Genomic DNA, 66509 nt, shown 5'->3' with positions numbered 1-66509 from the left:
AAAATAGAAAAAAAAATTTAAAAAAGGAAATTTAGGGGTAAATTTTAGTAGGAGGTGGCTAGCCTACTTCACAAAACGCTCTATTTACTTACATTATACAAACATGTATGTGGGGTGTTAACAAAACAGCTAGAGCAATAATTTTGTTTTGTACTATTCAACTTTTTTCCGCGGAACAGTTGCCAAACTACTCTCTCATCGCGGAGCAATTTTCAAACTCTCTTTCTGCAGAGCAGTTGCCAAACTCTCTTACCGCGGAGCAGTTGCTAGACTATGTTACCGCGGAGCAGTTGCCAAACACTTTTACCGCGGAACAGTTTCCAAACTCTCTTACCGCGGAGCAGTTGCCAAACTCTTTTGCGGCGAAGTTGTCCGTGGTAAAGAACGAGTAGTCTTCTTCTTAAATCTTGTCAGGAACCTTATTATTACTAATATCCTTAAGGATTTAATTCTGCTGTTGTTGTAGATAGGTTTATTTATATTGGCCACCGGAATAACCATATGAGCCAGATTATTTGCGCACTTGCTGGTCCGATCATGGAGCCCACATCGGCGGCGACTTGTCCTCCCGGAACCTGTCCTTCGCTCGTTGATGGTTGGAGGAGTCGACAATACTATCCAAAGGCAACCCTAACAAAAACGGCTCTTGCTAGCGCCATCTTCCAGAGTTTGTCAGGACAGGTCAACAAATCATCTCTGGTACTTGAGATGACTTGACCTTGACCTGCCATGTGCCTTCTCCGCGACATGCACGCCTCTGGAGGGATTTGGAGAAGAATTCTGGTTTATATATGAGTACCTAGGAGGGCAGTTCGATCACGTGGCGTCGCGTTTTGGCTCCCCATTAACCGAGTGACTGACTTCGAAAGAAGACCGATATACCAGTAGCCTAGTTAACAAGGTCAAAGCTGTTAAGTTTAATTAAACATGCCCAAGCTGTGCATGCATGTTCATGTATTTAATAAAACGTCATTTACTTGAGTTCCTTAAGATAACGTGGAATTGAAAAATCTGTTGTAACTTTTGACGCCCATATGTTTAGAATTGATAAATGCTAATGGTTCTGCCGTGGGTATCCGGCGATGAGAATTTGTTTATTGCTGTTCCCGTTTTCCATTGTTATATAAATGCTGCTTTGCACAATTGATATTCTTATTTATGAGATTTTATCAAGTATTCATCACCAATCAAAATGTTAATGAACGCCCCTTTTTAATATAGAGTACAAATCTATGTATAAATTATATGAGGGGTGTAGCTCAACACCAGCACTTGCATTATTGCTAAAATAGTGACATTGCATAAAGATAGTTTTTTTATAAAAATAAAAAATATTAAAATATGAAAGTGTGTGTTACACATAACTTAATATGTCACGCCTCAGAAATCTTATACCCGTATAAATCAGAACAGATATATAACCTTTGTGTTTCTATGGTTACGGAAAATATTAGAAACATTAAACAAATTGACAGTTTAAAACATATAATATTTTGGTAAACTTCACTTACGTGATTCATCATCCAAGTTTTAATCTACACATATTTTACGGGGGAAGTTATTTTAAAATACACGATATAATATACCACAATGCGACAAAGATACGCGCTAAATTTCTGATAATTATCATTAGTGAATCTGTCAAACAATTACGATCAGAAATAATGGTCAATGATATGCATTGAACTGTTATATCGGATCTGTTAGCTGGACATTAATGACAAAGATCAAAGTAAATACGTAGTGATAACATGATCATAAAATAATAATAATAATATTATTGTGACAACAACATTTTAATATAATTAGCCGCATATTCAGTTGTCCTTGTGGAGCCTTACATTTTCATACATTATTTCAACCATAAGCAACCAATAACAAACACCTTCCGAAAGCTAGTTTAATTGTAGCACTGATTCCACCACTGCGACTTCTACAACTATGATTATGACTAAAACTATGATGACGACTACGATTATGGGCATGATGGTAACGACTAGGATGACGATGACTTGGTTAACGACTACTACGACTTTATCGTCTTATACCACATCAGGTACGACAATAACGATGAGAACAACGACTTCAACGACGAAGCTTACTTCGACAATTACTACAATTACGACAACCTACCACGACTATTTATATGCTTAATTAAAACTTCGACGAAGAGGGAGAGCGACTATGATTAAAACTACATCAATGGCTATGACAATCGGTACGACTACGACTGTTACTATAACGATAACGACGAGTACTACTATGTTACTACTAAAACCACGATGACTATGACTAAGCTACCATCTGCATAACAACTACGACAACGATAAGTACGAGCACTCAAACGACTTCTACTACGATTAAAACTACGAGGACAACAACGACAACAATTAAGCCACGGAATCGTATACGATAATGGGTACAACTTCAACTATGACTATCACGACAAATTCGACTATTACTACGCATACGGCTATGTCACAGAATGCTACTTCTACGATAACGACTAAACCGACGACGACGAAAACTACTACTTCGTTTATCTATGATAACTACGACGACGACCTCCATTTTCTTGTTATCACTTTTTCATGTCACCACTTACAACCTAATTATCTTAATTAGGCACACACGGACGTAAACACGGGTAGATCAACCAAACTCAAGGCAGCTAACATTATAACTTTCTCATATTCAAGAACTCTACAACTCTGTCAGTCTTGACAGTTTTGTTTCAAATCGTTAAGTTTCTTTAGGAAGATAACTGTATATTAATCTTTTATGAAAGTAGAGTCCAATTTATGCTTCCGTAATACTGCCCTCACACATACCTCGCGACCTTACTGCGTCCTTACTGCGACCTTGCTACGACACAGGACGCAGCACAGTCGCCATGGACGCAGCAGGGACGCAGCGAGGTCGTAGCGAGGAACCCAAGGACGCACAAGGTCGCAGACAGTCGGCGACTATTTTGAACATGCACAAAACAGTCGCAGAAACTCTGCGTTCTTGCTGAGTCCTGGTTAGGTCGCAAGAACGTAGTAGGGTCGTCGTACAGTCGCAGGACAGTCGCCGGACAAACGCAATAGTCGTCGTAGAGTCGCCGTAAGGACGCAGAGAACATAGCACAGTCGCAGCTGGGTCGCCGATGATCGCCGATGGGTCGCCTTGGGGACGCAATACAGTCGCAGTGGAAACGCCATGGACGTAGAAGGGTCGTATTGAGAACGTACTGAACACAAGACTGCAGAGCCCCGGACCGTCTGCGAGAGAAATTTTCTGCGAGAGAAATTTGGAAATTTGAAAGAAAACCAACGAGTTTCGAAAGAAAAATGCTATTTTACTAGTTTTCAGGTCGCAGTAAGGTCGTGGTTTATGTGTGAGGGCAGCATAACATAAAAAAGCTACGAGATTGCATTGAATATTCACGCATTTTATATATTTTTACAATTATCAATTATAAATGTAGTTATGATTAGTTGTGAATTTATGCATCTTGTATTATGGACAAAAACATTATTTAACTAGAAAATGTACTTTATTCGAGGGTTGTCCAAAAATTCGTGCACTGCAGTTATTGCCGTGTGAGTTATTGATAGAAAAACATAAATTATATATCACTTGAAGGGAAGATATATCTTAAATAAGAAAATAAAAGAAAAAAACATGTAACCGGCATGTCCTGAAAACGAATCGTCATACAGTTACCTTGGTAACGTAATACCGGCGCACGTCAAAAAATTGGGTTAGTTCATTACTTTGATGCATCACGGTATTCTTTAAACACTACATATTAACGTTAAAATTCAGGGAAAAGTGTGTGTACGTATTCTTAAAGTTACTAGAAAATATGGAGTAACTTGCCCTATTGTAACAGTCTAAAACAAACATTTGTGTGTGGTCGTCAATACTGTAATTACGTGAAAATGTCAGTCGCTAAACGTCTGGAAATAGAGACGATCATTAAATTTGGTGCAAATATTGGTAAAACACCAACAGATACCTACAAAGAACTTAAAAGGGCAAACGGGACAAGTTCGGTGTCACGAAGGCTTGTTTTTAAATTGCACAAACGCTCTGTGGAAGAGAAAGAGAGTCGGTAGACGATGACAACCGGTCAGGCAGACGTCCGTCCGTAATGCCGGCGCATGCGACGAGGGTTGTCCAATATATTCCTGCACTGGTGGAATATGCTACATGAACGTTGCATAAAAACAATAAACACTACACAATACTTTGCATCAATCATTCCTCTATTGACAGTAAAACAACATTAAAAGCAAATACCACTTTACAAGCAACGATCAATTAATACAATTACAGTAATGAACTAACCCAATTTTTTGTCGTGCGCCGGTATTACGTTACTAAGGTAACTCGATTGCCATTCTTTTACACGAGACGCCGGTTATTCGACTTATTCTTTTGTTTTCTTATTTGAGACAGATTTCTCTTTCAAGTGATATATAATATATTTGTTTTTATTAATAACTCTCTCGACAATAACTGCAGTGCACGAATTTTTTGGACAACCCTCGTATAGTCCCTATCTTTGTTCAGGTAACATTTACAAGAATGATTGCTTCGTCCTAGAAAATGATCGGGTGTAGAAGGACGAAAATGAAGTCACATATAATGTAAATAAACGCTCCTTTAGAATTAATCATTCGGTGCACTTAAACCATACGCGTTTAACACTTTAACTGTATGTCTTATGTACTATCTTACCATCCTTGCCTTAAGATAAAAATTTAAACTGTTTAAAAATTGTGAAAATATACCTCAAATAACGTGTTGCATCAGGTTTAAGGCAAGATCTGTGTATATCATTTAACAATAAAGATTGCAATTTTTGTGTGATCTTTATCGTTATACTGTCATATGTAGTAACATTACCGTAAAGATATTATATCTTAACAGCTATTTAAGATATTTAACTATATGTACAAAAATTACGCAAAGTCCGAGTATACCTTAACTATAACAACTGGTTGAAAGCTTTCATTCAAAACATTCAATGTGTCTCTATAATTAGCCCATTACTGAAGCGTTACCTTTTAAAACATTTCTGATGATATAAAAACATCTTACATGCTAGTAAACCAATGGGACTGCTGAAGAAAAAAAAACGTTACGAACGGTTTATTTGGGATATCAGTTTTTAACTTAGAGAATCCTTACATCACTATAAGGCTAGCCGGTATTTAATCTGTAAAATCTATGAAAGCAAGAATGCATATGGTTCAGTATATTAAATGTTTTTTGTTTTTTTTTTAATTACTCCATTTATCAATTCAATAGTAATTAAAGCTAAAATAACATGCGTACTCTAACATCCCATCGACATTTCTTCTTATGATGTTTGTAATTTGAGCCGTGTCACGACAAAAACAACATAATGGGTTTGCGACCGGCATGGATCCAGACCAGCCTGCGCATCCGCGCAGTCTGATCAGGATCCATGCTGTTCGCTTATAAACCCCATAACAAGTAGAGAAACTGATAGTGAACGGCATGGGATCCTGATCAGACTGCGCGGAGGCGCAGGCTGGTCTTGATCCATGCTGGTCGCAAACCCATTATGTTGGTTTTGTCGTGACGCGGCTCATTTATGTACTGATATTTCAGGAAATGTTATCAATTATCGACATTTTCATTTATTAATATAAACGTCTTACCTTTATCATGAATCCGACATTTACGCAAACAGAATGTCAAAGTGTAAATCAAACAAGTAATCCGAGATAAGATAGAATAAGTGTTGACTCTTAAAGTAAATATATACATGTACAACTTTCCTGTTTTGTTGTTGTTGTTTTTCTGTCCAGAAAATATCGGTTTTGGTAATGCAATTATTTCTTTTTCACAAGTTGACTACATAATAATCAAGCATAACATAAACTAGCTGTTACAAACGAGGTGAAAATCTGCGCGGATGAAAATTTAGCGTAAATTCAATATCAATGCGCGGTATTTAAAGTAGACAACTTTATCAACGTGCTGGGGTATTTATTCGCAAATACAAAACTTCGGTTTATCACAAATTTCATCAGATTTCATGTTTATTGTATTGAACAACACAAAAGAGGATAAAATGACGCCTTACCCAATGTCAAGCTGTTAAAGGACTTAACATAAAGCAAACAATAGATTGTCTGACATTTGACATAGAAGTGTATCCCTCCAGCGCCGCATTTTATTTTTCTACTTACTAATTTTGATACCTTAGCTTATTTGCAGGTATTAATTAAACATTTACAAAAACTTTTCATCTAGGTAAGGGTACTAAATGACTGACAGTAGACTGGCGATATTATGACGATAGACTGGCGATAATATGACGATAGACTGGCAATAATCTGACAATAGACTAACGATAGAATAGCGATAATCTGGCAATAGACTGGCGATAATATGGCAATAGAGTGACGATAATCAGACGAAAGACTGACCATAATCTAATAGTTGCAGGGTGATATATAAAATGAATAGTGTGTGCAATAAAAACTTTCATGACTTAATAATAATATTAATATTTTTTGATAATCGATAAGTTTAAATAAACGATTTAATACGCGGCATGGTGATATGTGATTAGCCATGTCTTGGAAATTATTAACGAAACATTGAACAAATGTACCTATACCGCGAACAAATACTTTTGTTTTTAAAGGGGCATTAAGTATCATTAGGTATGACGTTCACACATGACAAAACGAAAAATGAAGATCTGTATGATGGCATTGACGATTTTTCGACTTTAAAATACTGCTTTTGAAACAAAACAAAAACAACAATAACAATTACAACAACAATAATATAAAAAACACGTTACTTTTACAAAAAAAAAATTCATTAAACTACCAGTACCACTCAGTCAAACTCATATCCTGTTATAATACTGTTACATCTGTGTTTGATATAACATGTATACCTTATAGATTTCATATCCGGTTACGATTCCGGATTTTGGTCCATTCGTACTCAGTCGAATATTTAAAAGAAGCATTCCTCTGGTTATAATTGAAATTACCAAACAATTTTACCATGGAGGTTGATTTGTGCTTTATTTTCCATGTGACAGAACGATAGAACGACAAAAACAACAACAACAACGACGACAAAACAACAACAACAACAACGACAAAAACAACAATAACAAGAAACGGTTGGTGTAATCCGGAAACGGAATCCTAAAATTGACATATATGTACGGTGTCCTTATCGTGCCATTTAGAATGTCGTCCGTCGCGTCTAAGGGTAGACACACGACAATGCGAAGTGACATCGCGACAATGCGAAGCGACGCTCGACAACGCGAAGCGATATGCGACAATGCGAAGCGACGCTCGACAGTGTCAAACGATATGTCGCACTGTCGCCTAGAAATGTCGCGGTAAAAAAGGGCGACATTTTAAGAAATGTCGCTTCGCGTTTGTCGAGTGTCGCTTCGCATTGTCGAGCGTCGCTTCGCGTTGTCGCGATGTCACTTCGCGTTGTCGCGATGTCACTTCGCGTTGTCGCATTGTCACTTCGCATTGTCGAGTGTCGAGGTTGGTAGAATGCATACCACGACACTCGACAATGCGAAAACGACAACGCGACAATGCGACACGACGCTCGACAATGCGAAGTGACACTCGACATCGCGAAGCGACATTTTTTAAAATGTCGAGTAAATGTCGCGTTATTTTTATGATTTTTACACCGCGACGCTCAACATTGCGAAGCGACACTCGACAATGCGAAGCGACACTCGACAACGCGAAGCGATACTCGACAACGCGAAGCGACACTCGACAATGCGAAGCGACATTTGGAATAATATCGTATCGCATTGTCGTGCGTCTACCGGTGCTTGGTCAGAATTTACTAACTCACCGACAAACGGTGCGATCATGGAAGGGGTCGCACTAAACTGCTGACGAATTAGCTGACGATATAGATATATAGGAAACTGCTGACCAGTTAAATAAAGAAGGATTATCGGAAAAATGCTGACCAGTTTACACAAAGAAGGGAAACATTGAAGTGTGAAGTTATATAAACACGGGGGGTAAATAGGGGGTAATAAAAAGATGGGAAATTTACTTTTATTCTTTTAATTATATTTTTAATTTTTTGCATTTATATGACTATGTTTATAAAACTAAATTAATATATACATTTAAAGTACCATAATATCATACGTTTTAACACGGATTTACATTACTACATGTAATATAAATCCGTTGATTTTAAAAAGGATATTTAAACAGGCTTTTTATACCTCTAAAGATATGGCAAAATTTGAATTAATGTTTTATAAAGAATTATGATGTTATGAGTTTTATCAAAATCTCTTGTTAGTGATATTTCAATAGAAAAATCTTGTAACGGAAAAAAAAATGTATTTTCAAAAGCAATAATTGCAATTTGAATTAATATTAAATAAGTCAGCAGTGTTTTAACTTAATTAAATGTCGACAAAATTTTATTCAATATATTGAATTCGTACATTATAAAATGAATTAAAATTTCACGACAAAATATATTTTTCTATATTTCTAACTGGTCAGCAGTTTCCCTATATATCTAACTGGTCAGCAGATTCTACTACATGTGTATATGTTTAACTGGTCAGCATTTTCTCGCCTGAATGTAAAGAGCGTTAAATTTGCTAACCATATAGAATAAGAAGAGTTTTACGGCTTAAATCAATTTGAATTAACATTAAATTGGTCAGCAGTGTTTTTACTTAATTAAATGTCGACATGATTTTATATAATATATAAAATTTGCATACATTATAAAATGAGTAAACAATTTCACGGCAAAAATATATATTTTTCTATATTTCTAACTGGTCAGCAGTTTCCCTATATATCTAACTGGTCAGCAGATTCTACTATATGTTTAACTGGTCAGCATTTTCTCGCCTGAATGTAAAGAGCGTTAAATTTGCTGACCATATAGAATAAGAAGACTTTTACGGCTTAAATCAATTTGAAATAATATTAAATTGGTCAGCAGTGTTTTTTACTTAATTAATGTCGACATAATTTATAAAATATATTGAATTTGCATACATTATAAAATGAATTACAATTTCACGGCAAAATATATTTTTCTCTATATATCTAACTGGTCAGCAGTTTCCCTATATATCTAACTGGTCAGCAGATTCTACTATATGTTTAACTGGTCAGCATTTTCTCGCCTGAATGTAAAGAGCGTTAAATTTGCTGACCATATAGAATAAGAGAGTTTTTACGGCTTAAATCAATTTGAATTAACATTAAATTGGTCAGCAGTGTTTTTACTTAATTAAATGTCGACATTATTTTATAAAAATATATTAAAATTTGCATAATGAGTAACAATTTCGTAGCATTTAAATATATTTTTCTCTATATATCTAACTTTTCAGCAGATTCTACAATATGGTCAGCATTTTTAATAACATATTTTTGACTGTTTATTGTATTTTGTCATAGATAAATCAAGAATGACACGTCGCGTGTGAAATCGATTTTAATATGACCTTGGGGCATATCGATCTCGATAAATTATCAGTTAATGGATATCTGTGGAAACATGTTGTTTATAATGTAATAAAAGCTTATTAACTATAACAATTAGCACATTTATTAATTTTTGTTCAATATTACTTATACAATTATACGAACAACAAATAAGGAAACAGAAATCACTTTATTTCATATTTGCACTAAATACGACATAATAATTATATTTTGTTAAAATATACATTACGTATATGTACATGTATATATTTTAACCTATGATGCATAGTTTTATACATACTTGAAACAAATTATGATTTTTCGTACATCATATTTTTGACTACATTTTTAAAATTTTAACCAATATATAACACATAGAAGAAAATTCATTAAGGTACTTAAATAAAATATTATATCAAAATAAATTGAGAAATATACAGTATATATCAATTGAATTTTTTATAATTAATATGTATCATTTGTAATATTGACATCTTGAAAAAACATTTTATCAAGTATTTCTCGACCTCGCTGTAATATCACCAACGGCAATTTGACACCTTCATTGTTTTCCCTTCTTTATCTAACTGGTCAGCAGTTTTCGATAATCCTTCTTTGTTTAACTGGTCAGCAGTTTCCTATATATTCTATATCGTCAGCTAATTCGTCAGCAGTTTAGTGCGACCCCTTCCATGATCGCACCGTTTGTCGGTGAGTTAGTAAATTCTGACCAAGCACCGGTAGACGCACGACAATGCGATACGATATTATTCCAAATGTCGCTTCGCATTGTCGAGTGTCGCTTCGCGTTGTCGAGTATCGCTTCGCGTTTGTCGAGTGTCGCTTCGCATTGTCGAGTGTCGCTTCGCAATGTTGAGCGTCGCGGTGTAAAAATCATAAAAATAACGCGACATTTACTCGACATTTTTAAAAATGTCGCTTCGCGATGTCGAGTGTCACTTCGCATTGTCGAGCGTCGTATCGCATTGTTGCGTTGTCGTTTCGCATTGTCGAGTGTCGTGGTATGCACTTCTACCAACCTCGACACTCGACAATGCGAAGTGACAATGCGACAACGCGAAGTGACATCGCGACAACGCGAAGTGACATCGCGACAACGCGAAGCGACGCTCGACAATGCGAAGCGACACTCGACAACGCGAAGCGACATTTCTTAAATGTCGCCCTTTTTTACCGCGACATTTCTAGGCGACAGTGCGACATATCGTTTGACACTGTCGAGCGTCGCTTCGCATTGTCGCATATCGCTTCGCGTTGTCGAGCGTCGCTTCGCATTGTCGCGATGTCACTTCGCATTGTCGTGTGTCTACCCTTAGACGCGACGGACGACATTCTAAATGGCACGATAAGGACACCGTATATATGCCATGCGTCCTTGCATTCATATTTAGTCCAATGAAATCAGTAAATATAAGCAAAAGTCATCGTTTGCCGTGTGTTTCGTGTTTCCCGCCTTTTACCGTATCACACCGCCATATGTCAATGTGATCAGCCACTGCACGTATGGAATTTAAAAAAAAAGCGGTTGATATAAGAAAAATGTATGATTAGAAAGGTGATACAATGGTATCGATAAACGATGTGAAATGAGCCACGTCATGACAAAACCAACATAATGGGTTTGCGACCAGCATGGATCCAGACCAGCCTGCGCATCCGCGCAGTCTGATCAGGATCCATGCTGTTCGCTGTCAGTTTCTCAACTTGTAATAGAGTTAGTAAGCGAACAGCATGGATCCTGATCAGACTGCGCGGATGCGCAGGTTGGTCTGGATCCATGCTGGTCGCAAACCCACTTTGTTGGTTTTGTCATGACGCGGCTCAATTACAATAAGCTGCAACAATTGTCTTGTATAAACACCGTCAACACATTATATAACTCGTAACAAACATATCAGGAAGAAGAAGAAGAAGAAGAAGAAGAAGAAGAAGAAGAAGAAGAAACAAACAAAAAATAACCAACCTCAATGCGAAATATTTCCTTTTCGTTAAGAGGTCAGTCGTGCCATACTTTTATTTGCGGCGAGCGTTTTTACATAAATCCATTTCTGTTAGGGTTAACTTAACTAATACAATATGTTATAAAGAACATTTCCTATTATCTTTTTATTCGATCTACTCGACCAGTCCCTTTTTTAAAGAAAAAAGTCATTATAACAAGTTTCATAACGCAATAATACTCTTAGGGACGTCCTGCTTTATTATCCATTCATACAGAAGATTTCGACTATTTTATATTTTGTCATTAGTTAAAATCTTTTAAGTTTAAATCCTACTTTCATTGTTAAGATTTAAAGTCACGCAAATAGATATCTATCAGGTACCCAGCTGGCAGATTTATATAATCTATTCAAAAGTATCGTTTTAACAATTGTTGAAACAAAAAAATACACTGGTATAATATTTTACGTACATAAAACACTAATACTGAACTAGAATTTGTCCTAAATTTATGGATCAATTAGGCATTTTAGTGTGACTGATTCACCATGTCTTTAGTTATGTCTAATGATAGCTGGAAATGCGTGTACGTACAGCACTAATCATTTGTTGACCCATACCATGATAAAATATTCTTTAAATGGACAATCTGGACAAAAGTATTAACAACATTTAGGGAACTCGTAAAATATGTACTGGGTGAATATCGAACAGTGCCGACCTTCATCAGACGGCACATATAACGTCAGTTGGTCTTGGTGTACAGTGGCCGCCTGGCAACCAGCAAGTCAATGATTTTATTCTTCACCACAGCAGGTGTCAAGTGCTGTGTGGCAGCTTTAGGTCAGACCCTCACATTGATTTTCCCATAGACTTACATTTTAAGAAATGGTCCATAATACTACCTTAGAATTGAGTTTTCATGCTAAAGAGGAAATTTTTCTAGCAAAATGAAATGTCTGACACATAAAAATGTTCCTGATATAAAGGATTAGCCAACCAAATTTTTTGCAAAATGACTTTTTTTTAATTGAAATTTTTTGCTGATCACAGGACTGACATACACTTTTTATAAATGCAAATATCCAAGTCAAAAATTATCGTAGAGACTCATGAAATATTTCATTTTCTTTAGAAAACAATGTACGTAGTGTTACTTTCCAAACTAGTTTTTATACTTAAAAATACCCCATTTTCATCCAATCACCTTATGTTCAATTGATTCATACGTTTTTTTTTTCAGCCAATCGCTGGCCATGTTACATTGCGATGCTCTGACTTGTAACAATTTGCCCCGTACTTCCCTTCAGTGTTGTTACATTTTTCTGGTCCTTCGGGATCATTGATGCCATCACTATTAAGTGTTGAATACTGAGTACCACTCAAACCGGTGCTAGCGGGGCGTGAGGGATGTTCATTATTCATTATCCCGCATGAACAGATTCAATCGAATCGAGTCTGCAATTTTCGTGTAATGTTGTTGTGATTAATGCTTCCGAAGGATCACTTTCCTTCTAGATTTTTAATTAAGTGATTTACATTTTCTATTAGATGAAAATGTGAAAAATATTTATCCCATGAAATTTATGCATTATAAAAGTTAGCAATTCTTGACCTTGACTCTCCTGACCTTCAGAATGTCTTACGAAAGTTGTTATTAATGTTATTACATTTACAACAAGAATTTGTAACAGAGTTACCAACGTCCCCCGCCTCAGGGAAGTTTTATATGAAGCATAAAATCAATGCTAGATCTGCAAATGCACCAATAAATTTATTAAAGAAATAAAATGAAACACTGAATTTAAAAATCTATCATGTTAAGCTTTGACCTCTAAGTGTGACCTTGACATTGGAGGTAGGGACACTGGTGTTACGCAAGACATATCATCTTATCATTGTGACTATTTGTGCCAAGTATTTTCAAAATCCCTTGATCTATGAAGAAGTTATGGACAGGACACAAAATATACAATATAACAGACTCTGTTATTTTGACCTCTAAGTGTCACCTTGACCTTGGATGTAGGGGTGCAGGTGTTGTACTTGACATATCGTCTTATTATTGTGACTATTTGTGCCAAGTTATTTCAAAATCCCTTGAACTATGAATCAGTTCTACATTGGACACAATATATACCCTTTAAAAGACTATGTTAACTTTTGACCTCAAAATGTGACCTTGACCTTGGAGGTAGGGATGCTGGTGTTGCGCATGACACATCGTCTTATTATAGTGACTATTTGTGCCAAGTATTTTCAAAATCCTTTGATATATGAAAAAGTTATGGACCAGACACAAAATATACCCTATAACAGACTATGTTAATCTTTGACCTCCAAGTGTGACCTTGACCTTGGAGGTAGGTGACCGATTGTTGCGCATGACACATCATCTCATTATTGTGAACAATTGTGGCAAGTATTTACAAAATCCCTTCAAAGATAAGAAAGTTATAGACCGGACACGACATATACCCTCAAATAGACAATGTTGACCTTGAATGAGCAAGTGCGACCTTGACCCTGGAGGTAGGGGTCTGGTTGTTGCGCATGACACATCGTCTTATTATAACAAACATTTGTGCCAAGTTATTTCAAATTCCTTTGATAAATGACAAAGTTATGGACCGGACACGAAATATACCCTGTAACAGACTATGTTAATCTTTGACCTCCAAGTGTGACCTTGACCTTGGAGGTAGGTGACCGGTTGTTGCGCATGACACATCTTCTCATTATTGTGAACAATTGTGGCAAGTATTTACAAAATCCCTTCAAAGATAAGAAAGTTATGGACCGGACACGACATATACCCTCAAATAGACAATGTTGACCTTGAATGAGCAAGTGCGACCTTGACCCTGGAGGTAGGGGTCTGGTTGTTGCGCATGACACATCGTCTTATTATAACAAACATTTGTGCCAAGTTATTTCAGATTCCTTTGATAAATGACAAAGTTATGGACCGGACACGAAAGTGTGACGGACGGACAGACGGACGGACGGACGACGACGGAAACGACGGACAGACGGACGGAGCCTATTTCTATATCCCCCTTTTTTCTTCGAAAAGGCGGGGGACAATAAAATAATCAGCAAACACACACAATCGCATCTTCTCGGCACTTTCCGTCAAACATCGGATAAGAATAATCGTTGAGGTGTTCCGATTAAAATTTACATAATATATAACACGCTTTAACGCCATTACTAAATATGCATGCTGTTCTGAATAAAAAGGATATGCATTTTTTTTCTTTAAGTGTTTCATACGTGCCTGGATCAATTATCTATTGATATAAAAAAAAACTAAAGCAAATGAAAATGTTTGCTAAAGGATAATAAAACGAGTATGATATTACTAGGATATTATTGTTGTACACTCCAGATCTAAGGTCAAACTACTAAAGAACATTTAATTTAATTTCAGCTTATTATGATGCACGTGATCACGTACATTTTTCATATATTTAAATCTTTTACATGATATCAAGTTATATTCGAACAGAATAAATAATTCCAAGGGCATTCATTTGAGTCCCTTTCTCGTCCTTCCATGAAGGTTGGGTCATTTAAAGGAAAATATTTTACCACTATATATTTTGTCAGGCAAAAGGAAAAACTATTTTCAAAAATAAAATGGTTTCTATTCTATTTTGTTGTAATCCAATGTATGTTTGTATTTTCACTCTTGTTATTTTGAACACTATTCTGTCTGACAAAAGCAAAAACTATTGTTTTGTATTCTATTCTATTCTATTCTGTTATAATCCATTATATTGAATAAATTCCATTCATTTTCGCAACTTTATACTTGTAAGGAATTTATTATCTTATTATCTATTAGAAAATCTAAATCTTTTGAATAGAACTTTATTTGAAATACTCCGCTTGATCAAAAAAACTTACCTTTCATTTATGCGATAATTATCCAGAGATTGCCTTTTTATGAATCAAATTAATTCCTAAAGTATAAATTAATAGTATCAATAACGAATGTTAAACAGTCGTGTGTGCTCGCCGTTGATATACATATTTTTAGTGGGTAAATGAACTTTTTATAACGTTTCAAGTACCGAACTATATACAATTGTTGTTGTTGTAGCCTAATTGACATGTACGATATACTTCACTGCCCTTACAAATTCGCTAATAACTAATGAATTAGTTGAACAGTCCCAGCAAATCTGTTGATTAATATTTCAAATACTTGTGTACGGAGTGGAACGGACAATGGACAGACATTTCCCATCCCATAAGACATTTGCAGATGATCATATCTATTATGCAGTATATGAAGCCGCCCGGTTAGCTCAATAGGTACAGCGTTTGACTGTAAATCGGGCGACCGAGGTTCGATTCTCGGAAAGTGCAGGTCACTTTCGTTGTGATTGATCATGAAATTCTTTCTATGGTCATTTGCATTGTACGTCTGCTCTGGCATTTACAGAAGTTTCAGTTTCTTGCGAAAGTGAAGGCAACTGGTACTGGTAAGCTGCTTGACAGTCTGTCCAGGAAAGATGTGGTAGCTGAACTGAGCTCTGGTAAATTCTATATGGCTTACTGTCGTGATCCGGAGTGAAAACTACCAGCACCACCACCAAATACAGTAATGTTATTGTAATATTGTTTTGAAAATATTCTGTTAAATGATGGACTTGTGATGAAGTTCATTAATGATATTTCATTTTAAACAATAGACTCGAAGCCAGGCAAGATTATATTGCCGCTTAATAGACAAGGTACGTAGAGCAATAGAGTCATACGGACCTAAGACCTACAATTAAGTTCCATTATTTCGCTTCGCAATAAACTTCTGACATAATGAGGCGACATATTCTATTGTCACATGGTAAAATGGAGGCCACTTTGTGGCAAAAGAGATAGAAATATGTGTCTTTTATACAGTAAAAAATAGAATAACAATTATATGTTATTGTTATGTTAAAGTGATTATTCGGAAAACTGGTAAAGAATATATGGATGTCAGCTAGTACACGAGTGAAAAAATAATAAGATGTTAGGCTGGCTGTATGAAACTTGGTGGTTACATCCGGGTGCCTGCTCGTAAGTGAAATACAGCTGTACTTTATCTTAATGATCGACTTGGGCGGGCATCTTATATTGTTTACCGGCAATAAACCTAGAAATCGTTAACTCGTGTCTTGAATCTGGGACTTAAAATTTTATCGCAATTCCCAGATTTTGAATTAATAATATATTTTTTCAATTATTGTTTTGTTAATGCGTTCCAGGTTGTACATGTGTTACGTTTGCATCTTTTCTTTTGATGTACTAAATAATCATAAATGGTACGTCAGGCGTTATTTCTTTGTTGAAAATATTGTTACAAAAAGGTGTAACATGCGCATTATTGCGCGAGGAATATCATTACTCTTTTGATATTTTTATCTATTATCTTTAAAATAGATAAATGAACTATTTAAATTGTTTTTCAAATGTCACACGTCACACCTTTGATGTCTTTACCAATCATTTAAAGATCTGTCAACTGTCATTCAATTAATAATGAGTCATCGTACTAATTCAGGTAAATGTCTTTTTTTTTTAAATAACATTTAACACAGTGATAAATTTGTACATGTGCATATTTTCAAACATATGAAAGGTCGAAAACACTAAACTGTAACTTATCCAATCGCAACTTCTCGGCCTTTTCCGTCAAACTTCGGTGAAGGCCGATTGTACACGTTTGCCTTCGTTTTCTATGGAAAACTATGGTGGCTGATTTGGCACACTACACGACAAAGCGTCAAACGACGCGCTGTTGCACTGTCGTCTTCTTGTCGTGCGGCGCGTTGTAGCGATGTCGCCTTGTTGCTTTGATTATAAGCCAATCCTTCGATTTGAACCGAGCGACAATGTGACATCACGACAACACGCTGCACGATAATGCGACATTTGGCGTGCATCGTTAGCGACAGGACGACAAGACGAAAGTCCGACAACGCGCCATTTGGCGCTTTGTCGTGTCGTCACTAGCGCCAACACGACGCACAAAAGCGTTCCAAATTAGCCACCATAATATCAGGATACCTGAGTCCGAATATCTGTATTCTGTTAGAATTACAAACAAATTGTCAGTATTTCATTAAATTGCTGGGAACAACGAGATTGTACTCTTCAAACCTATATAACTAGTATATTATCAAGATTTGTGTCCCTAATGTGACCCATTCATTAATTTTTCATGTCTGTTAATGACAAGCAATTGATTGCACATTCTTTAAATTTCACTCGGGCAAACACAAACATGAGGATTTATATACACGTACAAATCGAATTTGTCGTTTTCTGTTGTGAATCTGACAATAAGTATCCTGTCACAATAAAAGGGTCTATTCCGACAGTCGGTAATGCATAACTGGTTCAAAGTTCTTGGTAAATTTCCGTATCCTTTCATTTCAGCTTGAGCGTTGTTAAGTTTTTCGAATATTGTAAATCAATAAGGAATTTGTAAATATACGGATAATTGTAAATAGAACAAGTGGGAGATTTGCTGTTAGTCAATCGTTAAATTGATAGTAAACAACGGTAGAATGACTTCAAAGTCGGTTAAAAATAGTATTCCAAGCCTCAAAGCTTTACTTGAATTAATACTTACATATCACAATAAAAATACAGCAGTTTAATACTATGAATATTATTTCATTTATGGGTAAATCAGTTTTGCTTGCACATAAAAAAGTATTTGTTGATATTGTCAAAGGGCGTGTTTAATATTTGATCAGGGGGATAACATGAAAACTAGAAGAAACCGAATTTTACACAATATTTGTATTGGTTTGTAAATACAGTATAACCTCTGTAGAGCAACTTCCTTCGGGAGACAAACTTTTGGTTGTTATATAGAGGTTTTGCTCTACAGAGGTAAAATATAGTGAAAATCATAACTTTGGGAAGAAATGATATTGTTGTTGTAAAGAGGTAATTGCTCTATAGAGAGGCCGCTCTGTAGAGGCTATACTAAAGGTATAATGTGAAACTAATTTTCAACATACATGTATTCAGTTTTATATGTGCAAAGGGAAACAACTGTAGGAAAAAACATGAAAATTACTAACAATATGGCCTTTGTATTCGTGTTTATTTTTGAAGCAATTGGAACAGATATCCAACTTTCCGAAATAGGTTAACCATACCAATTTAGTGACTCAGTCATGTATCTTACAGAGATCATTCACTACTAGTATATGTAAACAGATAGACCTTTTGGTATTTTTCTGCTCGGATTCAACATCGCACCAACACAGAAGTGACTTTTCCAGGTTTACTGGTCGAGGAAGACCTCACGTTAACCTTTTACCATTAATTCTAGGTAAGAGCGGGCACTTGACTAACTTAACTAGAACTATCACTAAATGTGATTAATACCCCCACAAGTCTGCTTCGGAAATGAGGATGTTACTAGTAACAGAATACCTTATAATAGAATTGAAACATAGAGTTATGGTTGTGAGCAATTAAAGATAATTGTGGTTCATGTATGTTGCATTTCCTTTCAATGTGGTTGGCCATTGATGAAGTTTAATTGAATTACTCTGTAATAAGTCCAGAAAGACAAAGAAAAAGAACAAAGGGCAATAACTCTATAAATACTGAAGATAGAGTTATAGTTCTTGTGCACTGCACTTCCTCTTATTGTGCTTGACCATTGTATGAAGTTGTTTTGAATTCCAACCAGTATGTTTTAAGTTATGCTCCGGACAAGGAAAAGTATCAAAGGGCAGTAACTCTGTATTTTGTCAAAATGGAGTTATGGCTCTTGTGCACTGCACTTCCTTTTAATGTCCTTGACAACTGTATGAAGTTGTACTGAATTCCAAACAGTAGTTTTCAAGTTATGCTCTGGACAAGGAAAAGTAACTACGGGCAATAACTCTGTAATTAGTCAAGATGGAGTTATGGTTCTTGTGCACTGCACTTCCCCTTATTGTGCTTGACCATTGTATGAAGTTGTTTTGAATTCCAACCAGTAGTTTTCAAGTCATGCTCTGGACAAGGAAAAGTAACAAAGGGCAGTAATTCTGTAATTAGTCAAGATGGAGTTATGGTTCTTATGCACTGCACTTCCTCTCAATGTGCTTGACCATTGTATGAAGTTATAATGAATTCCAACAATAAGTCTTCAAGTTATGGTCCGGACAAAAGAAAGCAATGGAAAAGTAACAAAGGGCAATAACTCTGTAATTAGTCAAGATGGAGTTATGGTTCTTGTGCACTGCACTTCCCCTTATTGTGCTTGGCCATTGTATGAAGTTGTTTTGAATTCCAACCAGTAGTTTTAAAGTCATGCTCTGGACAAGGAAAAGAAACAAAGGGCAGTAACTCTGTAATAAGTCAAAATGGAGTTATGGTTCTTGTGCACTGCACTTCCTCTCAATGTGCTGGACCATTGTATGAAGTTATAATAAATTGCAACAATTAGTCTTCAAGTTATGGTCCGGACAAAAGAAAGCAATGGAAAAGTAATAAAGGGCAATAACTCTGTAATTACTTTAGATAGAGTTATGGTTCTTATGCACTGCACTTCCTCTCAATGTGCTTGACCATTGTATGTAGTTATATTGAATTCCAACCATTAGTTTTCAAGTTATGGTCCGGACAAAAAAAAGAAGGCAATGGAAAAGCAACAAAGGGCAATAACTCTGTAATTACTTTAGATAGAGTTATGGTTCTTGTGCACTGCACTTCCCCTTATTGTGTTTGACAATTGTATGAAGTTGTTTTGAATTCCAACCAGTAGTTTTCAAGTTATGCCCCGGACAAGGAAAAGTAACAAAGGGCAATAACTCTGTAATTAGTCAAGATAGAGTTATGGTTCTTGTGCACTGCACTTCCTCTCAATGTGCTTGACCATTGTATGTAGTTATATTGAATTCCAACCATTAGTCTTCAAGTTATGCTCCGGACAAGGAAAATGCAACGGACAAAAAAAAAAGCAATGGAAAAGCAACAAAGGGCAATAACTCTGTAATTACTTTAGATAGAGTTATGGTTCTTGTGCACTGCACTTCCCCTTATTGTGTTTGACAATTGTATGAAGTTGTTTTGAATTCCAACCAGTAGTTTTCAAGTTATGCCCCGGACAAGGAAAAGTAACAAAGGGCAATAACTCTGTAATTAGTCAAGATAGAGTTATGGTTCTTGTGCACTGCACTTCCTCTCAATGTGCTTGACCATTGTATGTAGTTATATTGAATTCCAACCATTAGTTTTCAAGTTATGCTCCGGACAAGGAAAATGCAACGGACGTCTGGACCGACCGACCGACCGACCGCCCGACCGACCAACCGACCACCGGGTGACTCCTATATACCCCCCCAAACTTCGTTTTTGGGGGTATAATAAATAATAAGTTTAACAGACGGACAGGTTCAGTAAATATACGCCAGACTGGGGAGAGAGGAATAAAAATTGTCTATAAGGTCAATAACAGAAGCTTAGAGTTGTCAACATTATTCTGATCATCCCTGTATACAGATGTATGACAATAACAAATTGAGATGTGTGACAAATTCTACTTTTATTTCATGTTAAATTCACAACAAATATATCACAATGGTGCAATACATATGAAGTCACGTAAAAACAAAAAAATAATCATCTAAAATATAAAAAGACATTGTATTGCATAGCAAAAGTTTATAGCAATAGTTCATAGCAATAGTTCATATAGTTCATGGACGGATTTCTCTCAATAAAAGCTGCAAGACAGTCTAGATCTATAAATAGAATACAATAAATTAATAATAAATTCTTGTAAAATAAAAAGTAAATAAAAAATCTATGCAAAAGCATTAACAAATTCTGTTTTTTAGAGGTCCTTAGTCAAAGTAAATTTTTTCCTTATGATATACTCCTCTTTGGAGTCATTTGCAGGTTAGTAATTACCCTCTTAAATAAATACAAAGGAAGCTTCTAAACTTTGAACAATTCAATTATGTTTGATACATAATTCAAAACTTGATAAAATAAATATTTTTGTTAAAAAACATGGAGTAAGATTTATTGAATGGCACTGCATGTGAAGTATCAAAATAACTATGCAAAGCAAAAAACGTCTGAAAGCAAATAAAATTTTGAAAAAAAAAAAACAAAACAAAAACCCAAAACAACAAAATCCTGTCTTAAAATCAGGCTTAAAAAAGTTTAACAAACATAGCCAAGTAAACACAGCTAGATTTTTAAAGATCTACAATCCACCTTTATATACTAGTATTCAGTTTGTTTCTTAAGAGGGAGACTAGTCCTGCAAAGGGAACACTTTCCAGTTTAGCCGACCCCAGAAGATAAACAATATTAATATATATGTACTTGCTTTTATTTGTGTCTGTTGCCCCCACAGCCCTGCTGTTTTACATATTCATTTCTAAAAACAACAACTACATTCAGAAATACACATCTGAACAGGATAAAAGCATATTATTCATGAACAGTTGTTTATTTCAGGGGTCCGCCAAACTAAACTCTATCCCCAGCAAATATATAGAGATGAACTTGTAAGTCTTGCAATTCCGTGAATACCTTTATGGGAAAAAAAACAACAGCATTCTAATCATTCCTTGGGAACCTTAGTATACATATGAGCCGCGTCATGACAAAACCAAAGTAATGCTATTGCGACCAGCATGGATCCAGACCAGCCTGCGCATTCGCGCAGTCTGATCAGGATCCATGCTGTTCGCTTAAAAACCCTATTACAAGTAGAGAAACTGATACGAACAGCATGGATCCTGATCAGACTGCGCCGATGCACAGGCTGGTCTGGATCCATGCTGGTCGCAAACGCATTACGTTAGTTTTGTCGTGAAGAGGCTCATATTAATTTGTTTAACCACTATATAGAAGCAGGCCAGCCTGCATACCTTTCTAGTCGTTTATAAATTTGTCACATCATACAGTTTCAATAATTTCTAGAATTCATATCCTGTACTTAGAAAACCTTAAGTTTCCAAAGTTATCAATTAACATTATTATAATGAATGAACATTTCAAATGAGATCCAAGACACTACTTTAAAAATCTACTTTTGAACATCAATTATTTGTAACCTGATGAACTAATCATGCAATAATACAAACTGCAAAACCTTTGTATAAAGCCAGGTTAGCCTGTAAATCTGTTCAAATTGACCAGGTTATATTCTGATGACTTAAAAGGTTGCGATAATTAATAATTCTTTTAACAACTAATACATTGTTAAAAAGTTCAAAGCAGGGAAAAAAGTCTATTACAGTACACAAATTCAGCATTGTAAAAGTTAAAATGAAATGATTTCAAAAAAAATTTCATGTACAATAACCTTTGATTTCATTAACAAAACCTCAGTACTTACATATATATTCAATTCATACAAAGTCAATTTATCCAATAATTCGAGTCAGAGTGCCAAATATTTACCTTACAGAATCAACCCATACTGTCAACACATCAAATCTTAAACCCTAACCCTTCTGTATTTCTTTAGTGGACTTGTCCGCCTTCATGATTGAAACTGACCATTATCAGTTTTGGGGGGCATCAAGATAAAAAAAAAATGTTGGTCAGCCACAGCCTGGTAATAGTGCAGGGACACCCAGGCTGGCCTGGCTCTTGACTGATGATAAATGCTGATCACTTTCAAGTCCAACAAGTTAAGTGTTTATTTCAGGTTAAGTGTTTATTTTAGGTCAAGTGTTTATTTCAAAAGATACACCTTCAACAATATAACATTTAACTAGAATTTGTGAACATAAAAAAACAGTGTTATCTTCAAATATCATATACCTAACAAATCTACCACGTAGTGAAGCACTCCAACATATAAATATACAGCACCTTGTTATATCAAAATAAAACCATACCCTAACAGTGTGAGAAAAACAAGTTTATGTTATAAACACACTAACATACATAACTGTTAAACTTTCAATACAAATTTGATTATAAAAGTGTACTTGCCAATAACTTTTATACCAATTTGTAAACAAAATAGTTTTTACCAATAAAATTTATACCAACTTGTTTACAAAATTATACCAAATTGTATCTTTGCTAAACAGTCTTTGGTTGTTTTTTTTTTTCCCAAAAATGTTAAAACATTTATTTACTGTACACAAATCACACAACATTTAGTTCAATCAATGTTTATATAGTCGCAGATAATCCTCAACGTGATTTACTATAAAATCCAAGACTTCTTTGAAAAAAAAAGTCACATGAAAAATCTTGTCAGTAACTACAGAGGACATGTTATTGCATATTAACTTGTGTATACATGTAGTCCATCCCCTGCTTCTTACCTCAGGAAAATTGTGATATATTGTGTCCAAAAGGTCAACAAAACAGTTCTCTATGCAAAGATAGTTTTTGCAATGAAAAATAATACATGTAATAATAATAATAACAACACAAGAGAGAAATTGCTAGCAGGAATCACATCACCATACATGTTTACAAAAACAAGGGGACAAGAGTAAAACTCAAGTACACGTACTTATACAATCATATAACATTTTTAAAGAAAAAAAAAAACCCAACAAAAACATAAAGGAAATAAAAGATTCAACACAACATAGATATAATACTGGCAATAAATAATCCATGAAATAAAATAAGCTTATAAAACCCAATGCTTCATCCTTAATCCATAATACCTAGCTAAACATCTTTAATGGACTTTTCCTGAAATTTCAAAAATTCCATCTTGAAAGTAAAGCACATTTTTGGGTATTTGTCAAATTTCAATAAACCAAAATGAATTTCTGGCATTTCTCAGGAAAATATCATCAAAGGTCAAGTAATAGAATGAAGATGACTCTTCCCAAGTCATCAATTATTTAATTCCAGGGCATATCATACAACAATCAATTGCTAACAAGTAAATCACAACACGTGTGTCTAATACAGTATACATCACAGACAAGAACATATTCAGATCTTACAATAGTAAGCAAAAATATTTCTAACACTTGACAAAGAAAATTGTTTTACTGCCACAACAATATTATTGATGCAAGTCGTATGAAGATTCTATATTTTTAATGGATACAATGTTAATTAACTCATGCATTTGCAAATACATGTATATTTATGTAGTTATATATATTTATAACTTTACAATTTTTTTTTTTGGTATAAACTTAATAAATTTAATAATTTTAATATCAATAATTATAATTTATGTTGTAAATTTATTTCAATTACTCTAGAATCAGCATCCTGGATTAATCAGAACTGGTGTAACATGAAGCAGGGTTTGTACAGACATCCAGTGCCAAAATTCAAGGACTTTTTAAGCACTTTTTATCATTTTTTAAGCACTATCTAAGAAAGGGTCTCAAATTTAAGCCCATTTAAGACTGTACGAACCCTGTGAAGAAGCATAATCATATACCATGTCAAGCTTGTACCCTTGACATTCAGGAGCCGCAGGTATAATTTAGCTACACATTTTGATATTCGATGACAAATGACATGAGAAACGTGATACATACAATAAAATGGTTGAAACATTTCTTGCATTAAAATAAATTTCTAATACAAAACAGTCAATAATGCATTGAAAAACCCAAATCATAAAAGCTGGATACAAAAAAAAATGCCTTAAAAGACCACTGAGTTTTATTTGTCTGCCACGGTAAAATCCAGCATAAAATGATTCTTTTCGCAAAAAGCCCAGCAATTTTTTCAGGTATTTTTCCTTCTTACCAATTTTTTTTATCAATGAAACAAGTTTTGTGAATTCACTTAATTTATTAGTGGGGATGAAATTTCGTGGTTTTGTCACAAAGAACAAATTTTGTGGGTTCTTAAATTTGTGGACTGTTTATTTTCTTAAAAAAGTATAATGTAAATAATGCAATGCAATATAATCTTACAGCAGATGACAGGAAAATTTCGTTGGATATTAAATATTAATGAAAACCACGGAAATTAGTTCTCCACAAACTAGAACTGCCACTATCATGGCGTGAATACCCCCGCATACCACTTTGTCAGAATCAACAGTGGCCATTTAGAGCTCAAGGACAACCTCCCTGCCAAATCTGAGGTTACTAAGCCAGTGCATTGCTAAATTATGTATTCTACATGCTTCAAATGTGAAAATGTCAAAATCAATACATTGCGGACAGGACATTCTTTAGCAAATGAGAAGAAAAGCTTTTTTTTTGTCAAGGTCCCTGTGACCTTGACTTTTGACCCAGTGACCTCAAAATCAATAGGGGTCACCTTATAGTCATGATCAACATCCATGCCAAATATGAAGACTGTGGGTCAAAGGAATCTAAAGTTATTGGGCAGACAAACGTTTTGAAGTCAAAGTCCCTGTGACCTTGACCTTTGACCTGGTGACCTCAAAATCAATAGGGGTCATCTACTAATCATGACTAACCTCCATTCCAAATATGAAGACTGTGGGTCAAAGGAATCTTAAGTTATTGGGCGGACAAGCTTTTTGAAGTCAAGGCCCCTGTGACCTTGACCTTTGACCTGGTGACCTCAAAATCAATAGGGGTCATCTACTAATCATGACTAACCTCCATGCCAAATATGAAGACTGTGGGTCAAAGGAATCTTAAGTTATTGGGCGGACAAGCTTTTTGAAGTCAAGGCCCCTGTGACCTTGACCTTTGACCTGGTGACCTCAAAATCAATAGGGGTCATCTACTAATCATGACTAACCTCCATGCCAAATATGAGGACTGTGTGTCAAAGGAATCTTAAGTTATTGGGTGGACAAGCTTTTTGAAGTCAAGGCCCCTGTGACCTTGACCTTTGACCTGGTGACCTCAAAATCTATAGGGGTCATCTACTAATCATGACTAACCTCAATGCAAAATATGAAGACTATGGGTCAAAGGAATCTAAAGTTATTGGGCAGACAAGCTTTTTGAAGTCAAGGCCCCAGTGACCTTGACCTTTGACCTCAAAATCAATAGGGGTCATCTACTAATCATGACTAACCTCAATGCAAAATATGAAGACTATGGGTCAAAGGAATCTAAAGTTATTGGGCGGACAAGCTTTCTGAAGTCAAGGCCCCTGTGACCTTGACCTTTGACCTGGTGACCTCAAAATCAATAGGGGTCATCTACTAATCATGACTAACCTCAATGCCAAATATGAAGACTGTGGGTCAAAGGAATCTTAAGTTATTGGGCGGACAAGCTTTTTGAAGTCAAGGCCCCTGTGACCTTGACCTTTGACCTGGTGACCTCAAAATCAATAGGGGTCATCTACTAATCATGACTAACCTCAATGCAAAATATGAAGACTATGGGTCAAAGGAATCTAAAGTTATTGGGCGGACAAGCTTTTTGAAGTCAAGGCCCCTGTGACCTTGACCTTTGACCTGGTGACCTCAAAATCAATAGGGGTCATCTACTAATCATGACTTACCTCCATGCTAAATATGACGACTGTAGGTCAAAGGAATCTTAAGTTATTGGGCGGACAAGCTTTTTGAAGTCAAGGCCCCTGTGACCTTGACCTTTTACCTAGTGACCTCAAAATCAATAGGGGTCATCTACTTATCATGACTAACCTCAATGCCAAATATGAAGACTAAGGGTCAAAGGAATCTCAAGTTATTGGGCGGACAAGAAAAAACCGATGGACGGCCGGACGGCCGGAGAGCCGGACGGCCGGACGGACAAGCTGATTCCAGTATACCCCCCTTACAACTTTGTTGTGCGGGGGTATAAAAATAATGATTTTGCAGTATTAGACTTCACATAAAATTTTTAAGAAACAAAACAAGGTTTTCACAATCTAATAATATAACCCAATCTAAAACAAGACATAAACATATTATTATATAAGTTTTAACATTACATTATAATTGTACATACTTTGAACAAAAACATAAATATTTCTTGAGACAGAATTGCAGATTCATTTTCTTATATATATATATTACACTACTTTCTGAGCTAACTTTCAAAACACAAGGGTTAAGAATAATCAGTGTTAGAAAAGTCATAATCAATTTTTACCATTTTCCAATAATTTGAACTACATTTTGACAAAAATATAGCATTTATGAATGATCTTCAAAAATGAAAGAGATATGTCAACAATATTTCTATTATTTATCAGTTTTTATATATATAAGAAAAATATGACAAGTAAACATCAACTATTGACCTAAAGGTAATATATTACCATGATGATCTGTTTTCCTCCTTTAAGATGGTTGGGCAACACTAGTACTATTAAGATCTTTCGGAAAATTTCCAACTTTACAAAGAGGAGAACGAAAGGCACCCTTCTGTGCATTATTTTAAGATCTTCAGGTATATGTCCAACCTTACAAAGAGGGAAAACCCAAGGCTCCCGTCTGTGCTTTATCTAAAGATCTTTAGGTGAATTTCCAACTTTACAAAGAGAAAAAACCCAAGACAGCCTTCTGTTCATTATTTTGTATACAAACCAGTTCTTAGCATCAACCTTTAGTTAAATGAGATGTATAGTTAAATGAGATGTATAGGCTCTCAACAACTACACTGGAAAGACACTGCACTGTCTAATGATGATTTATGAATGAATGGGTTGATTTAGTGATGCAGAGTTATGAGATACATTCTGACACTATTTTTTCCTAGGAGTCTGGGTCCACCTCGCCAGGGTTTAGCCACATTTGTCTGTAAAGAAAAACAATTGAGAGGTTACTAAAACTTTTTCACAAAGGTATAGTAAAGGTTGACATTTATTTTTACTTAGAAACAAGAAATAAAAGTTATATTTTAACTGACTGTCACTATTATTTTGAAAGCGTTTTTTTTTTCATTTTTTCCCCCAAGTAATTCCAACCCACTTTAATTGCCTCTTACAATCACTCTTGAATGAAAGTTTTTTTCTGATGCCTCAACCCTTAAAGGCAACCCCTCAGTCAAAAGGTGTTTACAACAAGATTGCATTTGAGAAAAATGCTATGCCACCGCATTAATACCTAAGCTCTAGGCCTTTTGGGCATTTACAAGAAGGTATTTTAAGTTTTTGAAGCCTTGTACCTTGTACCTACAGACAATAAGATTTTTATATTTTTTACTATATGTATATATTGAAAATCAATGACCCCCGGGGCGGGGGCAATTTTGACCCCAGGGCTATAATTTGAACAATCTTGCTAGAGGTTCACTACACAATGTTTCATGCAAAATATCTAACCTCTAGCATTTGTCAATTGCTAGAAGAAATTTTTTTAAAGTTTTTACTATATACATATATACGAAAACCAATGACCCCCGGGGCAGGGCCGATTTTGACCCCAGGGCTATAATTTGAACAATCTGGGTAGAGGTCTACAACACAATGCCTTATGCTCTAGGCCTTTTGGGTCTTTACAAGTAGGTATTTAAAGTTTTTACTATATGTACATGTAGTGAAAATCAATGACCCCCGGGGCGGGGCCAATTTTGACCCTAGGGCTATAATTTGAACAATCTTGGTAGAGGTCTACCAGGCAATGCCTTATGCAAAATACCTAAGCTCTAGGCTATTTGGGTCTTTACAATAAGGTATTTTAAGTTTTTACTATATGTACATATAGTGAAAATCATTATGACCCCGGGGCAGGGCCGATTTTGACCCCAGGGCTATAATTTGAACAATCTTGGTAGAGGTCTACCAGACAATGCCTTATGCAAAATATCTAAGCTCTAGGCCTTTTGGGTCTTTACAAGAAGATTTTTTAAATTTATTCTTATAATTCCTTTTGGTTGCCATGGCAACCAGATTTCTGCATGGAATGAAATTCTTTGAACAACTTTGGAAGCCCTTCACCCAAGGATCAATCCTGCCAAGTTTGGTTGAAATTGGACTATTGGTTTTTCACAAGAAGATTTTTTACGTTCACTATATAATCTATATAACAATGACCTGGGGCGGGGCCTATTTTGACCCCAGGGCTATAATTTGAACAATGTTGGTAGAGGTCTACCAGACAATGCCTTATGCAAAATATCTAAGCTCTAGGCTATTTGGGTCTTTACAATAAGGTATTTTAAGTTTTTACTATATGTACATATAGTGAAAATCAATGACCCCGGGGCGGGGCCGATTTTGACCCCAGGGCTATAATTTGAACAATCTTGGTAGAGGTCTACCAGACAATGCCTTATGCAAAATATCTAAGCTCTAGGCCTTTTGGGTCTTTACAAGAAGATTTTTTAAATTTGTTCTTATAATTCCTTTTGGTTGCCATGGCAACCAGATTTCTGCATGGAATGAAATTCTTTGATCAACTTTGGAAGCCCTTCACCCAAGGATCAATCCTGCCAAGTTTGGTTGAAATTGGACTATTGGTTTTTCACAAGAAGATTTTTTACGTTCACTATATAATCTATATAACAATGACCCGGGGCGGGGCCTATTTTGACCCCAGGGCTATAATTTGAACAATGTTGGTAGAGGTCTACCAGACAATGCCTTATGCAAAATATCTAAGCTCTAGGCTATTTGGGTCTTTACAATAAGGTATTTTAAGTTTTTACTATATGTACATATAGTGAAAATCAATGACCCCGGGGCGGGGCCGATTTTGACCCCAGGGCTATAATTTGAACAATCTTGGTAGAGGTCTACCAGACAATGCCTTATGCAAAATATCTAAGCTCTAGGCCTTTTGGGTCTTTACAAGAAGATTTTTTAAATTTGTTCTTATAATTCCTTTTGGTTGCCATGGCAACCAGATTTCTGCATGGAATGAAATTCTTTGAACAACTTTGGAAGCCCTTCACCCAAGGATCAATCCTGCCAAGTTTGGTTGAAATTGGACTATTGGTTTTTCACAAGAAGATTTTTTAAGTTCACTATATAATCTATATAACACACACACACACAAACAAACACACACACAGGTGAATCGCTATATGCCACCGCATCGCAGATGCTGCGGTGGCATAAAAACATCATATAATAAAAACTTCTCTGACAATACAATATAACAGGTACCTGGCAGTGAAAGGTTTTCAGACTGAAAGATTAATAAAACAAGAGGGCCATGATGGCCCTAGATCGCTCACCTGACCCATCAAACTCATCCAAACAATTACCTAGACAAGCATTCTGACCAAGTCTCATGACAGGCGAGTCAAAAATGTGACCACTACAGTGTTAACAAGGATTATCCATATTTGAGCAGTGTGACCTAGTTTTTTACCCAGGTGACCCATATTCAAACTTGACCTAGAAATCATCAAAACAAACTTTCAGACCAATTTCCAGGATACTTGGATCAAAACAGTAGCGAGTAGAGTGTTAACAAGATTTTTCTATTTTTAGCTCCGGTGACCTAGTTTCACATGCAATTTCGAACTCATCCGAGCAATTACGGTGTACCTAGACAAGCATCCTGACCAAGTTTGATGATAATTGAGTAGAAAATGTGACCACTAGAATGTTAACAATGTTTTTCCATATTTGGGCGGTGTGACCTAGTTTTTCATCCAAGATGACCCATGTTCGAACTTGACTTAGAAATCATCAAAACAAACTTTCAGACCAATTTACAGGATATTTGGATCAAAACAGTAGCCACTAGAGTGTTCACAAGATTTTCCATTTTTAGCTCCTGTGACCTAGTGTTTCATCCGAGATGACCAATTTTCGAACTCATCCTAGTTATCACCTAGAAAAACATCCTGACCAAGTTTGATGATGATTGAGGCAAAATTGTGACCTCTAGAGTGTTAACAAGGTTTTTCTATTTTTAGCTCAGGTGACCTAGTTTTTCATCAAGGATTACCTATGTTCAACTCATCCAAGCTATCACCTTGATAAGCATCCTGACCAAGTTTTGATGATGATTGAGGGCAAAAATGTGACCGCTAGAGTGTTAACAAGGTTTTTCTACTTTTAGCTCCAGTGACCTACTTTTTCATCCGATATGACCCATGTTCGAACTCATCCAAGCTATCACTTAGACAAGCTTCCTGACAAAGTTTGATGATGATTGATGCAAAAATGTGACCGCTAGAGTGTTAACAAGGTTTTTCTATTTTTAGCTCCGGTGACCTACTTTTTCATCCGAGATGACCCATGTTCGAAACTCATCCAAGCTATCACCTTAGACACCTAGACAAACATCCTGACCAAGTTTTGATGATGATTGAGGCAAAATTGTGACCTCTAGAGTGTTAACAAGGTTTTTTTTCTACTTTTATCTTCGGTGACCTACTTTTTCATCCGAGATGACCCATGTTCGAACTCATCCAAGCTATCACCTAGACAAACATCCTGACCAAGTTTGATGATAATTGAGGCAAAATTGTGACCGCTGGAGTGTTAACAAGGTTTTTCTATTTTTAGCTCTTGTGACCTAGTTTTTCATCCGAGATGACCCATGTTCGAACTCATCCAAGCTATCAACTAGATAAGCATCCTGATTAAGTTTGATGATGATTAAGGCAAAAATGTGACCGCTGGAGTGTTAACAAGGTTTTTCTATTTTTAGCTCCAGTGACCTAGTTTTTCATCCGAGATGACCCATGTTCGAACTCATCCAAGCTATCAACTAGATAAGCATCCTGATTAAGTTTGATGATGATTAAGGCAAAAATGTGACCGCTGGAGTGTTAACAAGGTTTTTCTATTTTTAGCGCCAGTCACCTACCTTTTCATCCGAGATGACCCATGTTCGAACTCATCCGAGCTATCACCTAGACAAGCATCCTGACCAAGTTTGATGATGATTGAGGCAAAAATGTGACCGCTAGAGTGTTAACAAGGTTTCTCTATTTTTAGCTCCGGTGACCTACTTTTTCATCCGAGATGACCCATGTTCGAACTCATCCAAGCTATCACCTAGACAAACATCCTGACTAAGTTTGATGATGATTGAGGCAAAAATGTGACCTCTAGAGTGTTAACAAGGTTTTTCTATTTTTAGCTCTTGTGACCTAGTTTTTCATCCGAGATGACCCATGTTCGAACTCATCCGAGCTATCAACTAGATAAGCATCCTGACCAAGTTTGATGATGATTGAGGCAAAAATGCGACCGCTAGAGTGTTAACAACAAAATGTGAACGGACGGACAACGGACAATCATCGATCCTAAAAGCTCACCCTGAACATGCTCAGGTGAGCTAAAAAGCAATACACACATTATCAATGGCGCTTACAACCCATGTTAATTACCAAAAAGTGGTCAAAATATACATGAATAGCCCTAACTGCGTTAGTAACGCAATAGAAATATAGTTGTAAATACTGAAAAATCAGTCATTAATGGCACATAAAATATAAAATATTACTTGAATCTTGTATCCTTTCACTATTCCTAAAACCTAGTACATTTTTCTCAAGTTTGTTTTTATTGAGATATTTTGACTCATCTGGAGGCATGTAGCTTTAAAAACAAATTCTGAATTTAAGGTATTTTTGGCCATTTTTTACAATGTAAGTCTGGTGGAAAAATAGAGTAAATAGGCCTGTAAGGAAATAGATCTTTCGTCCTCAAGTTAATCCTGTCCCATGTATACACTTATGCTTCAAGGCGAGATTAATTTAGCTAAACCCAAGTAAATAGTTAAATATGTAATGTAAAGTAATGTAAATTAATGTAATGTAATGTAATGTAGTACTCAGGCCAGAAAATCATCAAGAATGCTAAGCTGAGCTTCTTAGGCAGATTTGGTAGACATGACTCTAGACTTGTCACTTCAGAGAGAAAGCTATGAGATACAAGGGAATCTGGGAACCAGTCCCTAGCTCTTATTGAAAAGACCCTTTGATTCTTTTACATGCCCAGTGAATAGCACTGATACATGGGAGGATTACCTGGGCTTCTTACCAGTACACCTCTGGTTAGGTGGGAAACACTGAAAGTGTCTCTGAAAAAACCCAAGGGTGTTACTCAGGATTAAACGTGGGACCTCGAGAGTGACATCCAGTGGTCTAACCAACTGAGCTAACTCGCAACCTCTATATATGCAGTCAAAATAAGTATTATGCAATAGATCCTACAAATTCAGTTTTATCATTCTGCTTGACTACTTTGACATTCTTGTCGTTCATTCTAATACATGTATATAAAATCATATGTTTTAAACTCTTTTTTACTATTCTATATTAAGGTTTCAAAAAAAAAAACCAATCGCAGTCAGCCATTTATTGCTACATCTAATATGTTGAAATAAAGAAAAAAAAAGAAATAATTTATAATAATACATAAACTGAGAAAAGATTCTTAAGTTTATTTATTTATCAGGAGGCAGCTTTCAAATAATGTACATTCTGGCACGTGCATTTGAATACTTTTGTCCTACTATTGTACCGGAAATAAATTTTAGATTACATTCAAAACAACATGTGAAACTTGTTTGGGAAAATTACTAATTGTATGTATACTTGACATTATTATGATTAGATTTAATGATGTAATGGTACAATGTATCAAGTATCTCTCCTTAAAACACTTGAGGAAAAAATAACTGGTGCCATTTCATTTCAATGCGTCTTGTATTTGTTTCTTTTGACAGGCAAGAGAACAGTTCACAACCTCTTAAGAATAAGAGCATTTAAGTAGTTATTTTAAATTAATGTATAAACAATACATTCTTTCGATCGAGAGAAAATTTATCATCATAAACTGAAAGAATAGTGAACGAATGGGATAAAATTTTGTTCTTAAGAATAAAGGAATCGGATTGTTTCAAGTTGTTTTCAAATTATTCTAAACTGATATGGGCAAATATTTTGTACCAGCTTCAAGAAATATTTACATATAAATATGCAGTTGTTTGGTAAAGTAACAGTCATTCTCTTCAGTGTATTTGCTTTGACGAGTTCAGCAAACGAATTTGATCGTCTAAAGTTAAGGGTAAAACATTTAGAAACTAGACTTAATACCGAGTTTACGTTTAGAGATGAAGATATTGCTGAAATTACAGGACGACTGGATGACATAGATAAAGTGTTAAATGCTACAATTGGAAAAGATCGGCCTGTTTCTTCAGTTGCATCAAAAGCTGGTGACATTGATTTTAAAACAGTGGATACATTGAAAGAGGATTTCACTAGACTTAGGGCAGCCTTCACCAAGGAAAAAACTGAAATTGTAAGAATTCAACGGGAAATTCCAAAGATTGAAAACAATTTGATATCCCTAAACAAAATGTTATAGATTATTGTGAAATTGCTGTTAATAACACTGATCAATTACTCACTAATTTTGAAAAGGTCCAAAATGTGCACGAAGACATATTAACGCCTGAAATTAAAGCGTCTAAAAGTATGGCTGAACAAGTACAACTAAACACAGAAAATTATATGAAAATATCTAAACAAATTGATAACATTGAAACACTTGTTACTGTTTCATTAATGCACAGTGGTTACTCATTCTGGAGTTCCCTCTGTCGTTTGTTAAGAACAATTAATCAGAAGGAAAATAAAATTTACAATCATCGAAAAGGTTTGGAAATTTATTGTGACCAAACTACAGACGGTGGGGGCTGGGTAGTATTTCAAAGAAGACTAAATGGTACAACAGATTTTTATCGAAACTGGAATGAGCATAAAAACGGCTTTGGTGATCTGAATGGCGAGTTCTGGCTCGGCAATGAACATTTGAGTCTACTGACATCAGATGGCAGACATGAGCTGAGAATAGATATGGAAGATTTTGAGGGAAACAGTGCATATGCCAAGTATAGTAAGTTCAAGGTATATCAAGAAGAAGACAATTACAAACTGGAGGTGAGTGGATACAGTGGAACTGCTGGAGATTCTCTTGATTATCATAATGGAATGATGTTCTCAACATATGATAGAGATCAGGATACAGCCTCAGACAATTGTGCGAAAAGTTGGCATGGTGCATGGTGGTATAAGAGTTGCCACTATTCCAATCTTAATGGACAGTATTATAACCAGCCTGGCAAAATGGATTATACTGGAATTAACTGGCGGTATTGGAAGAATAATAGCTACAGTTTGAAAAAAGTAGAAATGAAATTCCGTTAAGATGACAAACTGAGATATTATCACAGTTATAAAGTTTATAAAATAATATGTTTGTAGTATTTTGTTATGTAAACTTTAAAGAAATATTTCTTGCGATAGCTTATCAAGAAAAAAGACTGCACACATGCATAGTGGAATCACTGTCAGGTTGACTTATTCCATATATACCTTGTCAATTGCAAATGCTACCTGACATTATATAGTGCCTCATACATACATATATACATGTATGTATTGATTCCAATTCTTCAAACTTTGTGAATATCGCGCAGACATTTACACTATATATATGTGGTCATTCAAAAAATTTCTTTCAGAGTAATAATAAGGCAGGCAAAGTGTGACTATAGAATTAATATATATTTATATATTTTTTTTATTATAATTTTTTTTTTTTTTTCTTTTTTTGGAACCATGTTAAGGCCCCTGTATTTCAAGAAAAGTATACATGAAAACATGAAACATGAAAAGACTACAATATAAACAAGATAACTATAGAATTTACATTGATAGATAATTGATAAAAATATATGTCTTTTTTGAAAATATAAGATATTTTATAAAGTTAAGAGGTTCATTTATTTATATAATTACCAGTACACAAGAAAAGGGGCAGAGAAAGTGGGGAAAAAATTTCTCTGTATGGATTTTATTAAGATACCAAACAATCAATTACATTTATCCAGCAATTTTCAAGGTCTTCTTATGTATAATTGTGTGTAATGTAACAGGTCTTTCTATTTTAATCTGTTTTAAAACTTCCTTTTGAAGATATTAATGTCTGGAGTTTGTTTCTTTAATTTTTTATTTTTCTGGTATATACGAAGTATTTTGAGAAGAGGAAAATATATGATGTTTTCTTACCTTTAGCATGAAAGACAGATGTAAAAATTGTCATATGTTACATTTTAAATATTGCTATTTCGTTTAAACCATTGTTTGAATAGATTACTCCAGAATATTTGCAATTGCACATTGCCACTCACAAAAAAGATGCTCTATAATTTTAGAATCCATACAGCAAAAATCACAGAGACTAAATTCTGTTAATTTTACATTGAAGGAGAAACTTGTTGTTGCAATGTTCCTATGTAAAACATTAAATTGTTGAAAGTTTTGTAAAAATATTTCTTTGCAGTATACAAAAAGTTTTTGTAAATATTTTGCCATTGAAATTCTGTTTGTGGAAATTGTTCTTCCATTTTATTTGCAATTTGTTTTTTGATTTTCGCACTGTCTCATTTGCTTTTGAATCTGTGTTAACTTTTGACTGATATTGGACATGTTTGTTTTCTTAATGATATCAAAAGTGCTTTATTTCTGTCCACAAAATTTAGTTTTACATTAGTACATATTGCCAAGTTCGGAAAATCAAAAAAAAGGTCTTTTTTACCTTCAAATCTATAGCTAGCGTTTTTAAAAATCTATAGCTAACCTCTCTTTTAAATCCATAGCTAAGCTCTCTTCTAAATCTATAGCTAAATTAATCTCTCTTAAATCTCATAATAGCTAAACGCATTTTAATCTATGGCCAAAATCTTTTAAATTTATAGCTAAACTCTCTTTTAAATCTATAGCTGAACTCTTATTTAAATCTATAGCTGAACTCTTATTTAAATCTATAGCTAAACTCTTGAATCTATAGCTTAACTCTTTTCAATCTATAGATATACACTATTAAATCTATAGCTGAACTCTTTTAAACATATAGCTAAACTCGTTTAAACCTATAGCTTAACTCTTTTAAATCTTTAGCTACATGTATACACTATTAAATCTATAGCTTAACTCTTAAATATATAGTTAAGCTCTTTTAAATCTCTTTAAATCCATACCTAAATTTCTATTTAACCTATAGCTTAACTCTTTTTTTTTCATTCAATTGCTATACTCTATTAAATCTATAGCTAAAATCTTTGAAATATACAGCTTAACTCTTTAAAATATTTAGCTAAACTCTCTTTAACTTTTCACATTTCATTTATTAGATCCCCTGGCTGCCATATAAGGGCTTATTTCCAATATATTTTATACCTAAGATAAGATAAATATCTCATAATTTTATCATCTTCATGAAAACCTGATAAAATTCTTGTAAATTTTGGTGCTTTACTAGTACTGTCCTTCATATGTATAAAAGAATTTGACAATTTAACTTAATCAGCTTTTTATATAGATTTTTTGCATATTGTATGTATAATAACATGACAAATTAACAATGAACACTTCATTTCTTACTTCCTGTCTATATTAATAATCCTCAAACTCCTTGAACAAATAAACATGTGGCTACATAAAAATTGCAAATCATCAAATGGTTAATAAAATGATTAATAAATATTCATACATTATCTCTTTGTTCTATTTTTTTTTCATTCTATCAGATTGAATTTTGTTTACTCATCTAACTGTAGAGGACTTGTGTGCAGCATTGCCGAAACCCGGTAATTAAATGAAATACAGTAGAACTTCGGTAAGTCAAAGTTGGAGGACTTGCGTAAAAACTTCGACACATCGGGACTTCGACTCATGAATCGGTCTTCAAAAATACTTCATAACAAAAATTCAACCCGTGACTAGCCCTAATTATAAGATCTTTAACATAACCTATCTCGTGTTTTTCTTTCGTTCATTAATCTGATATTTACATTATACAATGATAAATATGACATTTTAACTTTTCACGGCTAATGATTTGGACTCCCTGTTTTGACGTAAACAATGAAGTTACAAAAGGCGTAACAATACGAAAGGGCAATAACTAAACCAGCTTAAAGTAAATATTTGGCGTGTGATTATTACGCGACACCAGGTCACGGAAGTACTCAAATGATATTTCTTACTGTTTACATGTTCTTTCAAATACTGCTACGGCAATTAAAATAGTAATAATTAAAGCATTTTTTCACACATTTAAACGCATACAAAAAGCTGTTTGAACACTCGGATGTGTAATTTACACCTGTCAGTAAAGTTGATCGGAAATCGTCTTTCGCGGCCAGAAAAGGTGTGAAAATGTCTCGAGATCGAAGGTGTCAAAATAACCGAATATCTTCGACTTATTTGTGGTAAATTGTACTAGATTAATTCCATACGGACCACGAAAAAAACTTCGACACATCGAAAAAACTTGAAAACATAAAATCTCGACTCATAGATATAGGTTTTTATAAGGAATATATAAGGGAAAAATCGGGACTTTCATTTTACTTCGACACATCGAGAAAATCGACTTATTGAAGTTCGACTCATAGAAGTTCTACTGTAGTAATTATCACTTATGGCATTTCATCATTGAAACATAATTAAAAATCTGTAATTACGGTACTAGCTCATTGCAGTGTATCATTGAAACAAAACAAACTGCCATTTTCACTCATGGCAGTTTATCAGAGAATCAAAATGAAACAGTGTATTCACTCATGACAGTTATCAGTGAATCAAAGAAATGATTATTCACTCATGGAAATTAATCAATGAAACAGATCAAACTACTTATTCACTCACAAATGAATATATATTTTCCCCCTCTTTCATTTTATTTTTTCTTCATTTACTTATTTTTTAAAATTCTTACCTGCGAAAAGCATAAAACCCTTAAAAGTATCTTATTGAAATTTGCTTTTTACAACATTAAATATGTAAAACTGAACTTTATTGATGTTGAAAGATAAAATTCCTCTTTTCAGCAAAACAATGTGAAATTACCCTATCAAAGGGTCCCTGGGCTCAGTTCTTTATATACAAGTATAAGGTCATTATGACCCTACACTATATTTATTCATTTAAGTTTAAACAAAAATGAAACAAAAATGAAATACTATATTTACTCATGGCAATTTGTCATTGAAACAAAAACAAACATGTCAGTTAATCAATGAAACAAAAAATGAAACTTTGTATTTACTCTAGGCAGTTCATCATTGAAATAAAATGAAATACTTTTTTACAGGTTGATATATAAGTCAAATTTCTTACAAACTGGGTAGTTTTTTTTTGCTATTTATAGAAATAATTAAATGAAATATGATATCTTATTATTGACCTTTTTATATAATTTTGTGAAAATTTTAATTTGATTTTAAGATAAAAGCTTTGATTTTTTCTTTTCTACAAAACTGAAGGTATACATTTTATATAAGCATTCATTTAAAAATAGAATTAATCCCTGTAATTACTAGAATATACCCCTGGCTAATTACCTGTAAATAATTATAATATCTAAGCTCTGGTCATGAAAGGGTAAAATTACAAAATGCCCAATTAAAAAGTAGAATGACCAGAAAGAACAACAATATAAGAGGTCATTTCAGCCTGATAGAAAATTCCTTGGGAAAATCAAGGCATGTTACACACAAATTTAGTTTTTTTTTTTTTTTTAATGGATTATATAACAATAATTTATACTTTATTCAGAAATAAAACATTATACGTCCCTCATTTTACATATCTAAATACATTATCACACAGAGAGTTGAAATATCTAAATACATTATCACACAGAGAGTTGAAATATCTAAATACATTATCACACAGAGAGTTGAAATATCTAAATACATTATCACACAGAGAGTTGAAATATCTAAATTTCATTTATCAAACTTCATCACATAGCAAACAATGAATTACAATTGTAAACAACAATGTGTTCTTTTCTGCAAAAAATTGGAAAAAATATTTAATATTATATATGTCAAACTAAAAATGATCACAAATCATAATCAATATTTACAGAAAACATTGTTTTCTAGGGAGGACATGGATTTTTCACTAGCATAATAAGATTTTTATTAAGTGTATGTGAGTCCTGTGATCAACAGTATATTTCACTGAAAAGAGGGGCTATCTTGTTTGAAGACACGTTTTGGCCTGTAAGTAAAGCGTTAATCCTGTCCCATGGATACATGTATGCTACAAGGCGAGATAAATCTAGCTAAACCAAAGTAAATAGTTAAATATGTAATGTAATGTAGTGTAATGTAGTGCTCAGGCCAGAACATTATAAAGGTTGCTAAGCTGAGCTTCGTAGGCCGATTTAGTAGAAATGACTCTAGACTAGTCACTTCAGAGAGAAAGCTATGAGATACAAGGGAATCCGCGGGAACCAGTCCCTAGCTCTTATTGAAAAGACCCTTTGATTCTTTTACATGCCCAGTGTATAGCACTGATACATGCGAGGATTACCTGGGCTTCTTACCAGTACACATCCGGTTAGGTGGGAAACACTGACAGTGTCTCTGAAAAATCCCAAGGGTGTTACTCAGGATCGAACCTGGGACCTCGGGAGTGACATCCAGTGGTCTAACCAACTGAGCTAACTCTCCACCTCTACATATGCAGTCAAAATAAGTATTATGCAATAGATCCTACAAATTCAGTTTTATCATTCTGCTTGACTACTTTGACGTTCTTGTCATTCATTCTAATACATGTATATAAAATCATTTGTTTTAAACTCTTTTTCACTATTCTATATTAAGGTTTAAAAAAAAACAATCTCAGTCAGCCATTTATTGCTACATCTAATATGTTGAAATAAAGAAAAAAAAGAAATAATTTATAATAAATATAAACTGAGGAAAGACCCTTTATTTATTTATCAGGAGGCAGCTTTCAAATAATTTACATTCTGGCATGTGCATTTGAATACTTTTGTCCTATTATTGTACCGGAAATAAATTTTATATTACATTCAAAACATCATGTGAAACTTGTTTGGGAAAATTACTAATTGTATATATACATGTACTTGACATTATATGATTAAATTTAATGATGTAAAGGTACCATGTATCAAGTATTTCTCCTTAAAACACTTAAAGAAAAAATATAATTAGTGCCATTTCGTTTCAATGCATCTTGTAGTTGTTTTCTTTTGACAGGCAAGAGAACAGTTCACAACCTCTTAAGAATAAGAGCATTAAAGTAGTTATTCTAAATTAATGTATAAACAATACATTCTTTCGATCAAGAGAAAATTTATCATCATAAACTGATAGAATAGTGAACAAATGGGATAAAATTTTGTTCTTTAAGAAAAAAGGAAATAGGATTGTTTCAAGTCGTTGTTTTTTTTTTTCAAATTATTCTAAACTGATATGGGCAAATATTTTGTACCAGCTTCAAGAAAGTTTTACAACAAATATTTACATATAAATATGCAGTTGTTTTGTAAAGTAACAGTCATTCTCCTCAGTGTATTTGCTTCGACGAGTTCAGCAAATGAATTTGATCGTCTGAGGTTAAGGGTAAAACATTTAGAAACTAGACTTAATACCGAGTTTACGTTTAGAGACGAAGATATTGCTGAAATTACAGGACGACTAGATGACATAGATAAAGTGTTAAATGCTACTATTGGAAAAGAACGGCCCATTCCTTCAGATGCATTAAAAGCTGGCGACATTGATTTTGAAACAGTGGATACAATGAAAGAGGATTTCACTAGACTTAGGGCAGCCTTCACCGAGGAAAAAACTGAGATTGTAAGATTACGACGGGAAATTCCAAAGATTGAAAACAATTTGATATCCCTCAATAAAGATGTTAAAGATTACTGCGAAGTTGCTGTTAATAACACTGATCATTTATTAACCCGCTTTGAAAAGGTCCAAAATGTGCACAAAGACAAAATAACACCTGAAATTAAAGCTCTGGAAAGTATGGCTGAACAGGTACAACTAAACACTAAACAAATTGAAAACATTGAAACACTTGTTACTGTTATATTAAAGCACAGTGGTTACTCATTCTGGAATTCTCCCTGTAGTTTGTTAAGAAAAATTAATCAGAATGAAAATAAAATTTACAATCATCCAAAAGGTTTTGAAATTTATTGTGACCAAACTACAGACGGTGGGGGCTGGGTAGTATTTCAAAGAAGACTAAATGGTACAACAGATTTTTATCGAAACTGGGCTGATTATAAAAACGGCTTTGGTGATCTGAATGGCGAGTTCTGGCTTGGCAATGAACATTTGAGTCTACTGACATCAGATGGCAGACATGAGCTGAGAATAGATATGGAAGATTTTGAGGGAAACAGTGCATATGCCAAGTATAGTAAGTTCAAGGTATATCAAGAAGAAGACAATTACAAACTGGAGGTGAGTGGATACAGTGGAACTGCTGGAGATTCTCTTGATTATCATAATGGAATGATGTTCTCAACATATGATAGAGAACAGGATACATACTCGGACAATTGTGCGGAAATTTGGCATGGTGCATGGTGGTATAAGAGTTGCCACTTTTCTAATCTAAATGGACAGTATTACAACCAGCCTGGCAAAATGGATTATACTGGAATTAACTGGCGGTATTGGAAGAATAATAGCTACAGTTTGAAAAAAGTAGAAATGAAATTCCGTTAAGATGACAAACTGAGATATTATCACAGTTATAAAGTTTATAAAATAATATGTTTGTAGTATTTTGTTATGTAAACTTTAAAGAAATATTTCTTGCGATAGCTTATCAAGAAAAAAGACTGCACACATGCATAGTGGAATCACTTTCAGGTTGACTTATTAGTCGCCGGTAGAAACCGGCGACTATATTTGTAACAGTTTAATATTATACCTATGGTAGGAGAAGGCATTAATTTCTGTAAATAAAAGCATAACAATTACTGAACAATTAAAAACTACAATTGTTTTCAGTAATCTCAAAAATTCAAACATACAAAAATGTTGCTCAATGAAAATGAAATATTCAAATATTGACATCGTAAAAAGCAACATTACAATTTTTATAAAATGAATAAATGACGTATCCCTATGGACCAGTCATTTAATTTAGGGATGCTTTTACTTTTTTTTAAGTTTCAAGCGTTGCTATTTTATGATAAATAAATCATGCATGATATTTGAAATGACACTTTTAAATTATCTGGTTGTTTGTACCTTATGAGACCTATTCTATTTTTTTATCTTATTTATTATAAACAGTTTCTCCCAGAATCACGTGACTACACGTTGTATGTTATTGTTATAAAATCTATTAATAGTAACAGTTTCTCCCAGAATCACGTGACTAAACGTTGTATGTTATTGTTATAAAATCTATTAATAGTAACAAATGACTGCATGATAAGACATCGTACAGGTAATTTGTGAATGGTTGGCAGCTGATAAAGTGCAAATCAAAGTAATTTTGTATGAAAAATTTCGGTATGACAGTAGGGGCCGGAATCGTATTGGATACAAAGAGAAAACTAATAAACCATCTTTGTGTTGATAGTTTATTGCACTGAAAGGTAATTAAACGTTAACTTTATCGTATGTAACGACAGGAATATTGATTTCAGCTAAATAATATATTTTTTCGATAGTGCATAAGAATAATTTTTTTATGCAGACACCACTTTTACAGTAGAATTGTATTGTTTTATGCAATAATTAAGCATATATATTTTCATAGTCACTTTGCAAATATTTTATGATCGGTAATAATTTTTCGGTAATTATCGGATGCTGAAGAAAACCATACGTATAACGGTATATGTATAAAATAGAATTACAAGTAGAATTATAATCATATCACTTGCTTTACAAGACTCAATGACAAGGTGTTAGATTTTAAGTTAGTTTCAAATTGAAGACTGTAGGTTCGATAAAGTGATTTTTTATGGTTTTTTTTATAATACTTTTTGTATTTTGCAAAACTTGACCGTTTATCAAAATTATGAAATAAAAAAGTGCTAGAAATGAAACACACGATTTATCAACTTATGTTTCATAAAGTTAAAAGATATAATAAAAATCAATTTATGAAAACTACAAACAGGATTTGTCCGAGATTCGAACCTGCGCCTACTACATGTAGGTTACAACTTCGTCATACTTACCACTAGGCCATCAAGCAGTATTAATTGATATAATTATACATGTAATTATACTTACAATAAAATCGTTAACAATAATAATAATAAGTTATGTAAGCAAACGAAACAGCTCCCGAAAATTATTGAGTCTCGGGTAAATATTGCCCAATAATACTTGCTTATTTAATAATGATAACAGTTTCTTGACAAAATTGCTAAGCAAGTTTGCTTGATGTTTTATTATAACATAACATACATTTATTGCATAAAACTCTCAGCAAGAAAGATATAATTGTGGCAAGTAAATGAAAACGTGTTTATGAATAAACATTACTCAACTTATTGTTCCTCTTTTTTTATACTCGAACCATTAAACTGATATTTTCTTTTATTTATGATAATACAATCATATTTCTATCCGGCGACTTGATGCTTTAGCATCAAAATCTCTACTTGTTCCATATATATGTTGTCAATTGCAAATGCTACCTGACATTATATAGTGCCTCATACATACATATATACATGTATGTATTGATTCCAATTCTTCAAACTTTGTGAATATCGCGCAGACATTTACACTATATATATGTGGTCATCAAAAATTTCTTTCAGAGTAATAATAAGGCAGGCAAAGTGTGACTATAGAATTAATATATATTTATATATTTTTTTATTAAATAATTTTTTTTTTTTTTTCTTTTTTTGGAACCATGTTTAAGGCCCCTGTATTTCAAGAAAAGTATACATGAAAACATGAAACATGAAAAGACTACAATATAAACAAGATAACTATAGAATTTACATTGATAGATAATTGATAATAAATATATGTCTTTTTGAAAATATAAGATATTTTATAAAGTTAAGAGGTTCATTTATTTATATAATTACCAGTACACAAGAAAAGGGGCAGAGAAAGTGGGGAAAAATTTCTCTGTATGGATTTTATTAAGATACCAAACAATCAATTACATTTATCCAGCAATTTTCAAGGTCTTCTTATGTATAATTGTGTAATGTAACAGGTCTTTCTATTTTAATCTGTTTTAAAACTTCCTTTTGAAGATATTAATGTCTGGAGTTTGTTTCTTTATTTTACTGGTATATATGTAATATTTTGAGAAGAGGAAAATATATGATGTTTTCTTACCTTTAGCATGAAAGACAGATGTAAAATTGTCATATGTTACATTTTAAATATTGCTATTTCGTTAAACCATTGTTTGAATAGATTACTCCAGAATATTTGCAATTGCACCATTTGCCACTCACAAAAAAGATGCTCTATAATTTTAGAATCCATACAGCAAAAATCACAGAGACTAAATTCTGTTAATTTACATTGAAGGAGAAACTTGTTTGTTGCAATGTTCCTATGTAAAACATTAAATTGTTGAAAGTTTTGTAAAATATTTTCTTTGCAGTATACAAAAAGTTTTTGTAAATATTTTGCCATTGAAATTCTGTTTGTGGAAATTGTTCTTCCCATTTTATTTGCAATTTTGTTTTTTGATTTTCGCACTGTCTCATTTGCTTTTGAATCTGTGTTAACTTTTGACTGATATTGGACATGTTTGTTTTTCTATGATATCAAAAGTGCTTTATTTCTGTCCACAAATTTAGTTTTACATTAGTACATATTGCCAAGTTCGGAAAATCAAAAAAAGGTCTTTTTGTACCTTCAAATCTATAGCTAGCGTCTTTTAAATCTATAGCTAACCTCTCTTTTAAATCCATAGCTAAGCTCTCTTCTAAATCTATAGCTAAATTAATCTCTCTTAAATCTCATAATAGCTAAACGCATTTTAATCTATGGCCAAAATCTTTTAAATTTATAGCTAAACTCTCTTTTAAATCTATAGCTGAACTCTTATTTAAATCTATAGCTGAACTCTTATTTAAATCTATAGCTAAACTCTTGAATCTATAGCTTAACTCTTTTAAATCTATAGCTATACACTATTAAATCTTTAGCTGAACTCTTTTAAACATATAGCTAAACTCGTTTAAACCTATAGCTTAACTCTTTTAAATCTTTAGCTACATGTATACACTATTAAATCTATAGCTTAACTCTTAAATATATAGTTAAGCTCTTTTAAATCTCTTTAAATCCATACCTAAATTTCTATTTAACCTATAGCTTAACTCTTTTTTTTTCATTCAATTGCTATACTCTATTAAATCTATAGCTAAAATCTTTGAAATATACAGCTTAACTCTTTAAAATATTTAGCTAAACTCTCTTTAACTTTTCACATTTCATTTATTAGATCCCCTGGCTGCCATATAAGGGCTTATTTCCAATATATTTTATACCTAAGATAAGATAAATATCTCATAATTTTATCATCTTCATGAAAACCTGATAAAATTCTTGTAAATTTTGGTGCTTTACTAGTACTGTCCTTCATATGTATAAAAGAATTTGACAATTTAACTTAATCAGCTTTTTATATTGATTTTTTGCATATTGTATGTATAATAACATGACAAATTAACAATGAACACTTCATTTCTTACTTCCTGTCTATATTAATAATCCTCAAACTCCTTGAACAAATAAACATGTGGCTACATAAAAATTGCAAATCATCAAATGGTTAATAAAATGATTAATAAATATTCATACATTATCTCTTTGTTCTATTTTTTTTTCATTCTATCAGATTGAAATTTTGTTTACTCATCTAACTGTAGAGGACTTGTGTGCAGCATTGCCGAAACCCGGTAATTAAATGAAATACAGTAGAACTTCGGTAAGTCAAAGTTGGAGGGACTTGCGTAAAAACTTCGACACATCGGGACTTCGACTCATGAATCGGTCTTCAAAAATACTTCATAACAAAAATTCAACCCGTGACTAGCCCTAATTATAAGATCTTTAACATAACCTATCTCGTGTTTTTCTTTCGTTCATTAATCTGATATTTTACATTATACAATGATAAATATGACATTTTAACTTTTCACGGCTAATGATTTGGACTCCCTGTTGACGTAAACAATGAAGTTACAAAAGGCGTAACAATACGAAAGGGCAATAACTAAACCAGCTTAAAGTAAATATTTGGCGTGTGATTATTACGCGACACCAGGTCACGGAAGTACTCAAATGATATTTCTTACTGTTTACATGTTCTTTCAAATACTGCTACGGCAATTAAAATAGTAATAATTAAAGCATTTTTTCACACATTTAAACGCATACAAAAGCTGTTTGAACACTCGGATGTGTAATTTACACCTGTCAGTAAAGTTGATCGGAAATCGTCTTCGCGGCCAGAAAAGGTGTGAAAATGTCTCGAGATCGAAGGTGTCAAAATAACCGAATATCTTCGACTTATTTGTGGTAAATTGTACTAGATTAATTCCATACGGACCACGAAAAAACTTAAACACATCGAAAAACTTGAAACATAAAATCTCGACTCATAGATATAGGTTTTTATAAGGAATATATAAGGGAAAAAATCGGGACTTTCATTTTACTTCGACACATCGAGAAAATCGACTTATCGAAGTTCGACTCATAGAAGTTCTACTGTAGTAATTATCACTTATGGCATTTCATCATTGAAACATAATTAAAAATCTGTAATTACGGTACTAGCTCATTGCAGTGTATCATTGAAACAAAACAAACTGCCATTTTCACTCATGGCAGTTTATCAGAGAATCAAAATGAAACAGTGTATTCACTCTTGACAGTTATCAGTTAATCAAAGAAATAATTATTCACTCATGGAAATTAATCAATGAAACAGATCAAACTACTTATTCACTCACTTATGAATATATATTTTCCCCCTATTTCATTTTCTTTTTTCTTCATTTACTTTTTTTTAATTCTTACCTAAAAAAAACCATGAAACCCTTAAAAGTATCTTATTGAAATTTGCTTTTTACAACATTAAATATGTAAAACTGAACTTTATTGATGTTGAAAGATTAAATTCCTCTTTTCAGCAAAACAATGTGAAATTTCCCTATCAAAGGGTCCCTGGGCTCAGTTCTTTATATACAAGTATAAGGTCATTATGACCCTACACTATATTTATTCATTAAAGTTTAAACAAAAATGAAACTAAAATGAAATACTATATTTACTAATGGCAATTTGTCATTGAAACAAAACAAACATGTCAATTAATCAATGAAACAAAAATGAAACTTTGTATTTACTCAAGGCAGTTTATCATTGAAATAAAATGAAATACTTATTTTACAGGTTGATATATTAAGTCAAATTTCTTACAAGACTGGGTATCTATTTCAATCAGCAGTTTTTTGCTATTTCTAGAAATAATTAAATGAAATATGATATCTTATTATTGACCTTTTGATATAATTTTGTGAAAATTTTAATTTGATTTTATGAAAAAAAACTTCTTTTTTTTCTACAAAACTGAATTTATGCAGTAAAAACTAAGCATTCATTTACTATAGAAAATCCCTGGAATTACTAGAATATACCCCTGGCTAATTACCTGTAAATAATTATAATATCTAAGCTCTGGTCATGAAAGGGTAAAATTACAAAATGCCCAATTAAAAAGTAAAATGACCAGAAAGAACAACAATATAAGAGGTCATTTCAGCCCTGACAGAAAATTCCTTGGGAAAATCCAGGCATGTAACACACAAATTTAGTTGTTTTTTTTTTTTAATGAATTATATAACAATAATTTATACTTTATTCAGAAATAAAACATTATACGTCCCTCATTTTGCATATCTAAATACATTATCACACAGAGAGTTGAAATATCTAAATTCCATTTATCAAACTTCATCACATAGCAAACAATGAAACCAATTATAAACAACAATGTGCTCTTTTCTGCAAAAATTTGAAAAAATATTTAATATTATATATGTCAAACTAAAAATGATCACAAATCATAATCAATATTTACAGAAAACATTGTTTTCTAGGGAGGACATGGATTTTTCACTAGCATAATAAATAGATTTTTATTAAGTGTATGTGAGTCCTGTGATCAACAGTATATTTCACTGAAAAGAGGGGCTATCTTGTTTGAAGACACGTTTTGGCCTGGAAGTAAAGCGTTAATCCTGTCCCATGGATACATGTATGCTACAAGGCGAGATAAATCTAGCTAAACCAAAGTAAATAGTTAAATATGTAATGTAATGTAGTGTAATGTAGTGCTCAGGCCAGAACATTATAAAGGTTGCTAAGCTGAGCTTCGTAGGCCGATTTAGTAGAAATGACTCTAGACTAGTCACTTCAGAGAGAAAGCTATGAGATACAAGGGAATCCGCGGGAACCAGTCCCTAGCTCTTATTGAAAAGACCCTTTGATTCTTTTACATGCCCAGTGTATAGCACTGATATATGCGAAGATTACCTGGGCTTCTTACCAGTACACATCCGGTTAGGTGGGAAACACTGACAGTGTCTCTGAAAAATCCCAAGGGTGTTACTCAGGATCGAACCTGGGACCTCGGGAGTGACATCCAGTGGTCTAACCAACTGAGCTAACTCTCAACCTCTATATATGCAGTCAAAAAAAGTATTATGCAATAGATCCTACAAATTCAGTTTTATCATTCTGCTTGACTACTTTGACATTCTTGTCGTTCATTCTAATACATGTATATAAAATCATATGTTTTAAACTCTTTTTTACTATTCTATATTAAGGTTTCAAAAAAACCCAGCCATTTATTGCTACAATTCTAATATGTTGAAATAAAGAAAAAAATGAAATAATTTATAATAAATATAAACTGAGGAAAGACCCTTTATTTATTTATCAGGAGGCAGCTTTCAAATAATGTACATTCTGGCATGTGCATTTGAATACTTTTGTCCTATTATTGTACCGGAAATAAATTTTAGTTTACATTCAAAACATCATGTGAAACTTGTTTGGGAAAATTACTTATTGTATATATACTTGACATAATATGATTAGATTTAATGATGTAAAGGTACCATGTATCAAGCATTTCTCCTTAAAACACTTAAAGAAAAAATAATTAGTGCCATTTCGTTTCAATGCATCTTGTAGTTGTTTCTTTTGACAGGCAAGAGAACAGTTCACAACCTCTTAAGAATAAGAGCATTAAAGTAGTTATTCTAAATTAATGTATAAACAATGCATTCTTTCGATCGAGAGAAAATTTATCATCATAAACTGATAGAATAGTGAATGAATGGGATAAAATTTTGTTCTTAAGAAAAAAGGAATAGGATTGTTTCAAGTCGTTGTTTTTTTTTTTCAAATTATTCTAAAGTTATATGGGCAAATATTTTGTACCAGCTTCAAGAAAGTTTTACAACAAATATTTACATATAAATATGCAGTTGTTCGGTAAAGTAACAGTTATTCTCCTCAGTGTATTTGCTTCGACGAGTTCAGCAAATGAATTTGATCGTCTAAAGTTAAGGGTAAAACATTTAGAAACTAGACTAAATACCGAGTTTACGTTTAGAGACGAGGATATTGCTGAAATTACAGGACGACTAGATGACATAGATAAAGTGTTAAATGCTACTATTGGAAAAGAACAGCCCATTCCTTCAGTTGCATCAAAAGCTGGCGACATTGATTTTGAAACAGTGGATACATTGAAAGAGGATTTCACTAGACTTAGGTCAGCCTTCACAGAAGAAAAAACTGAGATTGTAAGATTACGACGGGAAATTCCAAAGATTGAAAACAATTTGATATCCCTCAATAAAGATGTTAAAGATTATTGCGAAGTTGCTGTTAATAACACTGATCATTTATTAACCCGCTTTGAAAAGGTCCAAAATGTGCACAAAGACAAAATAACACCTGAAATTAAAGCTCTGGAAAGTATGGCTGAACAGGTACAACTAAACACTAAACAAATTGAAAACATTGAAACACTTGTTACTGTTTTATTAAAGCACAGTGGTTACTCATTCTGGAATTCTCCCTGTAGTTTGTTAAGAAAAATTAATCAGAATGAAAATAAAATTTACAATCATCCAAAAGGTTTTGAAATTTATTGTGACCAAACTACAGACGGTGGGGGCTGGGTAGTATTTCAAAGTTCGGGGATCCTCTATCGTATTGGTATAAGTAATTTGAATGTTTATGTTTTTACCTGTCACATAGTATTGATCTTATAAATACATGTTTTATAGAAATGTAATAAGATTGGTAATACAAGATTATCTGAGTTTTTGTGTGATCGACATGATTGTATATACAAGCAACATGTAGACTATCTAGTATACAGTACAGTGTTGTATTTTTTGTATAACCTGATTGATAATTGAAACCGATGTTACTATTGTTACTATACATGATGATTGATAAGTATGTATATGTGAAAGTATTTAAATGTATATGTTTTTACTTATCAAATAGTATAAATTGGGAGTTTAAATCGTATAAGATTGTTATGTATAATCGTCAAAGTTAAACATGTAAATTTTATTCATTATGTAGAAGTGAGTTGTGTAAGTAGCGTGAATGAATGTGAAAGCATTGATACCTATCAACTATTCATAAATATTGATTATGCTCATCTTTTTTGAAAAATCCTTTACTTTTTTTGTACCTATTAATTTCGACTTTTTTATTTTTGTCCACTTAATGACAAGTGAAATTAGTATCAATATTTTATGGTATGGTTTAAAAACGCATTTTGGAAGATATTCATTTCTACAATTTCAATGGAAACGGTAATTTCGTCATTAAATGTTAGAGGATTAGGAAATAAACAAAAAAGACAACAACTTTTTGAATGGTTAGACTCTCAACCATGTTCTATATATATGTTGCAAGAAACACATTCTAATAATTATTATTCCGAAATCTGGAAAAAAGAATGGAAAGGTGAATCATATTTTAGTGGAAATAAAACAAATAAGGAAGGAGTAGCAATTCTTATAAAAAAAGATAGTAACATCAAAATAGTAAATACAAATGAGTTAATCATTGGTAGATTAATATCAATTGACATAACTATAAACGAAAGAGAATTTACTTTATTAAATATATATGGTCCTAATGATGATAATATCAGTTTATTTGCAACATTAGAAACATTTCTTTTACAGAATAATGACAAAAGCATAATCGCCGGTGGCGATTTTAAATACAGTAATAGATACAAAAATAGATAAAAAAAATGGACGATATGATACTCATAAAAAATGTAGAGAAAATATAAAATCATTAATAGTCTCATGTAAATTAGTCGATATTTGGCGAATACACCATCCCGATAAAAGGCAATATACGTGGCGTTCAAATGGTAAACCATGCATATTCTGTCGACTAGACTACTTTCTTATATCAGAGAACCTCACTAATATAATTACAAAATCAATAATTACTCCGGGATATAAAACCGACCATTCATTAGTAAAACTTTTCATTGATAATAAAGTGATGGAAAAGGGACCAGGCTATTTTAAACTGAATAATTCAATATTGACAGATAAAGAATATCAGACGGTAGTGAAAAATACAATTAAAATGTTGGTAGAAATTAATAAAAACAGTAACCCTAACACATTATGGGAAATAATAAAAGGCGGAATACAAAATGAAACAATAAAGTATGCAAGCAATAAAAAGAAAAAAGAAAAAAAACGAAGAACATAATCTAATAAACGACATTCAAAAACTCGAAAACAAACTGTCAGTTCAAACAGATGATAGAGTCAATGAAGAGCTAAAATCAAAAAAGTTGGACTTAGAAACATTGTATGATAAAAAAATAAATGGTCAAATATTAAGGGCAAAAGCTATTCATATTGAACACAATGAAAAAAACAGTAAATACTTCGCAAATCTCGAGAAAAAACATGCTGAAAAGAAAATTTTACATAAACTTATTAAAGAAACAAAAGAAATAACTGACAGAGAAGAAATTCTTTGTGAAGAAAGACTATTCTATGAAGATTTGTACAAAATAAAATATTCTGAAGCTCCAGAAATAGATTTTTTAAATATATATATAAAAACTTTAACTGAAGTTGAAAAAGACAGTTGTGAAGGAATTTTAAATGCACATGAAATAAATATAGCTTTAAAAGAAATGCAAAACGATAAAAGCCCAGGCTCTGATGGCTTGACAGTAGAGTTTTATAAAATGTTTTGGGACGACTTAAAAGAATATTTCATAAAATCAATTAATCATTCTTTTGTAATAGGTAACTTAACTACACTTCAAAGGCAAGGAATTATATCACTTATACCAAAACCAGACAAGGATCTCACAAATTTATCCAACTGGAGACCAATAAGTTTATTAAATGTTGACTATAAAATTGCCACAAAAACAATTTCTAACCGATTAAAAAAATTTTTACCTTCGATCATAAGTTTTAATCAATCTGGATTTATGAAAAACAGATACATTGGGGAAAACGTTAGACTTATTTTTGAAGTTATTGAACTATTAAAAGAAAGAAATAAACCAGGTTTGTTATTTTTTGCTGATTTTGAAAAGGCATTTGATAGTCTTAGCCACAATTTTATTATATCTGCATTGAGAAAATTTAATTTTGGAAATGATTTAATTCAGTGGGTGAAACTCTTTTACACGAATATTACTAGTATAATAGTCAATAACGGCCATTTTTCAGAAACTTTTAATATAGAGAGAGGTGTGAGACAAGGATGTCCATTATCATCGTCCTTATTTATTATTTGTCTTGAAATATTGTCAAATTACATAGAAAATGATTGCGATATCAAGGGAATATATATTGAAGGAAAAGAAATTAAACAAACTTTTTTTGCTGATGATGCATCTTTTATAAATGATGGTACACAAATGTCTTTTGAACGACTCGTCTATGTCTTAAAAAATTTAGTCTTATATCAGGTCTTAATCTGAATACTAGAAAATCAACAATATTAAGAATTGGATCACTTCGTAATACAAATACAATTTATTGTAAAAAATACAATTTTAAATGGTCATCAGAATCAGCAAAAACATTAGGAGTTACTTTTTCAACAGATAACACAAATATATTAAAAACTAATCTTGAACCAAAACTTGAGGATTTCTACAACTGCTTGAAAACAATGGCAACATAGAAAATTAACTTTGATGGGTAAGGTAACTGTTATCAAGACATTTGCACTACCAAAAATAATATATCCTTTTGCGGTGTTAGAAAACCCGCCAGAATCAAAAATCAAGGAAATTGAAAATGCAATATTTCATTTCATTTGGGAAGGAAAACCAGACAAAATTAAACGAAATATTATAAAGCAAAATTTTGAGAATGGGGGACTTAAACTTACAGACATATCATATTTTTTAAAATCGTTAAAAGCAAGTTGGATCAAAAGATACTTAGATAAGAAAATCATAGCTTATGGAAATTATTTGTTAAGAATAAATTATTAAAGTATGGAAATGAACTTATTTTTGAATGTAACATTTCAAAACAAGATGCTGATAATCTATTTCCACACAAAAGTTTTATAAATAATATGCTAAATGCATGGATTGAAATAAAAAGTACAGACTTAACAAAAAATATCTCTTATAAAGACATTATTTGGAATAACTCAGATATAAAAATAGATGGTAAACTTGTATTTTATGAAAACTGGTTTATTAAAAGAATTAAATTCGTACAACACTTATTTGATTACAGAACAGGAAAGTTTTATAATTTCGAAGAATTTAAATATTTGTATGACATCAATAATACAGATTTCTTAAAGTATTATATGCTTATTGGAAATATATCTGACACTCTTATCAACAAGTTAAAAAATGCTGAAATTAACACTGTTTTCTCGCAACCTTTTATACAAAATGTTATACAATCCAAATCTGTGAATAAACTTTTATATGATTTGCAAATGAAAAACGGAAAATGTCAAGGGAAAAAAAGTAATGAAACTAAATGGGAAGAAAATATACAAAAGCATATTGACTGGAAAAAGATATATCAACTGCCTTATAAGAGCACATTAGATGTCACATTAAGAAATTTCCAGTTTAAATTCCTCCATAGAATTATACCGACTTATACTTTTCTCTTCTGACACAAATTTGTGCGATTTTTGTCATAATAGCATTGAAAATATTGACCACCTCTTCTGGGAATGTACGAAAATACAAACTATTTTGTCAATGCTACACACATGGCTAAACTCAATTGGAATTATGTTTAATCTTTCGAAAGAAATATTATTCTTTGGAGAACTTAAAATTAATCTGCATAGTAACATGATTAATTTCATTCTCATTCTAATGAAATATTACATTTTTAAGACAAAATATCAAAAATAAACACCAAGATTTATTTGAAATATTTAGGAAAATTGTATACAGTAGAATACAAATAGAAGAACAAATTGCATTATCTAAAGATAAATTGGAAGCGCATAAGACAAAATGGAATATCCTCTGTAACATAAGAATAGTCGAGTAAATCGATAGTAAAACGATGCAAAAAACCAAATTTATAAAAAAAAAACTAATAAGATTTGTACTAATCATTATACAAAAAAGGGACAAAAAGATTTTTCAGTATGAGAGAGCGTGTGTGAGTGCCTGTGTATGTATGTGTATATGCGTGTGTGCGTGTGTGCATATGTGTATGTGTATTTGTGTATGTATCTGTGTGAGATTGTGTTGTGTGTATGTTTTACATTACTGTTAGAATTGAATAATTATTATAATGGAATATATTATGTTGAATACATGTAACAACAGTATGTTAACTGGAATGTTTTTTGTAATTCATATATGAAAGAACATAATAAATGAAAAAAAAAAAAGGATTTCAAAGAAGACTAAATGGTACAACAGATTTTTATCGAAACTGGGCTGATTATAAAAACGGCTTTGGTGACCTGAATGGTGAGTTCTGGATCGGCAATGAACATTTGAGTCTACTGACATCTGATGGCGGACATGAACTGAGAATAGATATGGAAGATTTTGAGGGAAACAGTGCATATGCCAAGTATAGTAAGTTCAAGGTATATCAAGAAGAAGACAATTACAAACTGGAGGTGAGTGGATACAGTGGAACTGCTGGAGATTCTCTTAAATATCATAATGGAATGATGTTCTCAACATATGATAGAGATCAGGATACATGGGCGCGCAATTGTGCGGAACGTTGGCATGGTGCATGGTGGTATAAGGATTGCCACCATTCCAATCTAAATGGACAGTATTATAACCAGCCTGGCAAACTAGATGGTACTGGAATTAACTGGCGGCATTGGAAGAATAATAACTACTGTTTGAAAAAAGTAGAAATGAAATTCCGTTAAGACGATAAACTGAGATATTATCACAGTTATAAAGTTTATAAAATAATATGTTTGTAGTATTTTGTTATGTAAACTTTAAAGAAATATTTCTTGCGATAGCTTATCAAGAAAAAAGACTGCACACATGCATAGTGGAATCACTGTCAGGTTGACTTATTCCATATATACGTTGTCAATTGCAAATGCTACCTGACATTATATAGTGCCTCATACGTACATGTATATGTATTGATTCCAATTCTTCAAACTTTGTGATAATCCCACAGAATGTTATGCTATCTATATGTGCTATCTTAAATTACTTTCAAAGTAATGATAAGGCAGGCAAAGTGTGACTATAGAATATTTTATATATATTTTTTTTATAATTTTTTTTTTTTTTTTTTTTTTTTGGAACCACGTTTAAGGCCCCTGTATACATGAAAACATGAAACATGAAAAGAATACAATACAAACAAGATAACTATAGCATTTAAATTGATACATAGGTAATTAATAATGGATATACGATGTATGATGTTTAAGTCAGGTTTTTTTGAAGATATAAGATATTTTATAAAGGTAAGAGGTTCATTTATATATATTGTATATAATTACACAAGAAAATGGGCAAAAAGTGTGAAAACAAGAGGGCCATGATGGCCCTGAGGTTGCTCACCTGTATATAGGCCCCCCCCCCAGCTCCACCCCCCCCCCCAAACGTTGCAGGGCCAATTTAACCCAAGGGCTTTTATTTGCACAAACTTGGTAGACACCCATAAGAAGATGTTTCATGCTAAACATCTAAGCTCTAGCTCATTGGGCTTTTTAAAAGAAGATTTTTTTTAAGTTGTTACTATACACATTTAGTTAAAAACAATGACACCCCTGGGGCCGGGCAAGTTTTGACCCCAGGGCTTTTATTTGAACAAACTTTGTAGACACTTACTAGAAGATGTTTCATGCTTAATATCTAAACTTTAGCTATTTGGGTTTTTTCAAAGAAGATTTTAAGTTTTTGCTATACACATATAAAGAAAATCAATGACCCCCGGGGCGGGGCCAATTTAGACCCCAAGTCTTTTATTTGAACAAACTTTGTAGACACTCACTAAAAGATGTTTCATGCTTAATATCTTAACTCTAGCTATTTGGGTTTTTTCAAAGAAGATTTTTTAAGTTTTTGCTATACACATATAAGGAAAATCAATGACCCCCAGGGCGGTGCCAATTTTGACCCCAGGGCTTTTATTTGAACAAACTTGGTAGACACCTATTAGAACATGTTTGATGCTAAATATCTTAGCCATAGCTCTTTGAGTTCTTTAAAAGAAGATTTTTTAAGTTTTACTATATGCATATAGGGAAAATCAATGACCCCCCGGGGCGGGACCAATTTTGACCCCAGGGCTTTTATTTGAACAAACTTGGTAGACACTTATTAGAACATGTTTCATGCTAAATATCTTAGCTCTAACTCTTTTGGTTCTTTAAAAGAAGATTTTTTAAGTTTTTACTATATGCATATAGGGAAAATCAATGACCCCCTGGGGCAAGGCCAATTTTGACCCCAGGGCTTTTATTTGAACAAACTTGGTAGACACCTATTAGAACATGTTTGATGCTCAATATCTTAGCCATAGCTCTTTGAGTTCTTTAAAAGAAGATTTTTTAAGTTTTTACTATATGCATATAGGGAAAATCAATGACCCCCGGGGCGGGGCCAATTTTGACCCCAGGGCTTTTATTTGAACAAACTTGGTAAACACCCATTAGAACATGTTTCATGCTAAATATCTTAGCTCTAGCTCTTTGGGTTCTTTAAAAGAAGATTTTTTAAGTTTTTACTATATGCATATAGGGAAAATCAATGACCCCCCGGGGCGGGGCCAATATTGACCCCAGGGGTTTTATTTGAACAAACTTGGTAGACACTCACTAGAAGATGTTTCATGCCAAATATCTAAGCTCTAGCTCTTATGGTTTTTTAAAAGAAGATTTTTAAAGTTTTTTCTTTCGGTTGCCATGGCAACCAGAGTTCTGCATGGAATTAAATTCTTTGAACAATTTTTAAAGGTGACCACCAAAGGAACATTCCTGTGAAGTTTGGATGAAATTGGCTTAGTGATTTATGAGGAGATGTCATTTAAAGTAAAAGTTTACGGACGGACCACGGACGGACGGACGCCGGACGCCGGACGAAAAGCGATCACAAAAGCTCACCCTGTCTCTTTGTGACAGATGAGCTAAAAAGAGTTGTATATAAAAGTTATATATACTCTATATTACTGCCATTGGAACTTCCAGCATCAGACATCTGTTTTGCTTTTAAAGTAGTCTGGAAATTTGTCATTGTATCATGGAATTGTCGTCTGTCACGAGCCTGTAAAATATACACGTTGAAATGTTGAAAGGTTTAGCTTAAAACAAATCTCCAACATTACACAGAAAATGTATGATGAACAAATACTTATAACATAAGTTAAAAGATGGTAAATTTCTTTCTTTTTATATCTTTTATATCACTTTTGAAGTGACCGACTTTCTATCTTTACTGGTGGAGGCAGACCTCAAGTGTCTCCTTGTGCTTTATTTCAGGTACAAATGTACATCTGAGTAGAACCACCGATGTTCCATAAGCTAGCTGGATGAAAGAATCCAAAGACACTAACTCAAACCTATAGTGGTGTGAGGCAAGTGGTTTGAAGTCAACGACCTTAACCAGTTAATCAGTCTGTGTTTAATTCAGAAATTTCTGTGCATATCCCTAAGCAGTGGTAACAAACATTTACCTTTCCTGTGTTTAATTCAGTAATTTCAGTGAGTATCTGTTTACGAGATTCTACATGGGAAATGCCTAACTCTGAGAGATCATCATCAGTCAATGTGAGGAAAGCCTCCATATCAACCTGAAACAAAACATATAAATATACAAGATTAGAGCAGAAATCTAACAGCATGCAGGAAGTTTCCATAAAAAAAACAGTTAACATATTTCATCATAATGCTTGATTTTTACTTAATACTTTGATCATTGGTTTAGTTTAGACATATTTGTTTAAGCTTGAATGCGAAACAAGTTCTTGCGACTTATATTAATCACTTTCGATTCCCCTTCCTGGAACACACCAGTACTGGTGTCATATGAAGAAACATGGTTGTGACCCAATTAGGGCTGAAACACATGATCCTTGGGTTGACAAGCACTAGGCCACCACTCCCCTTTGATCATTGGTATCCTATCACACAGACACATGATCTGGACAAAATCTTAGTGTTCTCAAATAGAACCACTTGTTCAATACTACTATACTCAGTAAATATTTGTAAAAGGAGCCTGGATAATGCAGAATTTCACTAGTTCAAAAATGACAATAATTCTGTCCAAAACCAGGTTTGACTTATAGGCCTTGGATAGTGATATCCTATTATGTTGTCAAATATATGTGTGAAGTTATTCCCTTCAGGGTTTTTTAATGGAGCTACCAATTTGCAAGCAAAAATTTAAGCAAAGTGTGACCCTTATGCCTTGTTGAGTACAAAGCTCTCCTTATTCATTAAATAGTGATTATTCGTTGATCATGTTGATGGTTATCGGGGCTTTGCGAATATTTCTTTTATCATGTTTTTTAATTTAAAAATATGTAGCTGATAAATTCTTTAACAAAATATTCAATCATCATATTGAGATGACTGCTTATAATGATTTTATAGCCTTGTCTACGAACTTTCCAAACAGCCCCCGTATATCTTTTTGTATTCATTTTTTTTTTTTTGGAATAAGTTATTTCAAGAGATTCCCTCTGAACAAAAATTATTTTCAAAGAAACAACAACATCAAAGCAGACTGAGGGTTGAAAATTTTATGCTTCTAATTTGGGAAAAAAACATGTTTTGGCATTAGAAATGCCAGCTTTTTATGTAAATAAGGGGAAAAAACGACCTGGATACAGGTAGAAAAGTTATTCAATACATTGTAAGATGTATGTGTAGTAAAATACACATAAAAGAAATACCATAAAATGAACACTTAAGTGAGTTTTGTTTCTGGTTCATCATAAATCTAATAAATTTATCAATAATACAGGAACTTGCAAGTATTTCCAAATAATGAGTTATTATATAAAAGTATTCCCTCCAAAATATATTTCAAGTTATCTATAGACCCTTTCATTTAAGACCGTATTCAAGTTGCCGCCCTTGGATGACGTCATTGGGGGATACGGCGGACAATGCCGATACGTTTAAGTACAATACTAGAGGGATATGAAGATCTTAATCCTTTCTCTTTTAAGAATTGGCAAATTAAAATTGCCAAAATTTTGTGTAACTGAATAAGGTATTTCATAAAAAGGATGGTGAAATGAATAAATATTTTTACTATATAATATGGTTAACGATTTGTTTTAATAGTAGACCAAATTCCTGGGTAACTGATCATGATTACCATTTTCGTTAGATTCTTAATAATGAAAATTTTACCAGGCAGTTAAATCGTACTAACTTGCTAATACCAGAGATAAAGATAATGTACCTATGTCTCTGCTAGTATACAATACCCAAAAGATATTTTGAGTTTCAAAAACAAAAGGATTCTGTAGTTTCGAAAAACGGCTGCGTAATAATTAATTGCAAGATACTGGTTTATTAAAAATCATTTGATTTAAGCATTACTAAGACAAAGAAAAGAAAACAATATAAATCTATGTAATTTCCAAAAAAAATGTAAAGGCATAAAAAGTAAAAATTCTTTTGAATCTACATGACTGTATACTATTTGTGTCGGCAAAGAATGCACTCTCAAAAAATCGTACATCACACCAATATATTTAAGCTGGTAAAGTAATATTTTCAACTTGATACTTTTTAATTCATACTCTGCTTATCAAATATTTTAAAAAATCACAAAAAAAACCAACAAAAACAAGTTGTGAAACACGTTCACAGAAATTCGTTATTAACTGAATTATAATTTTACGTATTTTTGACTGTGCCAGTTGGTAGGACTCTGGATCGAGTATCAAATCAGTAAGGCATGACCAATAAAGTCCCTAGGATGATCCATAACAAAATTCGGACCATAAATATTTTGACAACTAACAAAAGTGACGTAATCTGATGTAATGTTATAACTAAAATGCACCCTAGTGATTTATGATATCACAGCGAAGTGCCGCTTGTATAAACAACATATGTACCCTGTTAATTAATATGTTACAGCCCAGTGGCGATTATATTTCCACATCTATTTATCTATGAATAAGAACTCTTCACTGACTGTTATCGCTTAAATGAAAAGGTCTATTAAAATAAATTTGCTAACCTCTTGCTCTTCAAATATAGGGTGATATTTTTCTAAGGAAAGTTTCTTCAGTATACCAGATAACTCATCTGAAAAAGAATAACAAATTAAAATCATAACTTATAATATATAAATTTAGAACTGCTCAAGCCAGTGCTAGGGGGCGGTGAGGGATATTGCACTTTTCAATATCCCTCATGTACAGACTCAATCAAACTGAGTTGGTAATTTTCATGTAATTTTGTTGTGATTAATGCTTCCGAGATGACACTTCTTCCAGACTTTTTATACTTATTGTGTAATATTATTGCAATTACATTTATATTTAGTAAAGTACACAAGATGAATGTATAATATTATTTGTTGTTTTTACCTAAAAACTTTGAACATTGTCATAAAGAATCTAAAATCTAAACATCTTCCAGTTAAACAAATTGAAAAAAAAGTAGGTGTATGTGTTTTTTGTTGTTTTTTTTTTAAACTCAAGATTAAACAAGAGGGCCATGATGGCCCTAAGGTCGCTCACCTGTATATAGGCCCCTTAACCCCCGACCCCCCCAACGTTGCAGGGCCAATTTAACCCAAGGGCTTTTATTTGCACAAACTCGGTAGACACCCATAAGAAGATGTTTCATGCTAAACATCTAAGCTCTAGCTCATTGGGCTTTTTGAAAGAAGATTTTTTTAAAGTTTTTACTATATGCATATAGTTAAAAACAATGACACCCCTGGGGCCGGGCCAGTTTTAACCCCAGGGCTTTTATTTGAACAAACTTTGTAGACACTTACTAGAAGATGTTTCATGCTTAATATCTAAACTCTAGCTATTTGGGTTTTTTCAAAGAAGATTTTTAAGTTTTTGCTATACACATATAAAGAAAATCAATGACCCCCGGGGCGGGGCCAATTTTGACCCCAGGTCTTTTATTAGAACAAACTTGGTAGACACTCACTAAAAGATGTTTCATGCTTAATATCTTAACTCTAGCTATTTGGTTTTTTCAAAGAAGATTTTTTAAGTTTTTGCTATATACATATAAGGAAAATCAATGACCCCCGGGGCGGTGCCAATTTTGACCCCAGGGCTTTTATTTGAACAAACTTTGTAGACACCTATTAGAACATGTTTCATGCTAAATATCTTAGCCATAGCTCTTTGAGTTCTTTTAAAGAAGATTTTTTAAGTTTTTACTATATGCATATAGGGAAAATCAATGATCCCCCGGGGCGGGGCAAATTTTGACCCCAGGGCTTTTATTTGAACAACCTTAGTAGACACTTATTAGACCATGTTTCATGCTAAATATCTTAGCTTTAACTCTTTTGGTTCTTTAAAAGAAGATTTTTTAAGTTTTTACTATATGCATATAGGAAAAATCAATGACCCCCTGGGGTGGGGCCAATTTTGACCCCAGGGCTTTTACTTGAACAAACTTGGTAGACACCTATTAGAACATGTTTGATGCTCAATATCTTAGCCGTAGCTCTTTGAGTTCTTTAAAAGAAGATTTTTTAAGTTTTTACTATATGCATATAGGGAAAATCAATGACCCCCCGGAGCGGGGCCAATTTTGACCCCAGGGCTTTTATTTGAACAAACTTGGTAGACACCCATTAGAACATGTTTCATGCTAAATATCTTAGCTCTAGCTCTTTTCGTTCTTTAAAAGAAGATTTCTAAAGTTTTTATATAGGGAAAATCAATGATCCCCCGGGGCAGTGCCAATTTTGACCCCAGGGCTTTTATTTGAACAAACTTGGTCGACACTTATTAGAACATGTTTCATGCTAAAAATCTTAGCTCTAGCTCTTTTGGTTCTTTAAAAGAAGATTTTTTAAGTTTTTACTATATGCATATAGGGAAAATCAATGACCCCCCTGGGGCGGTGCCAATTTTGACCCCAGGGCTTTTATTTGAACAAACTTGGTAGACACCTATTAGAACATGTTTGATGCTAAATATCTTAGCCATAGCTCTTTGAGTTCTTTAAAAGAAGATATTTTAAGTTTTTACTATATGCATATAGGGAAAATCTATGACCCCCGGGGCGGGGGCCAATTTTGACCCCAGGGCTTTTATTTGAACAAACTTGGTAGACACCCATTAGAACATGTTTCATGCTAAATATCTTAGCTGTAGCTCTTTGGGTTCTTTAAAAGAAGATTTTTTAAGTTTTTACTATATGTATATAGGGAAAATCAATGACCCCCCCCCCCCGGCGGGGCCAATTTTGACCCCAGGGCTTTTATTTGAACAAACTTGGTAGACACTCACTAGAAGATGTTTCATGCCAAATATCTAAGCTCTAGCTCTTATGGTTTTTTAAAAGAAGATTTTTTAAGTTTTTACTATATGCATATAGGGAAAATCAATGACCCCCCGGGGCAGGGCCAATTTTGACCCAAAGGCTTTTATTTGAACAAACTTGGTCGACACTTATTAGAACATGTTTCATGCTAAATATCTTAGCTTTAACTCTTTTGGTTCTTTAAAAAAAAATTTTTTAAGTTTTTACTATATGCATATAGGGAAAATCAATGACCCCCCTGGGGCGGGGCCAATTTTGACCCCAGGGCTTTTATTTGAACAAACTTGGTAGACACCTATTAGAACATGTTTGATGCTAAATATCTTAGCCATAGCTCTTTGAGTTCTTTAAAAGAAGATTCTTAAGTTTTTACTATATGCATATAGGGAAAATCAATGACCCCCCCAGGGCGGGGCCAATTTTCACCCCAGGTCTTTTATTAGAACAAACTTGGTAGACACTCACTAAAAGATGTTTCATGCTTAATATCTTAACTCTAGCTATTTGGTTTTTTCAAAGAAGATTTTTAAGTTTTTGCTATACACATATAAAGAAAATCAATGACCCCCGGGGCGGGGCCAATTTTGACCCCAGGTCTTTTATTAGAACAAACTTGGTAGACACTCACTAAAAGATGTTTCATGCTTAATATCTTAACTCTAGCTATTTGGTTTTTTCAAAGAAGATTTTTTAAGTTTTTGCTATATACATATAAGGAAAATCAATGACCCCCGGGGCGGTGCCAATTTTGACCCCAGGGCTTTTATTTGAACAAACTTTGTAGACACCTATTAGAACATGTTTCATGCTAAATATCTTAGCCATAGCTCTTTGAGTTCTTTTAAAGAAGATTTTTTAAGTTTTTACTATATGCATATAGGGAAAATCAATGATCCCCCGGGGCGGGGCAAATTTTGACCCCAGGGCTTTTATTTGAACAACCTTAGTAGACACTTATTAGACCATGTTTCATGCTAAATATCTTAGCTTTAACTCTTTTGGTTCTTTAAAAGAAGATTTTTTAAGTTTTTACTATATGCATATAGGAAAAATCAATGACCCCCTGGGGTGGGGCCAATTTTGACCCCAGGGCTTTTACTTGAACAAACTTGGTAGACACCTATTAGAACATGTTTGATGCTCAATATCTTAGCCTTAGCTCTTTGAGTTCTTTAAAAGAAGATTTTTTAAGTTTTTACTATATGCATATAGGGAAAATCAATGAACCCCCGGAGCGGGGCCAATTTTGACCCCAGGGCTTTTATTTGAACAAACTTGGTAGACACCCATTAGAACATGTTTCATGCTAAATATCTTAGCTCTAGCTCTTTTCGTTCTTTAAAAGAAGATTTCTAAAGTTTTTACTATATGCATATAGGGAAAATCAATGATCCCCCGGGGCAGTGCCAATTTTGACCCCAGGGCTTTTATTTGAACAAACTTGGTCGACACTTATTAGAACATGTTTCATGCTAAAAATCTTAGCTCTAGCTCTTTTGGTTCTTTAAAAGAAGATTTTTTAAGTTTTTACTATATGCATATAGGGAAAATCAATGACCCCCCTGGGGCGGGGCCAATTTTGACCCCAGGGCTTTTATTTGAACAAACTTGGTAGACACCTATTAGTACATGTTTGATGCTAAATATCTTAGCCATAGCTCTTTGAGTTCTTTAAAAGAAGATATTTTAAGTTTTTACTATATGCATATAGGGAAAATCTATGACCCCCGGGGCGGGGGCCAATTTTGACCCCAGGGCTTTTATTTGAACAAACTTGGTAGACACCCATTAGAAAACATGTTTCATGCTAAATATCTTAGCTGTAGCTCTTTGGGTTCTTTAAAAGAAGATTTTTTAAGTTTTTACTATATGTATATAGGGAAAATCAATGACCCCCCCCCCGGCGGGGCCAATTTTGACCCCAGGGCTTTTATTTGAACAAACTTGGTAGACACTCACTAGAAGATGTTTCATGCCAAATATCTAAGCTCTAGCTCTTATGGTTTTTTAAAAGAAGATTTTTTAAGTTTTTACTATATGCATATAGGGGAAAATCAATGACCCCCCGGGGCAGGGCCAATTTTGACCCAAAGGCTTTTATTTGAACAAAACTTGGTCGACACTTATTAGAACATGTTTCATGCTAAATATCTTAGCTTTAAACTCTTTTGGTTCTTTAAAAAAAAATTTTTTTAAGTTTTTACTATATGCATATAGGGAAAATCAATGACCCCCCTGGGGCGGGGGCCAATTTTGACCCCAGGGCTTTTATTTGAACAAACTTGGTAGACACCTATTAGAACATGTTTGATGCTAAATATCTTAGCCCCATAGCTCTTTGAGTTCTTTAAAAGAAGATTCTTAAGTTTTTACTATAT

General features: G+C 33.4%; 4 protein-coding genes across 4 annotated transcripts; 3 read left to right on the top strand and 1 right to left on the bottom strand.

The window, feature by feature from the left end:
• Nucleotides 1–21708: 21708 nt before the first annotated feature.
• On the bottom strand, nucleotides 21709–61911 carry LOC132718651 (ankyrin repeat and SAM domain-containing protein 6-like; the record flags this gene model as incomplete). Its single annotated transcript, XM_060702367.1, has 4 exons — nucleotides 21709–28117; nucleotides 58800–58903; nucleotides 59313–59429; nucleotides 61844–61911. Coding segments are annotated over 4 exons (332 nt in total), but the record flags the coding sequence as incomplete, so codon positions are not given.
• Nucleotides 34712–35780, top strand: LOC132718650 (ficolin-1-like). Its single transcript, XM_060702366.1, has one exon. The coding sequence runs from the start codon at nucleotides 34712–34714 to the stop codon at nucleotides 35441–35443; it is 732 nt and encodes a 243-aa protein (XP_060558349.1). The 3' UTR covers nucleotides 35444–35780.
• Nucleotides 41323–42967, top strand: LOC132718653 (techylectin-5A-like). The gene has a single exon (XM_060702369.1). It carries the CDS (start codon nucleotides 41542–41544, stop codon nucleotides 42814–42816), a length of 1275 nt encoding a protein of 424 aa, XP_060558352.1. The 5' UTR covers nucleotides 41323–41541; the 3' UTR covers nucleotides 42817–42967.
• Nucleotides 56008–56879, top strand: LOC132718652 (ficolin-2-like). Its single transcript, XM_060702368.1, has one exon. The coding sequence runs from the start codon at nucleotides 56023–56025 to the stop codon at nucleotides 56539–56541; it is 519 nt and encodes a 172-aa protein (XP_060558351.1). The 5' UTR covers nucleotides 56008–56022; the 3' UTR covers nucleotides 56542–56879.
• Nucleotides 61912–66509: the final 4598 nt, after the last annotated feature.

This window comes from Ruditapes philippinarum, unplaced genomic scaffold (genome assembly GCF_026571515.1).
Source record: "Ruditapes philippinarum isolate M1 unplaced genomic scaffold, ASM2657151v2 ctg4635_1_1_1_1, whole genome shotgun sequence".
NCBI lineage: Eukaryota > Metazoa > Mollusca > Bivalvia > Venerida > Veneridae > Ruditapes > Ruditapes philippinarum.
Note: the sequence above shows the minus strand (reverse complement) of the source record. Positions and strands in the feature narration are given on the sequence as shown.

Excerpts from the sequence above, each read along its gene's own strand:
- LOC132718650 (XM_060702366.1), top strand. The coding sequence starts at position 34,712 with ATGGCTGAACAAGTACAACTAAACACAGAAAATTATATGAAAATATCT.
- LOC132718653 (XM_060702369.1), top strand. The coding sequence starts at position 41,542 with ATGGGCAAATATTTTGTACCAGCTTCAAGAAAGTTTTACAACAAATAT.
- LOC132718652 (XM_060702368.1), top strand. The coding sequence starts at position 56,023 with ATGAAAAAAAAAAAAGGATTTCAAAGAAGACTAAATGGTACAACAGAT.